The following is a 62,448-nucleotide window of genomic DNA, read 5'->3' as shown; positions in this document are numbered from 1 at the left end:
GAAACAGCGTGGACAAAATGTGTGGAAGAATAATAAAAATAACTAGATTTGCCATTGCAAGCAATAGCGGATGTCACCCTTCCACCATTAATTAATTGCCACTAAGCGGCAGCCATTTTAAATAATTTTAACAGTGAATGCACATATATGCATGGCTATACATCTTTCAGAAAATGTTCAGTACATTGAGAACATTTTAAAAATGTTCACATTTTTGCCGTTTCCATGGCAACGGCAGCCATTTTTGAAAATTTCAAAGTCAAAAGTCTCATCTTTACTTGCCAGTTAAGAATAATATCAAGTTTCATTAAGTTCAAAGCATTTTGAAAATTTTTGAGATTTTTGCAGTTTCCATGGCAACGGTGGCCATTTTGGAAATTCCAAAGTCAAAAGTCTCATCCAGACTTGCCAGTCAACAATCATATTAAGTTTCATCAATTTTGGAGCATTTTGAAATTTTTGAAATTTTTGACATTCGTGATGGTTCCTATGGTAACAGAGACCATTCCCAAAATTTGATGGCAGATACCACATTGGTACATGGGAGGGAACATACCATCAAAGTTTCAATCGATTTGACCTACCATTTTAAGAAAGTAAATGCTACTTTAAGGTTTTTGGAGCATTTTGACCTGTTTTGCATTGTTTCCATGGTAACAGCAGACATTTTCGAAATTCCAACGCCAAATTCCACATCTACCAATGTTGCTCATCGTTACTTTGAAGTTTCATTAAGTTTGGAGCATTTTGATATTTTTGAAATTTTTGGTGTAGTTTCCATGGCAACATAGTAGTTTCAATGATTGCCAAAATCATCCAAAACCAGTATATAGTGGGCAACTACGTTCTATTAAAATGTAATGATTTTAAGTTTAAGCATTCTCAAATAATTTACCGAACTCCAAAATCATATGTTTTCACCATTTTTCAGTTTCCATGGTGATGGCAGCCATTTTTTAGTACCAAAGTTGCACTGCAGCTCGAAAGTCAGGGTTCCTTGTTATAGTGAACCATCATTCAGATTGGTTCCTTTGGCTCTGAGAAAGCGGGCGGACAAAATTAGGTGGAAGAAAAATAATAATAACTAGATTTGCCATTGCAAGCAATAGCGGATGTCACCCTGCCCCCCATTGCCACTAAGCGGCAGCCATTTCGAAACATTTTAAACAGTGAATGCCAATAAATATATTGCTATACATCTTTCTATAAATTTTCAGAACATTTAGAGCATTTTGAAATTTTTCACTTTTTTGCTGTTTCCATGGCAACAGGAGCCATTTTGGAAATTCCAATGTCAAAAGTCTCATCTTTACTTGCCCATGTTGCCAGTTAACATTAATATTAAGTTTCAGTAAATGTGGAGCATTTTGAAATATTTAGACATTTTTGAACTTGTGCCGTTTCCATGGCAACAGTGATCGTTTCCAAAATTTCAAAGATGGATGCCATATTGGCACATGACAGGGAACATTCCATGAAAGAATCATGGTATTTGACCTACCATGTTAAGTGAGTAAATGCTACTTTAAGAATTTTCCCATAGGGTCCAATGTTAAAACTTTGTCTCCCGTTTCCATGGCAACGGCGGTCATTTTTAAAATTCCAATTTCAAATGCCACATTTACATCTGCCAACTAACATTTCTGTCAAGTTTCAATAAGTTTGGAACACTTTCCTATTTTTCGCATTTGTGCTGTTTCCATGATAACGGTGGCCATTTTAAAAATTCCAAAGATGTCCTGCACAACTTTAGATGGTGGACCTCATTATGTTAACCATTCAATAGGCTTGGTCCACTAAAGTCCCAGAAACGCTTCCGACAAAATAGGTGGAGGAAAAATAATAATAAAAAGAAACGGAGGAAAAGCAATATGTCACCCGTCTTTGTCGATCGTGTGACATAACTAGATTTGTAATTGCTAGCAATAACGGATGGCACCCTTCCCCAATTGCCAGGCGAGCGGCAGCCATTTAGAAAATTCCGAAGTCAAAGAGTGGATCTACACATGCAAATTATCATTTTTGTAAAGTTTCATTAAGTTTGGAGCATTTTGAAATTTTGGACATTTTTGCTGTTTCCATGGTTACGGCAGCCATTTAGAAAATTCCAACTTCAAAATGCAACTCTGCCTATGCCAGTTACTTTTTCTGTAAAGTTTCATTCAGTTTGCAGCATTTTGATTTTTTATGAAATTTTGGACATTTTTGCTGCATCCATGGTTCAGTGGATAATTCCAAAATTCTAAAAGCAGACATCTCATTGCCACATGTCATGTTATATATCAGTACAGTTTCATTGACTTTGGTGAAATACTCTTTAAGAAAATGCTGATTTTATGCATTTTCCCATAGGGTCAATGTAAAACTTGCCCCCAGTTTCCATGACAACAGTGGCCATTTTGGACTGTCCAAATATTGTCTTGACATCTTAGCATAACGGGTAACATTTTCATAAAGTTTCATCTAGTTGGGTCTTATAACGAAAGAGTTGGAATTTTTGATATTTTAGCTGTTTCCATGGTTACGGCAGCCATTTTGAAAATTCCGAAGTCAAACTGCAAATCAGCACATGCCAGTTACCATTCCTGTGGAGTTTCTTCCAGTTTGGAACACTTTGATTTTTTTGGCATTTTTGCTGTTTCCATGGAAACAGCGGCCATTTTTACCACTCCATAGCAAGGTGCACAACTTTACATGGGGGTCCTCATTATAGTAGAGTTCCATCAACATTGGTCCATTGGATTCCAAGAACTCGCACGGACAAAATGTGTGGAAGAAAAATAAGAAAAAAAAGAAACGTAGAATAACAGTATGTCACCCCAACTCCTTTGAGGGTGCCATAAAAAGAAACGTAGAATAACAGTATGTCACCCCAACTCCGTTGAGGGTGCCATAATGAGAAAAAAAAAGAAACGTAGAATAACAATATGTCACCCCAACTCCGTTGAGGGTGCGATAATAACTAGATTTGCCATTGCAAGCAATAGCGGATGTCACCCTTCCCCCCATTGCCTCTAAGCGGCAGCCATTTTGAAAATTTGAAACAGTGAATGCACATATATGCATGGCTTTACATCCTCTGTAAATTTTCAGAACATTTGGAGCATTTTGAAATTTTACACATATTTGCTGTTTCCATGGCAATGGCAGCCATTTTGGAAATTCCAAAGTCAAAAGTCTCATCTACACTTGCCAGTTAACATACATAATAAGTTTCAGTAACTTTGGAGCGTTTTGAAATTTTGGACATATTTGCTGTTTCCATGGTAACGGTGACCAATTCCAAAATTTTAATGACAGGTACCCCATTGGTACATGAGAGGGAACATACCATTAAAGTTTCACTGAGTTTGACCTACCATATTAAGAGAGGAAATGCTCCTTAAAGGTTTTTAGAAGGGTTTTTAGAGCATTTTGACCTTTTTTGTATTGTTTCCATGGTAACGGCAGCCATTTTTGAAATTCCGACGACAAATACCACATTTACAAATGTTGCTCATTATTACTGTGAGGTTTCATCAAGTTTGAAGCATTTTGAATTTTTTGCTGCAGTTTCCATGGCAACACAGTAGTTCCGATCATTGTCAAAATCATCCAAAACCTGTATATAATGGACAACTACATTGTATTAAAATTTGATGATTTTAAGTTTAAGCATACCCTAATAAATCACTAAACCCTAAATTTTTATTTTTTCACCTTTTTCTGTTTCTATGGTAACGGCGGCCATTTAAAAAATTCCAAAGGTGTCGTGCATAACTAGAGTTGGTAGTCCTCATTGTGGTACTCATTCAATAGAATTGGTCCATTAATCTATGAGAAAACGGGCGGACAAAAAAAGGTGGAATAATAATAATAACAAGTAATCCTGTGTTAGGATGCTAACACAAAAGTCGCCAAAATGGCCCCCAACCATTGTTCTGCTGTTTCCATGGTAAAGGCAGCCATTTTGAAATTTCAAAGTCGGATATCACATCTACACGTGACAGGTCACATTACTTACAAGTTTCATAAAAATTGGACCAATTTTCAAATTTAGGCATTCGTGTTTCCATGGTTACGGTGGCCATTTTGGAAATTTCAAAGTCAAATGCCACATCTACATAAGACAGTCAACATTTGTGTAAAGTTTCATTAAGTTTGAAGCATTTTGAATTTTTTGACATTTTTGCAGTTTCCATGGTAACGGCAGCCATTTTGAAAATTCCAAAGTCGGATGGCACATCTACACATGACAGGTCACATTACTGTCAAGTTTCATAAAGATTGGACCAAATCTAGATTTTTTGCATTTTTGTTGTTTCCATGGCAACAGCGGCCATTTTGGAAATTCCAAAGTCAAATTCCAAATCTACATACACTCGTTAATATCTCTGTAAAATTTCATTAAATTTGAAGCATTTTAAAAAAATTTCATATTTTTGCAGTTTCCATGGTAACAGCGGCCATTTTAAAAATTCCAAAGTCGAATTACAGCTACATATGGTGCTACCTGTAATAATCTATCATTATATAACATAAAAAAGTACATAGGAATAATTCAACACTATCACATGACTAATCACATGACTATTGTTCTAGAATGTTCCATGAAAATTGACCCCCTAAAATAATGCCATGATGACCCGGGCTAAAATAAAAAATGTGGAATGGACACCTGGACATTGGTCTCTTGTATTACACAAAACTTAAAGGTTCTACCAGTAGTGAATCCATATTCCAATAAAATGCTCCGCAGGGCGCAGCTTGATACGACCGCAGAGGTCGAACCCTGAACAGTTGGGGCAAGTATGGACACAACATTCAAGCTTGATACAGCTCTGAATTTGGATTGTGATTAAATATTTGACACAGCATAGGTTTCTGACACAGAATGAATGTGGTCTAAGAACTTAAAAATTTTAAATTGGACATTCACCTATTATGGTCCAATATCCAAAATCTAAATACATGGTTAGATTCAGCATATCAAAGAACCCCAAGAATTCAATTTTTGATGAAATCAAACAAAGTTTAATTTTGGACCCTTTTGACCTCAATGTGGACAAAGTTGATAACAGGACCCAAAAATCTAAATACATGGTTAGATTCAGCATATCAAAGAACCCCATATATTCAAATTTGTTGAAGATTTCTTGCTATTGTGCAATACTGTGCAATTGAAAATTTCTTGCTATTGCACAATACTTATTATATAAAAATTTACACATCCTGTTTGGTGTGTATCTCCTACCATATCATTATTATTTGCTTTTAAATATAAATCAGAAATAACCAACTTAAAATGGAAAATTTTAAAAGAAAAAAAAAAGGAAAAATAGAAAAAAAAAGAAAAAAAAAAAATCCCCTCCCCCCAAATTTTTTGAACCCCCTTATGATTCATCACCCCCAAACTCAATCCCAGCCTTCCCTTTGTGGTATGGTACCTTGCAGTACAATTTCAGAGAGATCCATACACTTGAACACAAGTTATTGTCTTGAAACTAGAAAAATGCTTATTTTTGGCCCCTTTTTGGCCCCCAATTCCTAAACGTTTCAGGCAATTACCCCCAAACTCAATTCCAGCTTTCCCTTTGTGATATGAAACCTTGTAGTACAATTTCAGAAATATCCAAACACTTACACACAAGTTATTGTCATGAAACTAGAAAAATGCTTGTTTTTTGCCCCTTAATTCCTAAAATTTTGAGGCAATTACCCCCAAAATCAATTACAGCCTTCCCTTTGTGATATGGAACCTTGTGGTACAATGTCAGAGAGATCCATACACTTAAACACAAGTTATTGTCTGAAAGTTACAAAAATGCTTATTTTTGGCCCCTTTTTGGCCCCTAATTCCTTAACTGTTGGTACCATAACCCCCAAAATCAATCCCAACCTTCCTTTCGTGGTATTAAACCTTATGGTAAAATTTCATGGAGATCCATTCACTTAAACTAAAGTTAGAGTGCGAAAACCAATGTGTCTTCGGACGACGCCGGACAACGCCAGACGACGACGACGACGACGCCAACGTCATACCAATATACGACCAAAAAATTTGTAATTTTTGCGGTCGTATAAAAATGACCCCACCCATGTTCCGGCCCCCAAATAGTGCCAAGTTGACCCCCATTTGAAATAAAAAATAGTGAATGCACCCCTAGGGATACTACCCCAACATCATACCAAATATAAAGTTTCCATCATTTAAGGCTTGGAAGAAAATGGTCGGACAAATTAGGGTAAAGAAGAATAATAATAATAACTCGACTTGCCATTGAAAGCAATAGCGGATGTCACCCTTCTCCCATTGCCACTAGATTGCAGCCAGTTTTAAAATTTAAAACAGTGAATTCACATATATACCATTGTATACTGATGGCTATACATCTTTCTGTAAATTTTTAGAACATTTAGCGGATTTACAAATTTTACGCATATTTTTTCCTTTTTGCCTTGTTTCCATGGTAACAGCAGCCATTTTGGAAATTCCGACGCCAATTGCCGATTCCACACATGACAGTCAACATTATTGTGAAGTTTCATTAAGTTTGAAGCATTCTGAAATTTTTGAAATTTTTGCTCCTGTATCCATGGTAACAAAATCATTCAAAACCTGTATATAATGGACAACTATATTGTATAAAACTTTGATGATTTTAAGTTAAAGCCTACCAAAATTATTCACCAAACCTTGAAGCTTTTGGAGCATTTTGACCTTTTTTCATTGTTTCCATGGTAACAGCAGCCATTTTGGAAATTCTAACTCCAAATGCCACATCTTCCAATGTTGCTCATCGTTACTGTGAAGTGTCATTTAGTTTGGAGCATTTTGATATTTTTGAAATTTTTGGTGTAGTTTCCATGGCAACATAGTAATTCCAATGATTGCCAAAATCATCCAACACCAGTATATAGTGGGCACCTACATTGTATTGAAATATAATGATTCTAAGTTTAAGTATATCAAAATAGTTCACCAAAACCAAAAACTGGATTTTTTCACATTTGTTACGTTTCCATGGTAACGGCAGCCATTTTTTATGTTCTTAAGACCTACTGCAACCCGAAATTTTGTGTTCCTCATTATAGTGAACTATCATTAAGATTGGTTCCATTGGCTCCAAAAAAACTGCAGGACAAAAATCATTGGAAGAATAATAATAATAACAAAGAAACAGAGGAAAAGCAATATGTCACCCGAAATTGTCGATCGGGTGACATAACTAGATTTGCCATTGCAAGCAATAGCGGATGTCACCCTTCCCCCATTGCCACTAAGTGGCAGCCATTTGGAAAATTTTAAACAGGGATGCTCATATATGCATGGCTATACATGTTTCTGTAAATTTTCAGAACATTTAGAGCATTTTTGATCATTTTAAAATTTTTGACATTTTTGCAGTTTCCATGGCAACAGTGGCCATTTTGGAAATTTCAAAGTCAAAAGTCTCATCTAAACTTGCCAGTTAGGAAACATAATAAGTTTCATTAAGTTTGGAGCATTTTGAAATTTTTGAAATATTTGACATTTTTGTTGGTTTCCATGGTAACAGAGACCATTCCCAAAATTGAATGACAGGTGCTACATTGGTACATGGGAGGGAACATACCATTAAAATTTAAATGGATTTGACATACCATTTTAAGAAAGTAAATGCTACTTAAAGGTTTTTGGAGCATTTTGACCTTTTTTTTATTGTTTCCATGGTAACGGCAGCCATTTTGGAAATTCCAATGCCAAATTCCACATCTTCAAATGTTGCTCATCGTTACTGTGAAGTTTCATTAAATTTGGAGCATTTTGATATTTTTGAAATTTTTGGTGTAGTTTCCATGGCAACATAGTAGTTCCAATGATTGTCAAAATCAGCCAAAACCTGCATTTAGTGGACAACTACATTGTATTAAAATTTAACGATTTTAAGTTTAAGCATTCTCAAATTATTGACCAAACTCAAAATTTTTATTTTTTCACCTTTTTTCAGTTTCCATGGTGATTGCAGCCATTTTTTAGTTCCAAAGTTGCACTGCAACTCGGAAGTCAGGGTTCCTTATTATAGTGAACCATCATATAGTTGCATGGTTCTTCTGGCTCTGAGAAAACTGGCGGACAAAATTAGGTTGAAGAAAAATAATAATAATAATAATAACTAGATTTGCCATTGCACGCAATAGCGGATGTCACCCTGCCCCCCATTGCTACTAAGCGGCAGCCATTTCGAAACATTTAAAACAGTGAATGCAAATAATTATATTGCTATACATCTTTCTCTAAATTTTCAGAACATTTAGAGCATTTTGAAATTTTTGAAATTTTTTCTGTTTCCATGGCAACAGGAGCCATTTTGGAAATTCCAATGTCAAAAGTCTCATCCAGACTTGCCAGTCATCTATCATATTAATTTTCATAAATTTTGGTGCATTTTGAAATTTTTTAAATTTTTGACATTTTAGATGGTTCCTATGGTTACAGAGACCATTCCAAAAATTTATTGGCAGATACCACATTGGTACATGGGAGGGAACATACCATCAAAATTTCAATGGATTTGACCTACCATATTAAGAAAGTAAATGCCACTTTAAGGTTTTTTGAGCATTTTGACCTGTTTTGCATTGTTTCCATGGTAACGGCAGACATTTTCGATATTCCAACGCCAAATTCTTTATCTACCAATGTTGCTCATCGTTACTGTGAAGTTTTAATAAATTTGGAGCATTTCGATATTTTTGAAATTTTTGGTGTAGTATCCATGGCAACATAGCAGTTCCAATGATTGCCAAAATCATCCCAAACCAGTATATAGTGGGCACCTACATTGTATTAAAATCTAAAGATTTTAAGCTTAAGCAATCTCAAATAATTAAGCGAACTCCAAAATTATATTTTTTCACCATTTTTCAGTTTCCATGGTGATGGCAGCTATCTTTTAGTTCCAAAGTTGCACTGCAACTGGAAAGTCTGGGTTCCTTGTTATAGTGAACCATCATTCGGATTGGTAGCTTTTGCTCTGAGAAAGCGGGCGGACAAAATTAGGTGGAAGAAAAATAATAATAATAACTAGATTTGCCATTGCAAGCAATAGCAGATGTCACCCTTCCCCAATTGCCACTAGATTGCAGCCAGTTTTGAAATTTTAAACAGTAAATGCACATATATAATGATGGCTATACATCTTTCTGTAATTTTTTAGAACATTTAGCGGATTTACAAATTAAACGCATAATTTTTCCTTTTTTGCCTTGTTTCCATGGTAACTGCAGCCATTTTGGAAATTCCAACGCCAATTGCCACTTCCACACATGACAGTCAACATTATTGTGAAGTTTCATTAAGTTTGAAGCATTCTGAAATTTTTAAAATTTTTGCTCCTGTATCCATGGTAACATAACAGTTCCAATGATTGTCAAAATCATTCAAAACCTGTATATAATGGACAACTATATTGTATAAAAATTTGATGATTTTAAGTTAAGCATACCAAAATTATTCAACAAACCCTGAAGTTTTTGGAGCATTTTGACCTTTTTGCATTGTTTCCATGGTAACAGCAGCCATTTTGGATATTCTAACTCCAAATGCTACATCTTCCAATGTTGCTCATCATTAGTGTGAAGTTTCATAAAGTTTGGAGCATTTTGATTTTTTTGAAATTTTTCATGTAGTTTCCATGGCAACATAGTAGTTCCAATGGTTGCCAAAATCATCCAACACCAGTATATAGTGGGCACCTACATTGTATTAAAATATAATGATTTTAAGTTTAAGCATATCCAAATAGTTCAACAAAACAAAAAACTGGATTTTTTCACATTTGTTCCGTTTCCATGGTAACGGCAGCCATTTTTTATGTTCTTAAGACCTACTGCAACCCGAAATTTTGTGTTCCTCATTATAGTGAACTATCATAAAGATTGGTTCCATTGGCTCCAAAAAACTGCCCGACAAAAATCATTGGAAGAATAATAATAATAACAAATTTAAAGAAACAGAGGAAAAGCAATATGTCACCCGACATTGTCGATCAGGTGACTTAATAATAATAATAATAATACTAATAATAGGGAAAAAGAAACAGAGGAAAAGCAATATGTCACCCTACATTGTCGATCGGGTGACATAACTAGATTTGCCATTGCAAGCAATAGCGGATGTCACCCTCCCCCCCCATTGCCACTAGATTGCAGCCAGTTTTAAAATTTTAAACAGTGAATGCACTTATATACTGATGGCTATACATCTTTCTGTAATTTTTTAGAACATTTAGCGGATTTACAAATTAAACGCATAATTTTTCCTATTTTGCCTTGTTTCCATGTTAACTGCAGCCATTTTGGAAATTCCAACGCCAATTGCCACTTCCACACATGACAGTCAACATTATTGTGAAGTTTCATTAAGTTTGAAGCATTCTGAAATTTTTGAAATTTTTGCTCCTGTATCCATGGTAACATAATAGTTCCAATGATTGTCAAAATCATTCAAAACCTGTATATAATGGACAACTATATTGTATAAAAATTTGATGATTTTAAGTTAAAGCATACCAAAATTATTCAACAAACCCTGAAGTTTTTGGAGCATTTTGACCTTTTTTCATTGTTTCCATGGTAACAGCAGCCATTTTGGAAATTCTAACTCCAAATGCTACATCTTCCAATGTTGCTCATCATTACTGTGAAGTTTCATAAAGTTTGGAGCATTTTAATTTTTTTGAAATTTTTGATGTAGTTTCCATGGCAACATAATAGTTCCAATGATTGCCAAAATCATCCAACACCAGTATATAGTGGGCACCTACATTGTATTAAAATATAATGATTCTAAGTTTAAGCATATCCAAATAGTTCAACAAAACCAATAAAATGCTCCGCAGGGCGCAGCTTGATACGACCGCAGAGGTCGAACCCTGAACAGTTGGGGGAAGTATGGACACAACATTCAAGCTTGATACAGCTTTGGATTTGGATTGTGATTAAATATTTGACACAGCATAGGTTTCTAACACAGATTGAATGTGGTCTAAGAACTTAAAAATTTTAAATTGGACATTCACCTATTATGGTCCAATATCCAAAATCTAAATACATGGTTAGATTCAGCATATCAAAGAACCCCAAGAATTCAATTTTTGATGAAATCAAACAAAGTTTAATTTTGGACCCTTTTGACCTCAATGTGGACAAAGTTGATAACGGGGCCCAAAAATCAAAAATCTAAATACATGGTTAGATTCAGCATATCAAAGAACCCCATATATTCAATTTTTGTTGAAATCAAACAAAGTTTAATTTTGGACCCCGATTTGGACCAACTTGAAAACTTGGCCCATAATCAAAAATCTAAATACATGTTTAGATTCAGCATATCAAAGAACCCTAAGAATTCAATTTTTGTTAAAATCAAACTAAGTTTAATTTTGGACCCTTTGGACCTTAATGTAGACCAATTTGAAAACGGAACCAAAAATTAAGAATCTAAATACACGGTTAGATTCGGCATATCAAAGAACCCCAATAATTCAATTTTTGATGAAATCAAACAAAGTTTAATTTTGGACCCTTTTGACCTCAATGTGGACAAAGTTGATAACGGGGCCCAAAAATCAAAAATCTAAATACATGGTTAGAATCAGCATATCAAAGAACCCCATATATTCAATTTTTGTTGAAATCAAACAAAGTTTAATTTTGGACCCCGATTTGGACCAACTTGAAAACTGGGCCCATAATCAAAAATCTAAATACATGTTTAGATTCAGCATATCAAAGAACCCTAAGAATTCAATTTTTGTTAAAATCAAACTAAGTTTAATTTTGGACCCTTTGGACCTTAATGTAGACCAATTTGAAAACGGAACCAAATTTAAGAATCTAAATACACAGTTAGATTCGGCATATCAAAGAACCCCAATAATTCAATTTTTGATGAAATCAAACAAAGTTTAATTTTGGACCCTTTGGACCTCAATGTGGACCAATTTAAAAACGGGGCCCAAAATCCAAAAACTAAATACACGGTTAGATTCAGCATATTAAAGAACCCCATGAAATCAAGAATAAAACCCCATTGAAATTGGTCAAGAAATAAGCAATTTATAGGAAGTATCTTCTTTTGCACAATCCTGTGCTATTAAATATTTCTTGCTATTGCGCAATACTGTACAATTGACAATTTCTTGCTATTGCGCAATATTGTGCTATTGGATATTTCTTGCTATTGCGCAATACTGTGCAATTGAAGATTTCTTGCTATTGCGCAATACTGTGCAATTGAAGATTTCTTGCTATTGTGCAATACTGTGCAATTGAAAATTTCTTGCTATTGCACAATACTTATTATATAATAATTTACACATCCTGTTTGGTGTGTATCTCCTACCATATCATTATTATTTGATTTTAAATATAAATCAGAAATAACCAACTTAAAATGGAAAATTTTAAAAGAAACAAAAAAGGAAAAAAAGAAAAAAAAGGAAAAAAAAAATAAATCCCCCCCCAAAATTTTTTGAACCCCCATTATGATTCATCACCCCCAAACTCAATCCCAGCCTTCCCTTTGTGGTATGGTACCTTGCAGTACAATTTCAGAGAGATCCATACACTTGAACACAAGTTATTGTCTGGAAACTAGAAAAAAATGTGTTTTTTGGCCCCTTTTTGGCCCCAAATTCCTAAACGTTTAGGGCAATTACCCCAAAACTCAAACCCAGCTTTCCATTTGTGATATGGAACCTTGTAGTACAATTTCAGAAAGATCCATACACTTACACACAAGTTATTGTCATGAAACTAGAAAAATGCTTGTTTTTTGCCCCTTTTTTGGCCCCTAATTCCTAAAATTTGGAGGCAATTACCCCCAAAATCAATCCCAGCATTCCTTTAGTGATATGGAACCTTGTGGTACAATGTCAGAGAGATCCATACACTAACACACAAGTTATGTCTGGAAGTTACAAAAATGCTTATTTTTGGCCCCTTATTCCTTTACTGTTATTACCATAACCCCCAAAATCAATCCCAACCTTCCTTTTGTGGTATTGAACCTTGTGGTAAAATTTCATAAAGATCCATTCACTTAAACTAAAGTTAGAGTGCGAAAACCAATGTGTCTTCGGACGACGCCGGACGACGCTGGACGACGACGACGACGACGACGACGACGCCGGACGACGACGCCAACGTCATACCAATATACGACCACAAAAATTTTTTTGCGGTCGTATAAAAACTGGATTTTTTCACATTTGTTCCGTTTCCATGGTAACGGCAGCCATTTTTTTATGTTCTTAAGACCTACTGCAACCCGAAATTTTGTGTTCCTCATTATAGTGAACTATCATAAAGATTGGTTCCATTGGCTCCAAAAAAAATGCCGGACAAAAATCATTGGAAGAATAATAATAATAACAAAGAAACAGAGGAAAAGCAATATGTCACCCGACATTGTCGATCGGGTGACATAATAATAGGGAAAAAGAAACAGAGGAAAAGCAATATGTCACCCGACATTGTTGATTGGGTGACATAATAACTAGATTTGCCATTGCAAGCAATAGCGGATGTCACCCTTCCCCCATTGCCACTAAGTGGCAGCCATTTGGAAAATTTTAAACAGGGATGCTCATATATGCATGGCTATACATGTTTCTGTAAATTTTCAGAACATTTAGAGCATTTTTGATCATTTTAAAATTTTTGACATTTTTGCAGTTTCCATGGCAACAGTGGCCATTTTGGAAATACCAAAGTCAAAAGTCTCATCTAAACTTGCCAGTTAGGAATCATATAAAGTTTCATTAAGTTTGGAGCATTTTGAAATTTTTGAAATTTTTGACATTTTTGTTGGTTTCCGTGGTAACAGAGACCATTCCCAAAATTTAATGACAGGTGCTACATTGGTACATGGGAGGGAACATACCATTAAAATTTCAATGGATTTGACATACCATTTTAAGAAAGTAAATGCTACTTTAAGGTTTTTGGAGCATTTTGACCTTTATTTATTGTTTCCATGGTAACAGCAACCATTTTGGAAATTCCAATGCCAAATTCCACATCTACAAATGTTGCTCATCGTTACTGTGAAGTTTCATCAAATTTTGAGCATTTTGATATTTTTGAAATTTTTGGTGTAGTTTTCATGGCAACAAAGTAGTTCCAATGATTGTCAAAATCAGCCAAAACCTGCATATAGTGGACAACTACATTGCATTAAAATTTAACGTTTTTAAGTTTAAGCATTCTCAAATTATTGACCAAACTCAAAATTTTTATTTTTTCACCTTTTTTCAGTTTCCATGGTGATTGCAGCCATTTTTTTGTTCCAAAGTTGCACTGCAACTCGGTAGTCAGGGTTCCTTATTATAGTGAACCATCATTTAGATTGGTTCTTTTGGCTCTGAGAAAACTGGCAGACAAAATTAGGTGGAAAAAAAATAATAATAATAATAATAATAATAACAAGTAATCCTGTGTTAGGATGCTAACACAAAAGTCGCCAAAACGGCCCCCAACCATTGTTCTGCTGTTTCCATGGTAACGGCAGCCATTTTTAAATTTCAAAGTCGTATATCATATCTACACGTGACAGGTCACATTACTTACAAGTTTCATAAAAATTGGACCAATTTTCAAATTTAGGCATTCATGTTTCCATGGTTACGGTGGCCATTTTGGAAATTCCAAAGTCAAATGCCACATCTACATAAGACAGTCAACATTTGTGTAAAGTTTCATTAAGTTTGAAGCATTTTGAAATTTTTGACATTTTTGCAGTTTCCATGGTAATGGCAGCCATTTTGAAAATTCCAAAGTCGGATGGCACATCTACACATGACAGGTCACATTACTGTCAAGTTTTATAAAGATTGGTCCAAATCTAGATTTTTCGCATTTTTGTTGTTTCCATGGCAACGGCGGCCATTTTGGAAATTCCAAAGTCAAATTCCAAATCTACATACACTCGTTAACATCTCTGTAAAATTTCATTAAATTTGAAGCATTTAAAATAAATTTTCACATTTTTGCAGTTTCCATGGTAACGGGGGCCATTTTAAAAATTCCAAAGTCGAATTACAGCTACATATGGTGCTACCTGTAATAATCTATCATTATATAACATAAAAAGTACATAGGAATAATTCAACACTATCACATGACTATTGTTCTAGAATGCTCCATGAAAATTGACTCCCTAAAATAATGCCAAGATGACCCCGGGCTGAAATAAAAAATGTGGAATGGACACCTAGACATCGGTCTCTTGTATTACACAAAACTTAAAGGTTCTACCAGTAGCGAATCCATAGTTAAAAAATGACCCCACCCATGTTCCGGCCCCCAAATAGTGCCAAGATGACCCCCATTTGAAATAAAAAATAGCGAATGCACCTCTAGGGATACTACCCCAACATCATACCAAATATCAAGTTTCCATCATTTAAGGCTTGGAAGAAAATGGTCGGAAAATTAGGGTTAAGAATAATAATAATAATAATAATAATAATAATAATAATAAGAAACGGGACAAAAACATAAAGTCCCCAAAAATCCATTTTGGTGACTTAACTAGATTTACTATTGCAAGCAATAGCGGAGGATGTCACCCTGTACTGGTCATTGTCACAGTAGCAGCAACCATTTTGAGTGTACCAAAGTCAAATGGCACATCTATTATACATGCTGAAATTGGCATGTCTTTGACCCCCCCCCCCCCCCCCCCCCCCCCCCCCCCCCCCCCCCCCCCCCCCCTCTTTTTTTTCTCTTCCCGTAGAAAACGTTTGAGTTCTATACATAGTTTGGGAATTCTTTATAATCTAAAAATAGACCCACGAGCGAGGAAGAACGTGGCGTCACGTGATGCGCAAGTATATTATCGTGGACTTAGCACATTTATATTCTTTTTAGAGGGGACCTTGGACACACAAAATGTGTATATATTGACGGAGCGGCATACTAACTGTTCATTTTGTTCTTCAAAAGCTCGCGTATCACACGATACATGTATCTTATCTTGTACAATTAAATTACATGTTCATCGATTGATTTCAGCAAATGTGTATATTTTAGCAGGTGTGTGATTCACGGATGTGTACTTTAATGCAAGTACAGAAATGTCACTAATATGTACTCTTAGTGTTTCTCTCTCTCTCTCGGTGGCGATTTTCTCTTCAAAGCACGATTTTTGTATAGAATAGAAGCACGTTAAATTATATATTTTTTTCTTCTAGCATATTCTAGAAGATGTTTTGTAGTACAGATTTGTATTTGATCGTATGCACATACTCTTGATTACAGAATTTTGCCTCAAATTTACGAGGTGTTTTATGTTTTTTTTTTTTTTTTGCTGTTTCCATGGCAACGGCGGCCATTTTGAAAATTCCAAAGACAAATAGCAACTCTGCACATCTCAGTTGACATTTCTGTGAAGTTTTATCAAGTTTGGAGCATTTTGAAATTTTTGAACATTTTTGAATTTGTGCTGTTTCCATGGTAACAGTGACCGATTCTAAAATTTTAAAGACAGATGCCACTTTGGCAGATGACCAGGAATATACCATGAAAGAATCATGGAATTTGACCTACCATTATAAGTGAGTAAATGCTACTTTTAAGAATTTCCCATAAGGGCTAATGGTAAATGTTTCTCCAGTTTCCATGGTAATGGCAGCCATTTTGGAATTTCTAAATATGATCAACACATCTTGGCATGCCAGGCTACATTCCACTAAAGTTTCATCCAGGTGGGTCTCATAATGACAGATTTAATGGATTTGCAATTTTTATTTTTTTTTCACATATTTTCTGTTTCCATAGTAATGGCAGCCATTTTTTAGTTCCAAAGTTGCACTGCAACTCGAAAGTCAGGGTTCCTTGTTATAGTGCCCCATCATTTAGATTGGTTCCTCTGGCTCTGAGAAAACGGGCGGACAAATTTAGGTGGAAGAAAAATAATAATAACTAGATTTGCCATTGCAAGCAATAGCGGATGTCACCCTTCCCCCATTGCCACTAAGTGGCAGCCATTTCAAAAAAATTTAACAGTGAATGCACATATATGCATAGCTATACATCTTTCTGTAAATTTTCAGTACATTCAGAGCATTAAAAAAAATCACATTTTTGCATGGCAACGGCAGCCATTTTGAAAATTTCAAAGTCAAAAGTCTCATCTATACTTGCCAGTTAACAATAATATCAAGTTTTATTAAGTTTGAAGCATTTTGAAAATGTTTGACATTTTTGCAGTTTCCATGGCAACGGTGGCCATTTTGGAAATTCCAAAGTCAAAAGTCTCATCCAGACTTGCCATTCAACAATTATATGAAGTTTCATGAATTTTGGAGGATTTTGAAACTTTTAAAATTTTTGACATTTTTTATGGTTCCCATGGTAACAGAGACCATTCCCAAAATTTAATGACAGATGCCACATTGGAACACGTGAGGGAACATACCATCAAAGTTTAAATCGATTTGACCTACCATTTTAAGAAAGTAAATGCTACTTTTAGGTTTTTGGAGAATTTTGACCTGTTTTGCATTGTTTCCATGGTAACGGCAGACATTTTCAAAATTCCAATGCCAAATTCCACATCTACCAATGTTGCTCATCGTTACTGTGAAGTTTCATTAAATTTGGAGCATTTTGATATTTTTGAAATTTTTGGTGTAGTTTCCATGGCAACATAGTAGTTCCAATGATTGCCAAAATCAACCAAAACCAGTATATAGTGGGCACCTACATTGTATTAAAATCTAATGATTTTAAGTTTAAGCATTCTCAAATAATTCACCGAACTCCAAAATTATATTTTTTCACCATTTTTCAGTTTCCATGGTAACGGCAGCCATTTTTTAGTTCCAAAGTTGCACTGCAACTGGAAAGTCAGGGTTCCTTGTTATAGTGAACCATCATTCAGATTGGTAGCTTTGGCTCTGAGAAAGCGGGCGGACAAAATTAGGTGGAAGAAAAATAATAATAATTTAAAACCAATTGTTCAAAGAACAATTGAAGGTCTTTCCACATCAATTTTCTAAATAATTGATAAGAAGCTACTTCTGGTTTACTCAAAGTTACTATTGGCGTCCAATCATAGGTTTCTTCATACTGATTCAATAAATATATGGTTTCTGTATACTTTTGCCTGAAATAAGGGAGATAATTGCCAACATCCGGTTTAGAAAATGTCACTTCTGGTCTCATATAACAGCTTTATTTACACTGATTCCAGAAATATATGATTTATATATACTTTTGCCTGTAAAAAGGGAGATAATTGGCTACTTCCGGTTAAGAAAATGTCACTTCCGGTCTCATATCATAGCTTCATTCACACTGATTCCAAAAATATATAGTTTGTATATACTTATGCCTGTAAAAAGGGAGATAATATGCTACTTCCGGTTTATAAAATGTCACTTCCTGTCTCATATGATAGGTTAATGTATGCCCTTTCAAAAAATATATGGATTTCTAGTACTTTTCCATGAAAAAAGTGCAAAAATGGCTACTTCCGGTTTTCTCAAGGTCACTTCCGGTTGTCATTTTTCAAGGTCATATGTCACCCAACCTTTTGTAAAAGGTCATATGGCTTTATAATGAACCATGTTGAAGTAATAATCAATTAACCTCATAATTGGAAATTTCAGGGGCACTAACTCCTATTTGATGCCATTAGATTGTTTCAGACCAAATATAACATATCTTCATTACAATTAAGCAAACATTTTGCACTTGTTCATTTATAGATATATTTAAAAGTGTTGGAGAAAATGCAAAAACAAGGAAAACTCAAAATTGAGAACTTGACCTTGACCTTTGACCTTGACTTCATTTTCTAAGTTAGGACCTAGGGGTCTCAAATAAAAACATTCTAGGGTTATACGGTTAACGGTTTATGAGTTAAAAATACATACTAACAAATTTTATTGGTAAAGGTAGATAATTCCTATAAAATTTCATCGAATCGCTTCGATCCAAATTAGCCAAAACTTCCTGAGGATCCAACGAACAATTTAGAAAAAGAATTTTGTCGATATCTTTTTTTGTTACAAAGGAGATGCACACACTTGATAAACAGTGAATAGGGAGATAACTCTTACAAAGAAAATTGTTCGGCTAAGCAGGGTGAAATTTAAAAGCGAATAAACTATACGATACAATATGAGAAATATCTAAGCGACATATTGCGAAACAAATATTTAGGCGGAAAAAAAAAATAATAAATATAAATCAATTGTTTTAAAAACAATTGTTAAACGGTCTTTCCCCTCTGAAATATGATTAATTGGTTTTTAGGTTTTTTGGTTGGTTGGTTGGTTGGTCGGTCGGTCGGTCGGTCGGTCGGTCGGTCGGTCGGTCGGTCGGTCAGTCGGTCGATTAATTGATTGATTGATTGATTGATTGATTGCATGCATGGCACTTTTTCTTTATTTGGATATGCAATGTTTTATTCTAAATTTAGGTCCGCGCGCGAGATGGTGTTGTGAAGTCACGTGACCCTCGAATATATATGTCTGGAGTTAGAATATTAATTTCTTTTCAGGGGAGACCGTTGAACAGAGCACATGTGTATTGATCAAAGAATCACGATAACTATTGTTTTTATTATTTACAGATCATTGATGACGGATCATGCATGCATCTTACGTACACATGTTTACGGGAGCACAGATTTGTATTTCAATGCATGATTAAAAAATTTGATTGTAGGATTTCAGCAATATTACGATTTTTCTACGTCATTGAATTTTATTTCTCAATCAAGCGGACCGCGTCTAGCGGGAGTATGAATTGGAGCCGATTTTTACAGGAATTATTTTTCTATTTAAGAAGTTTGTACAACAGAAGGATTGCATTTTTACAGTCAAACTGGACTGAACATCAAGGCGAAATTGGATACATCATGATAGCTGCAAAGTTTGAGGCTATAATTAGTTCATTTTGTTCATTTTACTATTTCAGTGGCATGGAACCCCTAAAACAATGACGCGTACCATTTTGACAAAAACTTTCCAGTTATATCATGTCGCGACTAACATTTTGGTCAAATTTTTTTTATACGGCTTACGGTTTACGTGTTACAAAAACATAACGACAAATTAATTTGGTAAAGGCAGATAACTCCTTTAAGATCTCACTGGATCGCTTCGATCCAAATTAGGCAAAAATTCCTGAGGATGTAACAAACAATTTAGAAAAAGAATTTTGTCGATATCTTTTTTGTTACGAAGGAGATGCACACAGATGATAAACAGTGAATAGGGAGATAACTCTTGCAAAGAAAATGGTTCCGCTTAGCAGGGTGAAATTTAAAAGCGCATAAACTATACGATACAATATGAGAAATATCTAAGCGACATATTGCGAAACAAACATTTATCGCAAGAACAAAATTTGGCGGGAAAAAAAAAAAAAAATAATAATCAGAACAAATACAATAGGTCTTTCCACAGAAAAGTGGAAAGACCTAATAACTGGATTTGCCATTGCAAGCAATAGCAGATGTCACCCTTCCCCCATTGCCACTAGATTGCAGCCAGTTTTAAAATTTTAAACAGTGAATGCACATATATAATGATGGCTATACATCTTTCTGTCATTTTTTAGAACATTTAGCGGATTTACAAATTAAACGCATAATTTTTCCTTTTTGCCTTGTTTCCATGGTAACTGCAGCTATTTTGGAAATTCCAACGCCAATTGCCACTTCCACACATGACAGTCAACACTATTGTGAAGTTTCATTAAGTTTGAAGCATTCTGAAATTTTTGAAATTTTTGCTTCTGTATCCATGGTAACATAACAGTTCCAATGATTGTCAAAATCATTCAAAACCTGTATATAATGGACAACTATGTTGTATAAAATTTTGATGATTTTAAGTTAAAGCATACCAAAATTCTTCAACAAACCCTGAAGTTTTTGGAGCATTTTGACCTTTTTGCATTGTGTCCATGGTAACAGCAGCCATTTTGGAAATTCTAACTCCAAATGCTACATCTTCCAATGTTGCTCATCGTTACTGAGAAGTTTCATAAAGTTTGGAGCATTTTGATTTTTTTGAAATTTTTCATGTAGTTTCCATGGCAACATAGTAGTTCCAATGGTTGCCAAAATCATCCAACACCAGTATATAGTGGGCACCTACATTGTATTAAAATATAATGATTCTAAGTTTAAGCATATCCAAATAGTTCAACAAAACCAATAAAATGCTCCGCAGGGCGCAGCTTGATACGACCGCAGAAGTCGAACCCTGAACAGTTGGGGCAAGTATGGACACAACATTCAAGCTTGATACAGCTCTGAATTTGGATTGTGATTAAATATTTGACACAGCATAGGTTTCTGACACAGAATGAATGTGGTCTAAGAATTTAAAAATTTTAAATTGGACATTCACCTATTATGGTCCAATATCCAAAATCTAAATACATGGTTAGATTCAGCATATCAAAGAACCCCATATATTCAATTTTTGTTGAAATCAAACAAATTTTAATTTTGGACCCCGATTTGGACCAACTTGAAAACTGGGCCCATAATCAAAAATCTAAATACATGTTTAGATTCAGCATATCAAAGAACACTAAAAATTCAATTTTTGTTAAAATCAAACTAAGTTTAATTTTGGACCCTTTGGACCTTAATGTAGACCAATTTGAAAACGGAACCAAAAATTAAGAATCTAAATAAACGGTTAGATTCCGCATATCAAAGAACCCCAATAATTCAATTTTTGATGAAATCAAACAAAGTTAAATTTTGGACCCTTTGGACCTCAATGTGGACCAATTTAAAAACGGGGCCCAAAATCCAAAAACTAAATACACGGTTAGATTCAGCATATTAAAGAACCCCAAGAATTCAAGAATAAAACCCCATTGAAATTGATCAAGAAATAAGCAATTTATAAGAAGTATCTTCTTTTGCACAATACTGTGCAATTGAATATTTCTTGCTATTGCGCAATACTGTACAATTGACAATTTCTTGCTATTGCGCAATATTGTGCTATTGGATATTTCTTGCTATTGCGTAATACTGTGCAATTGAAGATTTCTTGCTATTGCGCAATACTGTGCAATTGAAGATTTCTTGCTATTGTGCAATACTGTGCAATTGAAAATTTCTAGCTATTGCACAATACTTATTATATAAAAATCTACACATCCTGTTTGGTGTGTATCTCCTACCATGTCATAATTATTTGCTTTTAAATATAAATCAGAAATAACCAACTTAAAATGGAAAATTTTAAAAGAAAAAAAAAAGGAAAAAAAGAAAAAAAAAGAAAAAAAAAAAAATCCCCCCCCCCCCAAATTTTTTGAACCCCCTTATGATTCATCACCCCCAAACTCAATCCCAGCCTTCCCTTTGTGGTATGGTACCTTGCAGTACAATTTCAGAGAGATCCATACACTTGAACACAAGTTATTGTCTTGAAACTAGAAAAATGCTTATTTTTTGCCCCTTTTTGGCCCCCAATTCCTAAACGTTTCAGGCAATTACCCCCGAACTCAATTCCAGCTTTCCCTTTGTGATATGAAACCTTGTAGTACAATTTCAGAAATATCCAAACACTTACACACAAATTATTGTCATGAAACTAGAAACATGCTTGTTTTTTGCCCCTTTTTTGGACCCTAATTCCTTAAATTTTGAGGCAATTACCCCCAAAATCAATTACAGCCTTCCCTTTGTGATATGGAACCTTGTGGTACAATGTCAGAGAGATCCATACACTTACACACAAGTTATTGTCTGAAAGTTACAAAAATGCTTATTTTTGGTACCTTTTTGGCCCCTAATTCCTTAACTGTTGGTACCATAACCCCCAAAATCAATCCCAACCTTCCTTTCGTGGTATTGAACCTTATGGTAAAATTTCATGGAGATCCATTCACTTAAACTAAAGTTAGAGTGCCAGACTACGACGACGACGACGACAACGACGACGCCAACGTCATACCAATATACGACCAAAAATTTTTTAATTTTTGCCGTCTTATAACCAAAAAATTTTTAATTTTTGCGGTCGTATAAAAACTGGATTTTTTCACATTTGTTCCGTTTCCATGGTAATGGCAGCCATTTTTTATGTTCTTAAGACCTACTGCAACCCGAAATTTTGTGTTCCTCATTATAGTGAACTATCATAAAGATTGGTTCCATTGGCTCCAAAAAAACTGCCGGACAAAAATCATTGGAAGAATAATAATAATAACAAAGAAACAGAGGAAAAGCAATATGTCACCCGACATTGTCGATTGGGTGACATAATAATAATAATAGGGAAAAAGAAACAGAGGAAAAGCAATATGTCACCCGACATTGTCGATCGGGTGACATAATTATTATAATAATAGGGAAAAAGAAACAGTGGAAAAGCAATATGTCACCCGACATTGTCGATCGGGTGACATAATAATAAGAAAAAAAAGAAACGTAGAATAACAATACCTCACCCCAACTCACTTGAAGGTGCCATAACTAGATTTGCCATTGCAAGCAATAGCGGATGGCACCTTTCCCCCATTGCCAGGTGAGCGGCAGCTATTTAGCAAATTCAAAAGTCAAAGAGTGCATCTACACTTGCAAATTATCATTTTTGTAAAGTTTCATCAAGTTTAGAGCATTTTGAAATTTTGAACTTTTTTGCTGTTTCCATGGTTACGGCAGCCATTTTGAAAATTCCAACTTCAAAATGCAACTCTGCTCATGCCAGTTACCATTTCTGTAAAGTTTCATCCAGTTTGCAGCATTTTGATTTTTTTTGAAATTTTGAACATTTTTGCTGTTTCCATGGTAAGTGGTTACAGTGGATAATTCCAAAATTCTAAAAGCAGTCATCTCATTGCCACATGTCATGTTATATATCAATACAGTTTCACTGACTTTGGTCAAATACTCTTTAAGAAAATGCTGATTTTATGCATTTTCCTAAAGGGTCAATGTAAAACTTGCCCCCAGTTTCCATGACAACGGCACCCATTTTGGACTATCCAAATATTGTCTTGACATCTTAGCATACTGGGTAACATTTTCATAAAGTTTCATCCAGTTGGGTCTTATAACGAAAGAGTTAGAATTTTTTATATTTAGCTGTTTCCATGGTAACGGCAGCCATTTTGAAATTCCGAAGTCAAACTGCAAATCAGCACATGTCAGTTACCATTCCTATGTTTGTTCCAGTTTGGAACACTTTGATTTTTTTTTGCATTTTTACTGTTTCCATGGAAACGGCGGCCATTTTTTACAATTCCATAGCAAGGTGCACAACTTTACATGGGGGTCCTCATTATAGTAGAGTTCCATCAACATTGGTCCATTGGATTCCAAGAACTCGCACGGACAAAATGAATGGAAGAAAAATAAGAAAAAAAATAAATCTAGAATAACAATACGTCACCCCAACTCCGTTGAGGGTGCCATAATAAAACAAGAGGCTCTCAAGAGCCTGAATCGCTCACCTGTTTTTTTTTTGCTTAAATCTTTCATCAATGATTATTTTTGCTTTTACCCATATGTTCCATTTTAGCCATAGTGTCTCTGTTTCTTGACATACAAGGAAATGAAGTACAAAATTTATACTAGATTCATTTGAGAAGATTTTTAAAGTTAAAAAACATAAAACAACTTGTGTAAAATTGTACTTAAAGGGCAATAACTCCTTAAGGGGTCAATTGACAATTTTGGTCATATAAACTTTTTTGTAGATCTTACTTTGCTGAACATTTTTGCTGTTTACAGTTTATCTTTATCTTCAATAATATTCAAGATAATAACCAATAAAATGCTCCGCTGGGGCGCAGCTTGATACGACCGCAGATGTCGAACCCTGAACAGTTGGGGCAAGTATGGACACAACATTCAAGCTTGATACAGCACTGAATTTGGATTGTAATTAAATATTTGACACAGCATAGGTTTCTGACACAGAATGAAAGTGGTCTAAGAACTTAAAAATTTTTAATTTACCTATTCAAACCATATCCATACATGTGATGGACTGTGAAACTCAGATCAGGGGATTGGGAAATTTTGGTCAGGAGATTAGGACTCAGATCAGGAGGTTTTTAGTCGACATAAATTTTGACGTAAATGTAACCGTGTGCTGTAAAAATTGTCTTTTAAAGTGTGTATTCTTCAACTTTCCATCCGAATGTATTATGTTTATAGTACCCTTGTACTTATAAAGTTTCTCTATCTTTTTTAAATTTTTTAATTCATGTCTTTTATATCATTATTCTATAGAACAATCATTGCATTCAGAACATTTGTTTAACTATCAGCAATTGCAATTAGTTTACATTTGCATATTAAGAAACATATATATATGATCTAGAATCAAGGGTCATAGTTATTATATAAATTTCAATTTAAGTCTTGAAAGGAAGTATAGAACCCTCAAATAATTTTCAAATTATTATTTTTTTATTTGTCCTAAGACGTTTAAAATAATTTAATTACCATCCTTTTATGATTATTTGTTCAATTTATATTTTATTTATATTCTTTTAAAAATTTACATTATTGAAAGGAAAGAAACTTAAAACAGGATGAATCAAGGGAAGTAACCCAATAAATACACAAAGTTTTTATTACACAACGGCAGTTAGCCTGAGGTAAAAAATGTTGATTAACAGTAAGTTTGACACCCAAGCTGACAAATGAAGCCATATAATTATGCATGCTAATTGATTTACATGTAAAATATAACTTCAGGTAATGTCAGTTACACCAGATGTCTGAGATGATATGTTGGGGAAAAAATTTCATACACTGGATTTTTTTCTCTTCAACGGGAGGTCGGGAGGAGACCCCTGAAAACGGGATTATTGTACTCCCGTTGGGAGGTTCACATGTATGCATATCATTATTATTTGCTTTTATATATAAATCAGAAATAACCAATTTAAAATGGAAAATTTTAAAGAAAAAAAAAGGGAAAAAAAATCCCCCCCACCAATTTTTGGAACCCCCTTATGATTCATCACCCCCAAACTCAATCATAGCCTTCCCTTTGTGGTATGGTACCTTGCAGTACAATTTCAGAGAGATCCATACACTTGAACACAAGTTATTGTCTGGAAACTAGAAAAATGCTTGTTTTTTTGCCCCTTTTTGGCCCCAAATTCCTAAACGTTTAGGGCAATTACCCCCAAACTCAATCCCAGCTTTCCCTTTGTGATATGGAACCTTGCAGTACAATTTCATAAAGATCCATACACTTACACACAAGTTATTGTCCTGAAACTAGAAAAAATGCTTGTAAATTTTTTTGCCCTTTTATGGCCCCTTATTCCTAACATTTTGAGGGAATTACCCCCAAAATCAATCCCAGCCTTCCCTTTGTGGTATGGTACCTTGCAGTACAATTTCAGAGAGATCCATACACTTGAACACAAGTTATTGTCTGGAAACTAGAAAAATGCTTATTTTTGGCCCCTTTTTGGCCCCTTTTCCTAAACTTTGGAGGCAATTACCCCCAAACTCAATTCCAGCTTTCCCTTTGTGATATGGAACCTTGTAGTACAATTTCATAAAGATCCATACACTTACACACAAGTTATTGTGTGGAAACTAGAAAAATGCTTGTTTTTTGCCCCTTTTTGGCCCCTAATTCCTAAAATTTGGAGGCAATTACCCCCAAAATCAATCCCAGCATTCCCTTTGTGATATGGAACCTTGTGGTACAATGTCAGAGAGATCCATAGACTTACACACAAGTTATTGTCATGAAACTAGAAAAATGCTTGTTTTTTGCCCCTTTTTGGCCCCTAATTCCTAAAATTTGGAGGCAATTACACCCAAAATCAATCCCAGCATTCCCTTTGTGATATGGAACCTTGTGGTACAATGTCAGAGAGATCCATACACTTACACACAAGTTATGTCTGGAAGTTACAAAAATGCTTATTTTTGGCCCCTTTTTGGCCCCTAATTCCTTAAATGTTGGTACCATAACCCCCAAAATCAATCCCCACCTTCCTTTTGTGATATTGAACCTTATGGTAAAATTTCATTGAGATCCATTCACTCAAACTAAAGTTAGAGTGCGAAAACTAATGTGTATTCGGACGACGACGCCGGATGACGACGACGACGACGACGACGACGACGCCAACGTCATACCAATATACGACCACAAAAATTTTTTTGCGGTCGTATAAAAACTGCAAAATGTCCTTAAAACAACCAATTTAGTGGCAGCAACCCAACAATTTCAGGGCTGATAGATCTTGACCAATTGAACAATTTTACCCCATGTCAGAATTGCTCTAAATGCTTTAGTTTCTGAGATATAAGCCAAAAACTGCATTTCACCCCTATGTTCTATTTTTAGCCATGGCAGCCATGTTTGTTGATGGATCAAAATTTCGGATACAATTTATAAACAAGATACCCTAAGGAACATTTAATTAAAGTTTGAAGGTATTTGGCCCAGTAGTTTCAGAGAAGATTTTTTAATTAGTTTACGACGACAGACGACGACGACGGACGACAGGCGACGGACGATGACGGACGCCAAGTGATGGCATAAGCTCACATGGGGCCCTTAAAGCCCCGGTGAGCTAAAAAAGAAACGGAGGAAAAGCAATATGTCACCCAACATTGTCGTACAAGTGACATAATAATAAAGAAACGGAGGAAAAGCAATATGTCACCCGACATTGTCGTATGGGTGACATAATAAGAAAAAAAAGGAAACGTAGAATAACAATATGTCACCCCAACTTCGTTGAGGGTGCCATAATAATAATAATAATAATAATAAGAAACAGGACAAAAACATAAAGTCCCCAAAACTCTGTTTTGGCGACTTAATAATAATAATAATAAGAAAGGGGACAAAAACATAAAGTCCCCAAAACTCCGTTTTGGCAACTTAATAAGAAAAAAAGAAACGTAGAATAACAATATGTCACCCCACCTCCGTTGAGGGTGCCATAATAAAGAAACAGAGGAAAAGCAATATGTCACCCGACATTGTCGATCGGGTGACATAATAATAATAATAATAAGAAGAAGAAACGGGACAAAAACATAAAGTCCCCAAAACTCTGTTTTGGCCACTTAATAATAAGAACTGAGCAAAAACAATGTCTTCCCAAACTTCAAACTTCGTTTGGGAGACTTAAATATAAACCCCCCCAAACAAATTGGAAAAATAAATCCCGCCCAATTTTTGGACCCCCCCCCCCCCCCCTTTGGAGTAATTACCCCCAAACTCAATCCCAGCCTTCCTTTTGTGGTATGGAACCTTGTAGTACAATTTTGGAGAGATCCATACACTTAACCACAAGTTATTGTCTGTTAAATAGAAAAATTCTTGTTTTTGGCCCCTTTTTTATCCCTAATACCTGAAAGTTTGGGGCAATTACCCCCAAACTCAATCCCAGACTTCCCTTTGTGATATGGATACTTGTGGTACAATTTCAGAGATATCCATACACTTACACACAAGTTATTGTCTGGAAACTACAAAAATGCTGTTTTTGGCACCTTTTTGGCCCCTAATTCATAAACTATTGGCACAATAACCCCCAAAATCGATCCCAACTTTTCTTTTGTGGTATTGAACCTTCTGGTAAAATTTCATAGAGTTCCGTTCACTTAACTAAAGTTATTGTCCGGAAACCAAATGTGTCTTTGGACGACGACGACATGATAGCATTATACGAATTTTTGCGGTCATATAACTAGAGGCTCTCAAGAGCCTGTGTCGCTCACCTGTATTTACTGATGCTTTGGAAATCATGTAAAATAAGGTTAAAATAATAATTAATAGTATTAGATATTAGATATTATAATGATATCTAAGATAATAACAAATAAAATGCTCCGCTGGGGCGCAGCTTGATACGACCGCAGAGGTCGAACCCTGAACAGTTGGGGCAAGTATGGACACAACATTCAAGCTTGATACAGCACTGAATTTGGATTGTAATTAAATATTTGACACAGCATAGGTTTCTGACACAGAATGAAAGTGGTCTAAGAACTTAAAAATTTTCAATTTACCTATTCATACATGTGATGGACTGTGAAACTCAGATCAGGAGATTGGGAAATTTTGGTCAGGAGATTAGGACTCAGATCAGGAGGTTTTTAATCGACATTAATTTTGTTGTAAATGTAACCGTGTGCTGTAAAAATGGTCTTTTAAAGTGTGTTTTCTTTAACTTTCCAACCAATTTATTATGTTTATAGTACCCTTGTACTTATAAAGTTTCTCCATCTTTATATTCTACATGTTCAATCTAACATTGTTTTTTTCCAATATGTTCTTTAAATTTTTTACTTCATATTCTATAAAACAATCATTGCAACCAGAACATTTGTTTAGCTGTCCGCAAATAGTTTTTATTTTTTTATTTTTTCTCTTGCAAATAGTTTTTATTTGCAAACTCAGAAATTCATTCTATCTGTCAAGTTAGGGTCATAGTTATTATATAAATTTCAATTTAAGCCTTAAAAGGAAGTATAGAATCCTCAAATAATTTTCAAATTATTATTTTTTTATTTGTCCTAAGACATTTAAAATCATTTAATAACCATCCTTTTATGATTATTTGTTCAATTTATATTTTATTTATATTCTTTTAAAAATTTTCATTATTAAAAGGAAAGTAACTTAAAACAGGATAAATCAAGGGAAGTAACCCAATAAATACACAGTTTTTGTTACACAACGGCAGTTAGCCTGAGGTAAAAATCGTTGTTTACCAGTATGTTTGACACCCAAGCTGACAAGTGAAGCCATATAATTATGCATGTAAATTGATTTACAGGTAAGATATAACTTCAGGTAATGTCAGTTACACCAGATGCCTGAGATGTTATGTTGGGCAGAAATTTTTCATTCATGAAAAATTTCATACACGGGATTTTTTCAACGGGAGGTCGGGAGGAGACCCCTGAAAACGGGATTATTGTACTCCCGTCGGGAGGTTCACATGTATGCCTATTCAAACCATATCATTATTATTTGCTTTTATATATAAATCAGAAATAACCAATTTAAAATGGAAAATGTTAAAGAAAAAAAAGGAACAAAAAAATTCCCCCCCCCCCCCCCCCAATTTTTTGAACCCCCTTATGATTCATCGCCCCCAAACTCAATCCCAGCTTTCCCTTTGTGGTATGGTACCTTGCAGTACAATTTCAGAGAGATTCATACACTTGAACACAAGTTATTGTCTGGAAACTAGAAAAATGCTTGTTTTTTGGCCCCTTTTTGGCCCCAAATTCCTAAACGTTTAGGGCAATTACCCCCAAACTCAATTCCAGCTTTCCCTTTGTGATATGGAACCTTGCAGTACAATTTCATAAAGATCCATACACTTACACACAAGTTATTGTCCTGAAACTAGAAAAATGCATGTTTTTTTTGCCCTTTTATGGCCCCTAATTACTAAAATTTTGAGGGAAAACCCCCAAAATCAATCCCAGCCTTCCCTTTGTGATATGGAACCTTGTAGTACAATTTCATAAAGATCCATACACTTACAAACAAGTTATTGTCATGAAACTAGAAAAATGCTTGTTTTTTGCCCCTTTTTGGCCCCTAATTCCTAATATTTGGAGGAAATTACCCCAAAAATCAATCCCAGTATTCCCTTTGTGATATGGAACCTTGTAGTACAATTTCATAAAGATCCATACACTTACAAACAAGTTATTGTCATGAAACTAGAAAAATGCTTGTTTTTTGCCCCTTTTTGGCCCCTAATTCCTAAAATTTGGAGACAATTACCCCCAAAATCAATCCCAGCATTCCCTTTGTGATATGGAACCTTGTGGTACAATGTCAGAGAGATCCATACACTTACACACAAGTTATGTCTGGAAGTTACAAAAATGCTTATTTTTGGCCCCTTTTGGCCCCTAATTCCTTAACTGTTAGTACCATAACCCCCAAAATCAATCCCCACCTTCCTTTTGTGGTATTGAACCTTATGGTAAAATTTCAATGAGATCCATTTACTTAAACTAAAGTTAGAGTGCGAAAACTAATGTGTATTCGGACGACGACGCCGGACGACGACGACGACGACGACGCCGGACGACGACGACGACGACGACGACGCCAACGTCATACCAATATACGACCACAAAAATTTTTTTGCGGTCGTATAAAAACTGCAAAATTTTGGTAAAATTCCTAACTCAGGGGCAGCAACCCAACAACGGGTCGTCGGATTTGTCTGAAAATTTCAGGGCAGATAAATCTAAATCTGATGAACATTTTTGGCACCTGTCAGATTTGCTCTAAATGCTTTAGTTTCAGAGATATAAACCAAAAACTGCATTTTACCTCTATGTTCTATTTTTACCCATGGCGGCCATCTTGGTTCGTTGGCGGGGTCATCGGACAAATTTTTAAAACTAGATACCCTAATAATGATTATGGCCAAGTATGGTTAAATTTGTATCAGTAGTTTCAGAGAAGAAGATTTTTGTAAAAGATAACAAAAATTTACGAAAAATTGTTAAAAATTGATTATTAAGGGCAATAACTCCTAAAGGGGTCGACTGACAATTTTGGTCATGACAACTTATTTGTAGATCTTACTTTGCTGAACATTATTGCTGTTAACAGTTTATCTCTATCTATAATAATATTCAAGATAATAACCAAAAACTGCAAAATTTCCTTAAAATTACCAATTCAGGGGCAGCAACCCAAAAACAGGTTGTCAGATTTGTCTGAAAATTTCAGGGCAGATAGATCTTGACCTGATAATCAGTTTTACCCTATGTCAGATTTCCTCTAAATGCTTTAGTTTCAGAGATATAAGCCAAAATCTACATTTTACCCCTATGTTCTAATTTTAGACATGGTGGCCATCTTGGTTGGTTGGCGGGGTCATCGGACCCATTTTTTAAACTAGATACCCTAATGATGATTGTGGCCAAGTTTAGTTAAATTTGGCCCAGTGGTTTCAGAGGAGAAGATTTTTGTAAAAAGCAAACGACGATGGACGACGACGACGGACGACGGACGCCAAGTGATGAGAAAAGCTCACTTGACCCTTCGGGTCAGGTGAGCTAAAAAGGGATGTAAATCATATAATGACCATTTAAACAGATGGAATGAAAGAGCAATTAAATGGTTTTGTGATAACAAAAAAAGGATAAATTATTAAAAAATGGAGATTTCCTCTGCTTCAGGTACAATTAAATCTTATATATATCTAAAATTTCATTCATTTTAAAAAGCACAAAATGTTATGTAAATCAGCTTCTCTAAAACTGTATAATTTTAAATAAGGACAAAACTTCATCATAAAAATTTTAATTTACAATCGTTTCAACATCAGATGCTTGCTTTTTTTTAATTGGTGAATGCATTGATTTTTTTCTAAAAAAACTTTCTTTGATTTTTTTATCATCAGTCATTGTTTCTTGAAACATTGAGTTTGAGGTCTGGTATAAGAACTGGATTAAATATCACATGTACTTTACCTATACCTTTGCTCCCTTTTCAATTCTATTTTTTTCAGGGGTCTATATATGTACCATCATTACAATTTTGCAACCTCAACTTAAAATGCTTCAGTAGTTCTATTCTCCTGATTTCATTTATAATACCCGGTGATTAGACAAACAACAGTACTCATGATTTTTTCTTTTGCTCTTTTCCCTTGGACATTGCCTTAGGGGGGGTTGTACACATCGTTAGTGCAATTTTTAAGAGTTCACTCACACAATTAATCTACAATGAAAAGTCATTCATGTGTAGCATTTATAGTGCATGGAAAGCCATGTACTATGAAAAATAGAAGGGAAAATACTGAATTTCCATTGAACGAGAATGGATGAGTATGTTCTAATCACAGGCGTTTGCTGAAAGGAGCTAATAAAACAATTTTATCAACTAATTATTATGTAAAATCTACTCACGAGTTTGTAAATGCTGCAATGGTTTAAATATCAATCAAATTTAAACATTGTTGATTTTAAAATGTCCTTAGCTATAGAATGAAAAAGATGGTAGCTGCTGATGTTGCTGTGTATATATTGAGATAAAGAGATATCTACTTCCTTACATGTTTAGAGAACAAAATAAATTGAACTAAATCAGAAATAGATAAATAGAGAGATTCCAAAACTTTTTTTTTATATCACAGTAAAACTAAAACTATGCTAATAAAAGAACAGAGTTCCAATGTCCCCCTTGTTGCACATATTTTACCTGTTCAAGGGCAATAACTAAAAAAAAAAATTTATTTTGTTTTTCAAAACTTTTTTAAAATTATCTTAGAGAGTTGAAGAATTGAGATTCATATAATATTTCCAAGGGGCATAACTCATTAAAAATATTTTATTGGCTATTATTTTCAAAATTTGTTCATGATACTGCTGATATTAACCTTTGATATGAATTTGATAGAAATCTGGCAAAAATTGTACATGTGAGAGCGCTTACAATGCAAATTTCCATATAATTAATATTAATAATAAGTGCATAACTGTTTTAAAAATAATTGATCAGCACTGATTTTCAAACTCTTACGAGACATTGTTGATATAAACCTATAATAAAGTTTCAAAAAAAATCTGGCAAGAATTGTACACATGAGAGCGCTAACAATACAATCTTCCATATAATTAATTTTTCCAAGGGGCATAACTCTTTTTAAAATAGTTGATTGGCACTGATTTTCGAACTCGACCAACACATTGACATTGCTGATATAAACCTACAATATACATTTCAAAAAAAAATCTGGCACGAATTGTACACATGAGAGCCCTAACAATGCAATTTTCCATAAAATTAATATTTCCAAGGGGCATAACTCTTTTAAAAATAGTTAATCAGCACTGATTTTCGAACTCGTTCGATACATTGCTGATATAAACTTCATAAAAATCTGGTAAGAATTGCACACATGAGAGCGCTAAAGATGCAATTTTCCATATAACTAATGTTTCAAAGGGGCATAACTCTTTTAAAAAATAGTTCATCGGCACTGATTTTCAAACTCATCCAAGACATTGCTGATATAAATCTATGATATAAGTTTTATAAAAATCTGACAAGAATTGTACATGTGAGAGTGCTAACAAGACCGGACAGACGGACGCACGGATGGACAGACAGACGGAAAGACACCCGGTATTTCTATGTCCCAGTAAAGCGTTGCACGTGGACAATAAAGTTATCAAAATATAGATAATTGTAGCTCATAGTCTAGTGGCATGGGAATTCAAAACTCAACAATCAATATATTTATTATAAAAATACATGTCTGGAAAACTTTTTTTATTTCACAGTAAAACAAAAACTATTTTTATTTATTAAAATATCAATATAGTTGTACATTTTCTTTCAGACATTATCACAGTGCTTCAATTTATGATGAAAGGGATCAAGTTCCTATAAAAGTTTTAAATCAAATTGATTGTCATCATAATCTTTTTACATGATTTTTTAATGATTTTTTTCTCAAGTATATTAAATTATAAAACTTCTCGTCAATTAAAATTGATTAAACTTCCCTCCACAAAGTTCATGGTACATCCTGTTTCTGTAACTTCATGGATGCCCAATAATAAGATAGCATTGTTAACAGCAATAATTTTCTGTCTTATTTATCTTCATAATCTTGTTTTTTTAATTATTTTTTATAACCAATAACTATTTTTAAATAATTGTCAAAACTATTACATTAATCTAATTTAGGACACAAATTTCAATTCCAAAAAATTTGTAAGGGTTCCGCGGAACCCAGTGTCTCACCTACTTTTGCTGTTAATCGCAGGCTCAACAAAAATGAGGAAAAAAAATAATAACAATATTCCTTTCAATACAATCTTTTGATTGTATGAAGCTTAATTCTGTCCAAGTTTGGTAAAAATCCAGGATAGTTTATGAATCTAATAAATGTTTTAAATCTTTAACTGCAGACTGTATGTAGTGTTAACTGGAAGAAAAACTAAGTCCATTTATAAGTAAAATACGGATAAACAGGTACAAAATTTTAACAAAATTTCCTGCTAGATACTAGCTTTTACACAAGCTTCTGACCAAGTTTGGTACAAATCCAGGATAGTTTAAGAAAGTTATTAAAATTTTAAAAACTTTAACCACAGAGTGAATGTAATGTTTCCTGGCAGAAAACTAAGTCCATTTATAAGTAAAATACGGATAAACAGGTACAAAATTTTAACAAAATTTCCTTCTAGATACTAGCTTTTACACAAGCTTCTGACCAAGTTTGGTACAAATCCAGGATAGTTTAAGAAAGTTATTAAAATTTTAAAAACTTTAACCACAGAGTGAATGTAATGTTTCCTGGCAGAAAACTAAGTCCATTTATAAGTAAAATACGGAAAAACAGGATATTTTTTTTACAAAACTTACTTCTGGAATCCCAGAGGAGGCCCAATGAAGGATATTGTTTTAAACCGTGTAAAATCTACTGAACAGTAACAACATTTTTCTTTGTACAATTTCCCAACCTGATTTAGAAAATAAGAAGAATAAATAAAAACATACTCAGTTGATAAATAATTTAAACTAATTTTCAGTTCACCAGCTTTGAGGTATGATAAGTACAAAATTAAATGTTTTTGCGTAGCCAGATCAGTTGATTCCCACGGCGGGACTTAACTTTACGTCGGACATCACCTCTTTCTCTATAATATCGGAAATTGTCTGAATAAATTCGGAGCAGGCATTGTTCTCTTGATGTAATTTAGAAGTGATCACGGCACCATTTAACTTAGTTAAAAATCATTTATTGACTGAAATTTGTCCATTAGTAAATTTTATTCAGCAATAAAGTAAGCATTACGGAACAAGGTGCACATTGCATTGTCAGTCTTTCTCAAATACTGATACAATTGGATTACTTTTGGAAGCTGTCTCTAATTTAAGAGCTTGAACGTGGTCATTGCTATTAGCATGCTCTACAACGGCTGACTTTCGAAAAGTTATTTTTAAGTTTATGTTTTTGACAAATGTCACAAAACATGGCATTTAGCATACTGTCAAATCTTAACCATAAAAACAGTTGTAACCATTTATGAATATAGCTTCTAGCATTTTTAGCAGATTTCGAATTTTGATCGGAATCGTCACGTTTACGTTTGCCCATGATGGCAGATTTGTAAAGTTCAATTTGAGACAAAGTCTTTATAACAGTCGGAGATTGTCATGATTGGATATTCTTCTTTATGATTTCAATTATAAAAACAGTTATTAATATGAAAACAAGAATAGAGAACGCCCCCCTTATTTATTGGACAACTCAGCTATTCTCGGTGTTTTTCCTATATATTTCAATAAATTTTCCCCTTTAGAGTACCCCAGTATTTAACACGATGTACAGTGTTAAATAAAATAATATATATCATACTTATTCATTTATAAATATCCTTATTTGAAGAATAACTTTTAAATATCAGGATACTTTTTTAAACTGAATGCTCATTTAAAATAATATCTATAAAGCGTAATTAAATAGGATGTTGTTCCATACACGCTTACATGTTTGACCTCGTTTACCTGATCACCTTTATGTACAGTGTTATGCATCATTAATTCTATTGATAAAGACAAGCTAAGGACACCTCATCAAAGGTTACAAACCTGTAATCAGTGAATGATTTATGACTTCAATATAACTTATTGAAGGGATAATTGTTTGACAGCTTGTTGTTATTTAAATAAAAGAAAACGTGTTTTTTCTACTTTTTATTGATGTACACAAGCTAAAGACCAAGCGGTACATTTATGTACCCAGAGGATTAGACTAACTGAGACACTTCAAAGTATCTGAAATATGCTGCATCTGTTTTATTAAACCCAATTATGACCGAAATATCTTTGTGAAATAGATTGCCACAATTATAAACTAAAATGCTCAAACGGACATGCCCAAAGCCCCAAACGGACATTTTTATCGATCGATAGTTGGTAAAAATTTAAATGATTGTTTTATGAAAATGCCTTGAATAACAAAAAGTGGCAAACCAATTCTATTTGACCGTTTGAGGCTGAGAGCAGCCGGACTTTTTATGAAAGTTTCGGTCAAGTCCGGAATATATGACCGTTTTGGAAGCCCTGTTCTGGATACTATCTTATGGTCATTATGGTCATAAACAAGCTTCTGTCCAAGTTTGGTAGAAATCAAGGATAGTTTAAGAAAGTAATTAAAATTTCAAAAACTTTAACCACAGAGTGAATATTTGTGGACGCCGCCGCCGTCGACGACAACGACGACGGAATGTCGGATCGCTATGTCTCGCTCTTTCAACAAAAGTCGAAGGCTCGACAAAAAGCCAGTGGCACTATTTTTTAATATATCTTCATAACTGAATACTTATAGGTTAAACAAAAATTGGTCACGTTTTATGAATATTTCTAACCCGTGGGGTAGCCCAGGGTTTTAAATGTTCATAAAACATGACCAAGTATTGTCTGACCAATTTAGAACATATTCAAACATTTGAGGGACATTACAAAATAATACTCTACAATTGTTATAATCAAACCTTAATATGAGTTCATTTTAAATGTTAACATGGTTAATAAAAGGGATGAAAATCATATTTAATGGCCATTTCAATAGATTGAATGAAATAGCACTGTGTTTGTTTTTTTGGTACAAAAAGGCTGAATTGTTCAATAAATGTTATTACAGAGATATGTCTCGCCTTTTTGTAATTTTGATAATGCAAATGTTGAAATTAAAATAGCAATACTTTAACATGTAAGTTATGCAAATATTCAAAGTCGATGAACCATGACTGAAGGTACATGGCTAAACAATCTATATGGAATGAGATGTGCCAATGCTAATACAACTGCATACCAAATACCATTGACTTATTATAAGTCATTCCCTTTAAACAAACCTAAACACAAACATTAACTTGTAAACTATGTAAAAGTTTCAAAGTCAATGAACCATGATCAGGGGAGGGGCTATATAATCTCCATGGAAACGATACTTGCAAATGCCAATACATTTGCATACCAAATATCATTGACTTAACATTAGCAGTTCATCTTAAACTGATCTAATCACAAACTAATACATGTAAAGTAAGCAAAAGTTTCAAAGTCAATAGATAATGACTGAGGGGGCGGGGCCAAATATTCTCCATGGAAATGTGATGTGCTAATGCTTATACAACTGAACACCAATTAACATTGGCCTACCACTAATGGTTCCCCTTGAACTGACCTAATCACAAACTAATACATGTTAACTTAGCAAAATTTTCAAAGTCTATAGACCATGACTAAGGGGGCGGAGCCAAATAATCTCCATGGAAATGAGATATGCCAATGCTTATACAACTGCATATCAAATATCATTGACCTACCACTAGTGGTTCCCCATAAATTGACCTAATCACAAACTAATACATGTAAACTATGAAAAGTTTCAAAGTCAATAGACCTTGACTGAGGGGGCAGGGCCAAATAATCTCCATGGTAATGAGATGTGCCAATGCTAATACAACTGCATACCAAATATCATTTGCCTACCTCTAGTGGTTCACCATGAACTAGACCTAATCACAAACTAATACATTGTTGACGCCACCGCTGCCGCCGGAAACAGCATACCTATGTCTCGCTTTTTGACTCCGTCAAGGCGAGACAAAAATGGATTTTTTTTCTGCTTCAGCTAAAGTTTAATAATTATATATCTCAAATTCCTTCATTTAAAAAAATAACACATTGAATGTTAAAAAAATCAGCTTTTTGAAACTTGTATACATCTTTTTCAAATGATTAAACTACTCAATAAATAAGTAAAATTATGATCGTTCCAACATGAGTATTGCTTACTTTTATTGATGAATGTATTGTATTTTTTTCTTCTTCAAAAATTGCCTTTGCTTTACATATTAACAGTCATTGTTTCTTAAAAACTATTGACTCTGTCTAGTCTGAGGACTGGTATATAAATTAGATTAGGTAAATCTAATGTGTAGGTAAATATTAATTTACCTACACATGTTAAACCCCTTTTCAATTTTTCTTTTTTTTTTGGTCGTTCCATATATATGAACCTACCCATATGTAAAGTTGCAATATTCAAGCTCAATTGAAAATGTTTTTATAATTCTATTAAGGATTTAGGAATTTTCGTTAGTTGTTCGGACACCTTGGTTTTTTCCCTACGATACAAGGTAAAATATTTTGTCCCATATCACCCACTTTTCTTTTCATAGAAGACTTCAATAGCTCATAAAAAGGTCATTACCAAAATTTAACCAGATTCTAGATTATTTTCTTATGATTTGAGACCCAAATAATGCCAATGCTAAATTTTTTTCAAGTGGGATGTATAAAGACACACCCACGTTCGTTTAGATCTATAAAGAGGTTAAACTCCTAACTATCCTACTGTCTGTCGATACATTTATTTTTGGTATTGCACTAGTCATGTCTTTTTTGACTGTCCATGACGTTAAAATACTAAATCCCTGGGATGTGTTTTAGTTGATTTTAGTCTCTGATGCATGATTTTTTATTATTAATTGTTTTGGCTTTTAACTAGCTGTCAGTAACTGCGAGTACTCTCAAATCGTACTTTCTTGTTTATTTGACCTGTTGATACTAATTGTATTGCTTTTTTGTTATTTAATGTTATTCAGGGTTATATCTGGTCTATATACCAGCTTTGATAAGTGTTTGGTATAACTATAAATTTTCACTTCGTACTATGAACATCAAAATTATTTATTTTGTAAAAATATTTCCTTTCTCTATTGGTACTGTACACGTATACCTAACAACAAAATTATTTTCATTTACCTGTGTTTAAAGTTATTGCAAATGGATGGTATTTTTGTTCGAGCATATTGTTTTTCTTTAATTGTTTAACATTTCTTACCGATATAACATGTTACTTTTATTATTCTTCCCTTAGTTTATTTATTTTGTATTCAAAATTATTTATTTTGTAAAAATATTTCCTTTCTCTATTGGTACTGTACACGTATACCTAACAACAAAATTATTTTCATTTACCTGTGTTTAAAGTTATTGCAAATGGATGGTATTTTTGTTCGAGCATATTGTTTTTCTTTAATTGTTTAACATTTCTTACTGATATAACATGTTACTTTTATTATTCATCCCTTAGTTTATTTATTTTGTATTTACATTGTGTCATAGGTCAAATTTATTTGTTCAGTGTATGTTCAATGGTGTTAATATGTCCTTTGATTGAGTTAAGCTATTTCAGTTGATATTTTATAGTGTGTCTTTCTATGTTGTGATGTTACACTATTGTTTCAGAAAAAGGGTGAAGGTTTGGTACCATTAAAACGTTTAAACCCGCTGCATTTGTTTGCACCTGTCCTAAGTCAGGAATCTGATGTTCAGTAGTTGTCGTTTGTTGATGTGGTTCATAAGTGTTTCTCGTTTCTCGTTTTTTATATAGATTGGACCGTTGGTTTTCCCGTTTGAATGGTTTTACACTAGTTATTTTTTGGGGCCCTTTATAGCTTACTGTTAGGTGTGAGCCAAGGCTCCGTGTTGAAGACCGTACTGTGACCTATAATGGTTTACTTTTATAAATTTTGACTTGGATGGAGAGTTGTCTCATTGGCACTCATACCACATCTTCTGATATCTATATAAGTCAGAGCCAGCCTTTTCCCACCATTTTCTAAAAATAAAATATCTCAAAAAGGAGTTCCATAACCTATCAATATATTTAGCTTATTTTGTTCTTTAACTAATTCTCTTCTGACTTATAATATACATTTAAAATTATACATTTTTTGTAATTTCACCTAACTACATCCTTAACTTGTTTTCATTTATAATATTTAGACAAACAACAGAACACATAATGTTTTTTCTTTTGCTCTTTTTCTATAGAAAGTACCTCAGGGGTTTGTTCTTTTTATTAGTGCAGTAATTGAGAGTTCACCATCACAATTAATCTACAATGAAAAGTCATTCATATATTGCATTGTATAGTGCATGGAAATCCATGTACTATGAAAAATAGAAGGCAAAATGCCCATTTTCCATCGGACGAGAAAGGGTGGGTATCTTACCCTTGTGGTTATCTATGCATATTTAGTAAGTACAAGAAAAAGTATTTACTATGAAACTTATGACAAGAATTTCAAGCAGTTTGATTGGACAAGAAGTTGTTAATAAGTGCTAAGAGTATTTTAGGTGGTAGGCTATCACTCATAAAATAGGTGAAGGTAACATAATTAGCTTTATATGTTCTTAATAATAATTAATTTCAATTACCATTCACAGTAACTAATCCAGAACCTGTCTGTTCAAAACTATTATTTCTGCCTTTTATACCATTACTAGCTGTACAAACATATTCTCCAGTGTCCTGATATCTATTTAAAATTGTAACATTTGGTAACCTTAAGGTTTGATTTCCATTTAACTCTCGTATTATATCACCATATTTGGACTTGTGTTGCCATTTCTTGTAGGTGTAAATGTTTGGATTACCAGTAGGATTACATTCAACTATTCTGATATCATCACTCTGTGTATATGTAGGACTGCTTACTGTAATGTCTGGGGCATCTGTCATGAAAATAAGATTAGTATGCTCAACAATACAACAATAATAGCAGCCACAACTATTTCTTAGCTTTAATGCGCAGTACTAACACAAGATTCTGAAAGGCAACTACTACCTCAGTTGACTTAAATACACTTGTATCAAAGGTTGAATGGTAGTATTTTCTGGGCCATAGGGATAAGGATAGCCTTTTTAGAATTTTCACCACTTTCTAACACTGACCAAGAACCTACATACACAGTTTACTGAAGTACTTTCATTATAATATTTGAATATGTATGATGACCGTTTACTTTTTCTGCTATCTTTATAAACACTAGAACACCACGCGGGTTCGTGACTGAATGCACTACAAAAGTCTAAAAGTCTGAAAAGACCAGTTTTTGTCTTAATTTGCATGAACTTTTACTCGACATTCTCCAAAAGTATGACTTGTGTCTTAATTTTTCTTGACAAATTCTCATTTATATTAAATTTGTATGAAATTTACTCGACATATTCTCGACATTCTGAATATAGTCTTAAAATTTCTTGACAAATTCTTGACATTTGAATACTGTCTTGAAATTTCTCGACATATTCTCGACATTCTTATTTTTTCTCAGTATGGCTTGACATATTCTGAACATTTTGAATCGTGTCTTAAATTTACTTGACAGTTCTGAGTTTTACAAATCATGACCAATATTCATGATATTACTTTAATCTTTATTTCTCTTTATATGATATACTGTTGTTTCAAGTTACACTTCTTTACAACAAAAATAAAAGTTGGGCATGTAAAATAATTGAAAATTTGGGTATATAAATACATTTGTATTTTTACAAATGCAAATATGGCTATGAAATCTAAAGTATAAAATAATTCAAATGTGGTTGTGTTGATATAAAACAATTTCGTTGTGGGTTTTTAAATAATTACAAATTTTGATTCCTAAATCTTATAAATTAAATGATTCAAACCAATCATACTGTAGACATATTTCATTCTACATTCATAATATTTAATGTTGATATGGTAAATAATTATTATACCAAAATGTGGTTTATATAAATAGCAAATTATGATGATATACAAATCATTCATTTAACAGAAGAAAAATTTGTGTAATGTCATCTGTTGGAATATATTAAGTATTACACATGGACAGGATGTTCCCCATAAAATTAAGGTATTCAACACCCCAGAGTACACGCAACTGTCAAATAGAAGTTATTGCTTTACCTGTAATCAGCCATACAACTTATCAGTTGACCGACCATGCCACTACAATTTAAAAAGTTTGTTGATAGATGAAAATGAAAATCATCATTTTGATGAAAAAAAATTGAATTGAAATGGATTTTCTTCATCAAAATTATGACGTTAATTATTTTAACATAAAAACAAATTGAATAATTCCCAAAGATTAAAAGAAAATTATTATCTACTCCAGGAATAAAAACAAATTGAATAATTCCCAAAGATTAAAAGAAAATTATTATCTACTCCAGGAATAATAAAAAAAATGTATTGATAATGGGTCCCATCAATGATTTCTATAGAAATGGTTCTCAAACAGACATGCATAATATAGATCTAAACATTTTTTTCTTTTCAGGAAGGAGTTTTTTTTATTATTTATTAATATTTATTTTTGATAAAAAATTATAAAATTAAACACTCAAATATGAATAAAAAATGTTTTTGGATTGTTCTAAAAAATGAATAAGGTTTTTGAATCAAGATGGGAACAAATTCTTTGACCTAAACGAAAGCCCCACCCCCTCTTTTTTTAGCTACACAAACCCAAAAGATGAATTGTGGGGTCCAAAAGAGATACAAGACACCTATTTTAGTAAAGCAAATTTGACTGGCAGTTTTGCGAACGACAAAAATCTAAATGCTGTTTGTCAATACCTTCTACTTATATTCTAAGTGAAAACAATTACTTAAATGTTTAATAAAAAATCAAAATTAATAAAATAATAAAAAGGAGTATATAACAGCAATAGAATGTCATAAACAGTGCAGAATAAGTCTGTTCACATTTCAGGCGAAATTTATACTGTTGAGATAGTGTCAAGACATATTTAAGACTGTCAAGAATGTGTCGAGACATATTCAGACATTATTTAGAATGTCAAGAATATGTCGAGACATATTCAGACATTATTAAGAATGTCAAGAATATGTCCAGACGGATCGAGACAAATTTAAGACAGTCAAGAATTGGTCGAGACTAATCCAGACTCTTATCAGATGATACAGGAAGTGTCGAGAAATTTTAAGACAATGTTCATACTGTCAAGACACTTGTCAAGAAAAATCAAGAACCTTATTAGACAAATTCATACTATGTCAAGAATTTTTAAAAATTATTCAGACAAATTAAGAATGTCGAGTAAAAATTCATGCAAATTCAGACAAAAACTGGTCTTTTTCAGACTTTTTGACTTTTGTAGTGATGAAAGTACCTACACCTTATGTTTAGCCTGTATTTTTAGTATTCGTATTGTCATCTGATAAAATCATGCTGATTATAAGGTGCACAGTTTTCTCTGCTTTCAAAATCTTTCTTTTTGAACCCGTCCTGGTTTTCTCACTACAACCTTATTCTTTATTTTGTATACAATTGTTTTTATATTTTGAAGATGAGCAAACCAGGTGAGTGTATGTTCGTATGTTTTATTGCATTGTACTTATTGTTTTTGGGGAAGGTTACCTTTCTGGTAGTAAGATCCGTCACTGCCAGGTTTGGAAACTGGGTAGGCAAATGCTCACATTAAATTTGTACCGATACAGAGTGTTAAATGTCCTCCTTTACACCATACCCCATGGTGGTGCTCCTATATATAAGGAGGAATACAGAACATACATACAACCGGAAACTACATGTGATACATACTATTGGTATCGATATCGGATTCGACTTCAAACTTGTTAATTATTGGTAATATTAAGTGTATGGAAAACAAAAGAGCTTGGAATGGTGTAATTTTTAACCAATCATTAAAAGTCTGAAGTTTAAGGATAATGTACCCTTTGTTTTTCAAATGCTAAACATATGGAAATGTTATAGTAAAGCCACAGACTTTCACCGAATACTCTTATATTTGGCAATTATGTACTAAATAGATAAACAGTGCTAGCAATGTTTCCCTAAAACAAGTTTTGAAATAAAAGAACAGAGTTCCAATGTCGCCCACATTCCACATATTTTATTCATGCAAGGACAGTAACTAAAAAAAACACTCTTTTTTTGTTCTTTAAAAACTTTATATAAATATCTTAGAGGAATGAAGGCTTCAGCGCAAATACAACGCAATTTCCGATATAATTAATATTTCCAAGGGGCCTAACTTGTTAAAAATATTTGATCAGCACTTATCCATACATGTGAACCTCCCGACGGGAGTACAATAATCCTGTTTTCAGGGGTCTCCTCCCAACCTCCCATTGAAGAGAAAAAAATCCTGTGTATGAAATTTGTCAGCTTGGGTGTCAAACATACTGGTAAACAACGATTTTTACCTCAGGCTACCTGCCGTTGTGTAATAAAAACTTTGTGTATTTAAAAATAATTGAAATGAATTTTTGGTTACTTCCCTTGATTTATCCTGTTTTAAGTTATTTTCCTTTAAATAATGTAAATTTTTTAAAAGAATATAAATAAAATATAAATTGAACAAATAATCATTAAAGGATGATAATTAAATGATTTTAAATGTCTTAGGACATAGAAATAAATAATAATTTGAAAATTATTTGAGGGTTCTATACTTCCCTTCAAGGCTTAAATAAAAATTTATATAATAACTATGACCACTTCCTTAATTTTCAAAGCAGATCTTAACATGCAAAAAAGATTTATTTGCTGATTCACTGTATCTAAACTACCCCGGCGAAAAATGTTTGGACTCAATAGTATCTAATGTCCGGTACGGTGACGGACAATCAACAGACAGAGAAATGTAGAAATTCTGTTTATTTATATGTTGTTTTAATGATATTGAAGAATATACATACACATATAACTATTTTCGATAGTGTGATGTAATATTTTCTACCACCGTTCTAGATTTATGGAGAAATAAGTAAAAAGGCACATCAAAATGGTGAATTGAGTGAACCCTGCCTCGAATTTGTTTAATTTCTCTTTAAATTGAGCACATTGTATGGAAAGAAAGGTACGGAAAGAAAGATATTAACACGGAGATGTCAAGACTTTTCACTATGATCGCCTCAATATTTGCATGTCTGTGCATGGAATGAAAGAAGTGGGTCATGTCAAAATTGAAGCACCCGGTTTTGTCAATGTGTACAACCCGGTTTTGTCCTTAAATTTCACAAAGCAGACCCGGTTTTGTCATAGAAAATAATGCATAATCGCATGACGAAAATTAAAATATGGCGTTCAACAGCAGTTTGAGGGATCGTTGAAAAACATTTTCTTTCAGAGGATAACTTATAACCTTTTTGAATCCGTAAACACTTGAATTCCTGCTATATTAGAACAAAGCAAATTTCAATTTTGTTTTGTATAAAAAAAAAGAAGGAAAAATTAAAAAGAAATGAAGGTTTTGAAACGGAATTAGATTTTTTTATATCATCTATGGAAATTTAAGTGTTCAAACTTAATTAGCGTATGGCTTTGGAAATTTAAGGACGCACATTTGATATGGGATTTTCTGGGACAACAAGATGGTTATCTTAGTGTCCTCTCTACTTAAAGGGAAGACAGTATAGTCGTTTGAAAATAAATATTCTGAAACTAAATGTTCATTATAAAGCAAGAGAATAAGACAAATGTATGTGCATGCAGAATCGCCCAAGAAAAGGAATTTCCATGCGGCGCAAAGGATTACAATAATAGTGCGTTAAAAATCTGTTTACCCCTCCTTGTTACAATAATATTAAGTATAAATTAGTATAAAAGTCTTAGGCCATCTGGAAATTGCAATAATGATTATTTGATTAGTAATTTTTATAAATAAACGATGTTTTATCTCTCTTTTTTTTCTTTTTTCTTTTAACATTAACAAGTTCTTTAATGCACTAGTATCAAGTTGTTAACAACTGCCCTATATAGTACAACTATTATATATAGGTTTATCTCTTCATTGTATAATGATCATCGTACATTGACAAATGTTCTGCAATTTAAGCAATTTGGTCAAGTTTAAAATTGTCAATATGCAAGGGCGGACCGAGGCCATGATTTTTTAAAGGGGCGTATTCATAAACGGATTTTATACCGTCAAGCATAGCAAGGGGAACTTTTTTTAACGATTTTATGCTAAATAAAAAATCATATATAAATCGTAAAAAACATGATAAAATAATTATTTCTAGCCACCAACAGGGGGGGGGGGGGGGGGGGTCGGCGTTCTCCCTCTACTCCCCTAGATCCGCCACTGATATAATGTAACTATATCGTATACCATCATAAAATTTAATAAAAGACGAAAAAACAGAGACAGCCGCCAATCGCATATTTACTACAGGGGCTCTGTAATCAAATAAGTTAAGCCTTTTTCAACTCACTGAATTTTATAGTTTGTTCATATGTTGTGCTGTTATACCAGTTTTTTTTGTTGTTTTTTTTGGAGGGGGAGCGGGGGGCTTACACGTTCAACCCCGTGATTCTGTATGTGCCAGTACCGAATCTAGGAGCCTGTAAATCGGTTGTTGTCTTTTGTTGCTGTATTTCATACATGTATTTGTTATTCGTTTTTTATTTTGTACATAAATCGAGGTCGTTAGTTTTCACATTAGTTTTTTTTTACAGTTTTCATTTCGGGGCCTTTTTAGCTTGCTATGCCGTATGGGCGTTTCTCATTGTTGGATGCCATACGGTGTTCTATATTTGTTAACTTTTACGTCATTTGGTCTCTGATGGAAAGCTGTCTCATTGTCATTTTTCACGGGCTAAATTGCCTTGGAGGTTGTTCTACGAAGACGAAGATATTAGACGTTATAATGTTGCAAACCAACTTTTATTTATAAAAAGAAATAATTCTTTCATGTCATGCTCAATGCTCGTTTTAACATAGGAAGGCATTATATTTGCTAAAATTTTCAAACCAAGCGTTAGCCAGGTATAAAATATTGACAAATATAATGCCTACCTATGTTAAAATGAGCGTAGAGCATGGCATGATAGAATTATTTTGTTTCTAATGGGGAAGTTTAGAACTTGTGTATTTCGAAGCGGACATAAAATACACGTTCGAAAGGCAACCATTTTGATTTGAGATATCCAAAACATTCTAATAGATATAAGAAGATGTGGTATGAGTGCCAATGAGTCAACTCTCCATCCAAGTCACAATTTGTAAAAGTAAACCATTATAGGTCAAAGTACGGCCTTCAAAACGGAGCTTTTTCTCTCACTGTCCGTGAATGGATGAACGAATGAGTAAATATATTGTAAACATAGCGTAAAGTGTAGTAAAGCATACTATCCTTACTCTTTTGATAAATTGATATGGTAACACAATCATTCCACATCTTCTTATTTTTACATCATTACAGTAGTATAGAAAACAAACAAACATTTTTGAGATGTATTTCTATTTGTATCCATCTGATGACTGAAGCCTTTTTCAAGTGATTGTTATAGTTCGTTCTTATGTTCTACTGTTACACCAATTTCCCAGGTTAGGGCGAGGGTTGGGATCCCGTCCCAAGCCAGGAGCCTGTATTTCAGTGGTTGTCGTTTGTTGCTGTATTACATGTTTGTTTTTCGTTCATTTTTTTTTTGTACATAAACTATGCCGTTAGTTTCCTCCTTTGAATTGTTTTACACTTGTCATTTCGGGGCCTTTTATAGCTGTATGTTGTATGAGCTTTGTTCATTGTTGAAGGCCGCACGGCTACCTACAGTTGTTAATTTCTGTGTCATTTGATCTCTTGTGACGAGCTGTCTCATTGGCAATCACACCACATCTTCTTTTTTCTATCATAAGGAATTAATGTAAGTACATGATATAAAGTATTCATTTCCATTTAAACTTAGTTCAAAGATAAGATCAATAAGGTATACGTATAGCATTCAAAAATGTCTACTCCCTATTTCGAAAAGTTCCAGTTTGAAATATATTTTAACACATGTTTGTATTGCAATAACATCTGTATAACATCTTTTTGACTCAAATATTTAATTTCTTCCGATGGGCAATGTCCAGATCCGTGCTAACGTAGCTTTTCATAAATTTGTGGTTTCAAAACAAAACAAAACCGGGTCCTATACTGAGACAAAACAGGGTCCTTGTGTAATAAACAACATTGACGAAACAGGGTCCTTCCATTTCGACATGACCCATTTCTTCCGTTCCATGCACAGAAATGCAAATATTGAGGTGCTCATAGTGACTAGCCATGCAATCTCTGTGTTAATATCTTTCTTTCCGTACTTTTCTTTCCGTACAATGTGCACAATTTAAAAAGAAATTAAACAATTTCGTAGCAAGGTTCACTCAATTCACCATTTTCATGTGTCTTTTTACTTATTTCTCCATTAATCTAGAACGGTTGTAGAAAATATCACATCACACAATCGAAAATAGTTATATGTGTATGTTTATTCTTCAATGTCATTAAAAAACAAATAAATAAACAGAAATTCTACCTTTTCTCTGTCTGTTGATTGTCCGTCACCGTACCGGACATTAGATACTATCGAGTCCAAACATTTTTTGCCGGGGTAGTTTAGACACAGTGTGATTGTTAAACAAATGTTCTGAATGCAGTGGTTGTTCCAAAGAATAATGATAAAAAAAACATTAAATAGAACATACTAAAAAAAAAAAAGAATGTTAGACTGAACATGTTGAATAAAGATAGAGAAAATTTATAAGTACAAGGGTACTATAAACATAATACATTCGGATGGAAAGTTGAAGAAAAAACACTTTAAAAGACAATTTCTACAGCACACGGTTACATTTACGACAAAATTTAAGTCAATTAAAAACCTCCTGATCTGAGTCCTTATCTCCTGACCAAAATTTCCCAATCTCCTGATCTGAGTTTCACAGTCCATCACATGTATGCTTATCTTCAAAAGTGTCAAAGACCTTGCTGATATAAACCTATGATATAAGTTTCATAAAATTCTGGCAAGGAATGTACACATGAGAGAGCTTAAACAATGCAATTTTCCATATAATAAATGTTTCCAAAGGGCATAACTCTTTTAAAAATATTTGATCGGCACTGATTTTCAAACTTGTCCAAGACATTGCTGATATAAACCTATGATATAAGTGTCATAAAAATCTGGCAAGCATTGTACAAATGAGAGTGCTAACAATGCAATTTTCCATATAATTAATATTTCCAAGGGGCATAACTCTTTTAAAAATGATTGACCGGCACTGATTTTCGAACTTGTTTGAATCATTGCTAATATAAACCTATGATATAAGTTTCATAAAAATCTGGCAAAAATTGTACACATGAGAGTGCTAACGATGCAATTTTCTATATAATTAATTTTCCAAGGGGCATAACTTTTTTCAAAATAATTGATCAGCACTGATTTTCGAACTCCTCCAAGACATTGCTGATATAAACCTATCAAATAAGTTTCATAAAATTTTGGCTTGAATTGTACACATGAGAGCGCTAACAATGCAATTTTCCATATAATTAATGTTTCCAAGGGGCTTAACTCTTTTACAAATAATTGAAACACATGAGAGCCCTAACAATGCAATTTGCCATATAATCAATACTTCCAAGGGACATAACTCTTTTAAAATTATAGTTCATCAGCACTGATTTTTGAGCTCCCCAAAGACATTGCTGATATAAACCTATGATATAAGTTTCATAAAATTCTGGCAAGAATTGAACACATGAGAGTGCTTACAATGCAATTTTCCATAAAATTAATGTTTCCAAGGGGCATAACGCTTTTAAAAATAATTGATCGGCAATGATTTTCCAATTTGTCCGAGACATTGCTGATATAAACCTATGACATAAGTTTCATAAAAATCTGGCAAGAATTGTACACGTGAGAGTGCTAACAATGCAATTTTCCATATAATTAATATTTCCAAGGGCATAACTCTTTTAAAAATGATTGACCGGCACTGATTTTCGAACTTGTTTGAAACATTGCTAATATAAACCTATGATATAAGTTTCATAAAAATCTGGCAAAAATTGTACACATGAGAGTGCTAAAGATGCAATTTTCTATATTATTAATTTTCCAAGGGGCATAACTCTTTTCAAAATAATTGATCAGCACTGATTTTCAAACTCCTCCAAGACATTGCTGATATAAACCTATCAAATAAGTTTCATAAAATTTTGGCATGAATTGTACACATGAGAGCGCTAACAATGCAATTTTCCATATAATTAATGTTTCCAAGGGGCTTAACTCTTTTACAAATAATTGAAACACATGAGAGCGCTATCAATGCAATTTGCCATATAATCAATACTTCCAAGGGACATAACTCTTTTAAAATTATAATTCATCAGCACTGATTTTTGAGCTCCCCAAAGACATTGCTGATATAAACCTATGATATAAGTTTCATAAAATTCTGGCAAGAATTGAACACATGAGAGTGCTTACAATGCAATTTTCCATAAAATTAATGTTTCCAAGGGGCATAACGCTTTTAAAAATAATTGATCGGCAATGATTTTCCAATTTGTCCGAGACATTGCTGATATAAACCTATGACATAAGTTTCATAAAAATCTGGCAAGAATTGTACACGTGAGAGTGCTAACGATGCAATCTACACTACTAAAATAACGAGGTCCAATTTGTTAGCCGGCATGACCTAAAAACGACGAATCAAAGAATTTAACTTTATATATAACTAATATAGGACAATGGTGTGTTGATTAAAAATTAAACCATTCCAGGCCCTTTTGTTTTCCACATAATAGATATTACCAATAATTAACAAGTTCCGGGTCGAATCCGATACTGATACGAATAGTATATGTCACATATAGTTTCTGGTTGTATGTATGTAAGTATGTTCTGTATCTCCCTCCATTAATAGGAGCACCATCATGGGTTAGGGTGTAAAGGAGGACATTAAACACATTGTATTGGTGCATATTTATTGTGAGCATTTGCCTACCCAGTTTTCAAGCCTGGCCGTGACATGTCTTACTACCAGAAAGTTAACCTCCCCAAAACAGTAGTAAGAAAACCAGGACAGGTTCAAGTAAAGATTTTAAAAGCAGAGAAAACTGTGCACCTTATAATCAGCATGATTTTATCAGATGACAATACGAATACTAAAAATCCAGATTCAAAATAAGGCGTAGGTACTTTAATTCAGTCACGGATCAGCGATGTCGCGGGTGTGTTCTGGTTTTCTATATAATTTATGTTTCCAAGGGGCATAACTCTTTTAAAAATAATTGATCAGCACTGATTTTCAAACTCGTCAAAGGTTTGAGCATGAGGTTTTTTGGATTGTTAAGGTTGTTTCAGACTTTTTGTAAAAAATAAACGTGAGCACACCACTGATAAACTAGTGAGTAATCTAGGATTTAAATATTACAATGAAAGTTTCTGTAATAAAGTATGTAAATTTTCTGTAAAAATTTTGGCTTGAGGTGACACAAAATCCACATTTTCTACTAAAAGCAATCAGATAATAGATATAGTTTCTGGAAACAAGCTTCCCTTTGGTTTACATGTATGTTCAAAATGGTATGTCTCTTTTATTCTTTTTTTGCTGTCTTGATATTATTACACTTTGAAAATTTCGTAATACACTGAGCTGCAGAAGGGGTCATAAACCTTCATTTTATTTTTATGTCAATCATTGTTATGATGCCCAAATTATTACTTTGATTGCATTTTGTTACTAAGTCTTCCAGGATTGAAATCGGAATAAGAAAAAAATGTCTGGCTGGCTCAAATATTTTTTGGAAGCCCTGGCTAGTCGGTCTGTTTTGCTGGGCTTGCAGCTTTCAACACTCAACAGGACCAGTAAAATCCTGCTACAAATAAGTCCTGGGTTAGTGAGTTGTAACAAACAATTTTATCCCCTGAATTCGAGTTACTCTTAATCAAAATTTACAAATTTAATAGATAAAAAAATACCTCAATTAATTTAGTGTAAATCATATTTATACCAGTTAATATGGTTATGATGGAACGGTAGTATTTTCTGGCCCGTAGGGATAATGATAACCTCTTGAGAATTTTCAACACTTTTTTATACTGACCCAGAACCTACATACTCAGTTCACTGGAGTATCCCTTCCCTAGATCTTCCATCAATTTCTTCATTTTCCATCAACACTTGATGGACAATTGATGGAAAGTTGATGGTACTTGATGGAATTCCATCCTAAACCAAAAAAATCCATCAAAGGATGATGGAAATTAGGAATTTTATTTCCATCCCCATTCTTTTGATGGAAAATTTGATGGCATCTTTAACCCCTGATGGAAAATTGGATGGCATTTTTACCCTCTGATGGAAAATATGATGGCATTTATTCCACCTGATGGAAAATAGGATGGAAATGAAGGAAGTTTGATGGAAATTGGACTTAAACATTTTCTTTGATGGAAAGTGAGATGGAATTTGGACTTAGAATATTTTGTTGATGGAAAGTGTGATGGTATTTAAACTCTGTCATTTTGTTTGATGGAAAAAAACTTAGAAAATTTCAGCATAATTGTGTCTGAAAATTTAACATCCCTTACTGAGGTAAAAAGTTTTCTATTATATTGGAGCAAACAAATTTCTTTACAAGAAGTACTAGCAAGAAAGTTACATGTTGTTGCAGCTGTAACTTGTAACATAATCTCTCAATGTTACTGAAATAATATTTGTTCATGAGAAAGTTGCAGTATTTTTCTGCAATGTTGCAAGAAAGAGTTTGTTTGCTAGAAAGTTGCAACAAACAATTTCCTAAACTGTGCAATACCTTGTATATATCTTGTAACAGGAAAGGATTTCAAGAATACTTTGGTTTTTATTTCAACCAGTGTAAACTTATTAAATGTGACATATTATTTTTTGTTAAAATTACTTTTTGTCACATTTATATGACTGTTCTGTAACCATGAATACTTTTATTTTTACATTTTCCATCAAATGATGCATTCACCCCTTGCAGAAATAAATCCTGACAACTTTTATAATAAGGATATCTCAAGATTATCCTGGGATATCCTGAAAATATCCTGTTAGGCTATAAGTCCTTTTTTTAGAAAAAAAACTGAATGGGAGAATTCCAGAAAATGTCAGGACTTTCAAATCAAGCAGCTTAAAACTGGGGGAATTCTCAGGATATCTCAAGACTTTCAAAAATCATATTATATAAACCAGAATATATCAGGACTTTTCGATCATCATTCATCCAACTTTCAGGACATTTACAAATTTTATCTGAATGGAAAAAAAAGGGCCTGGATGATTCCTGGTATTGGGACTTAAGAAAAAATATAATCTGTATTACAAATTCAACCAAATAAAAAAGAAAATCTTTGGGACTGAAATTAACTATTGTTTGTTAAATATATATATATTCACATTCACATGAAGATACAGTGTTCTAGCCAGGTTTTAAAAAGGGCAGGGTGCTCTAGTCAGAAAAATGACAATTTTATTCGTAAAATGTCATTGAAAAAAGGGCAATTAAACTAAGATAAAACTCAGGCACTAAGGTAAAATCAAGTTTCAGTTGAAGGAGAGTAATAAAATTCAATACTTTTGGCACAATTTTTTATGTTTAGCTTTAAAAATCTCGGGTCATTAATAGTGACTAATAACACGTTCACACTGCAGCTGAATTTAATTATTTAGTGGCTTATGAGTTTCATAAAGTTAACCTGGTAGTTACTCATCTTTAGGATCTTATGCAAACTTACAATGAAGCAATTTGAATTATTATTTTAAAGCACTTGATAGAGCAATGAATGGAGGTAAAGATGAAAATAACAGTTTTCAAAATATTTATATTCTAAGTGTTTTCAGGTTAAAAATAATTAAAAGAAATATTTTAATATGCATTTGCATTCAATTTGTTTTATATTTATTTAATTGCGAAAAAAAAAACCATAAATAAACGGAATATATTGTGAAAAGGTGATAAAAAAGGGGAAGTAACTCTTTTTTTTTTTGTTGGCAAACATTTTTGAAATAGACAAATTATTTTTGACATAAAGCAAAGATAATTGGTGTTTAATTAACAATGTGTTTGACACCAAAGCTGTCAGGTGAAGCCATGCACTTAATGGGTTACTTAATGTCACAGTTTACACAGCTAGCTGAACTTCCTGTTCATGGAAGAATTACGAATTTCAGTTTGACCGTATTTCAAAGTAAGAAAAATGCCGAGATTTTCGCGATATAAACGACAGGGAACTCGAGAAACGCCAACGGCTGTTTTGCCAGACAAGCTGGGGCGTTTCTGATTTTCTCCCAAGTTCACATAATAAGTGCGTTTCTATTAATTATCAGATCAATGATCGACATCGTGAAACATTGGTTTCTCAACTTGTGTAAAATGTAAATAAATCATGACCACGTGTTTTTTGTAATTGTACTGAACAGTTCGACCCTAGAAAATACCGTTCTAGATAATGCGGCCAATAGTTCATCCGCATGCACCCTGTGCCGATTTAATTAACGTTGTTTTTTTTCTTTTATTTAAAACTGCATGGCCAGTTGTAATATTTTTATGCGACACCCTTGATCTATTTTCATAATACCGGTACGGGAACGGATCAACTTCTGGTCGATATAATATGGGGCGAGATTGTCACTTCGACGTTAGCGCACTTGAGAAACACGTCATCAAAATGTGATTACGCTGATATGGAGATCAAACTTGAAAATCCGATGCTGGAAAATCCGATGCAGATGTTTTCAGATAAGTGCATTAGAAATTTAATTCAACATGTGTATATTATGATTATAAATTATAATTCATTGAAGAACTATGATTTTTTTATTGTTTTTATTTGAGCAAATCAACATCAGAAAGTCTGAGATCATAAACTGAAAATTATATTTATTTTTAACATGAGTTTTTGACAATGAATAATCTTGTTGTCACATAACAAGCATAACTGGTAGACATGTAAAAAAATATTGAGTTGTGTGAATGGTTATTTGGTGAAAATAATAAGTCGCCGGTTTTTAATCTTCAGGGGATAAAAAAAGGGGGAGGGTAATTAATTTGAATCCAAATGGCTTCCAATGTACTGTATAAACATGCAATAATATTTCTATTGAATTTATTGCTTCAAAACGTCTTGAACAATTGATTCTTTGTGGATTTTTTTTTTACTTTTAGGGGATTTAATGATTTTAAAATGGAGCTGCCAATTTTGATAGTGAACAGATTGCATGCAGATTCCAGTTACCTTTACTCAGCAATACTAGATGGAAGTACAGAGACAGCAAATTTAATTACAGAAAGGAGAAGAACTTAACATGTATCCTTTATATCTGATTTTTATTAAGCCTAAATTAATATTTTGTTTGTTTCCCCAATCCGACACCGCCAAGCCAGGTGTGGGTAGGTAGGTAGGGAAATAATTTTATTTTTTCCAAAAAGCTGGAACAATATTGGTCGATCTGGCAAGCCTGAAAATTGGAACTGAATAAAATAATATTTGACTTAGTTTTGACAATAAAATTTTATGAGTCGGACCCCTTTTTGCACAATGTTGCAGGGTCGGTAGGGATTGGGGAAACAGACAATATTTTATTTTAGGCCTAATATAATATTTGAAACTGAACAGCGAGCATCGTTAAGCCATGGTGAACAATGTCAATGTGTATCTAAATACAATTATTGAATTAAGACAATGAAATGCTTAAGGGTATTAGTGAACATGAGGAGGAGGGGGTGGGTTTGGGAACCATTTTGATAATTTTGGTAATTTAACAATCTAAACAGCCATTAAAAATGGCCAACAAGTTTGCTAGTAGTAAGTACTAGTATCTAATTTTGATGGGAGTTTAAAGATCTGACATTAAAATAAATACAGGTCAATTTTTTTTAATGGGAACTTGACAGCCGTTTAAATAAATTATTAAAGACAGTTATCGGGAAGGACGTCCGCCTTGCGCCAATTGCCCTTTTCGACCAGAAATGGTGCATAGAGTGACAAATGTAAGCGCCCACGTGGCGCACGATATTTTCCACTCCATTATGAAACATTTGATATCGTAAAATGGATTTCCGATTGTGTTTCATGTCAACATGTGTATGTACAAAACTGTGTAGTGTTACCGCCAATGATAGGAGCACCGCCTATATATATTTTTGGGACGTCTCGGGTGTAAACATATTTTGGATTATATCTTTTGGTAAGTACAATGTATTAGAATTTCCACAATTTTGAATATATGTGCATGATCTTTTAGTTCAAAGTAGTGACATTTAAAGTGTTTTATTAACTTTTAAGAGTCAAGAAAAAAAGAAGGTCATAGATTTATAAAAAGTATTAATAAAGAAGATGTGGTATGCTTGCCAATGAGACAACTCTCCACAAGAGACCAAATGACACAAAAAATATGCATATACATATCATAAAATTGTGTAGGACATGAGTCATATTTTGTATCATTTTAAAACATTATTTGTTTTATAAAATAGTACTTCTGAAAAAGTAATTTTGCTATAAAATTAGAGATTGCTATAAAATTAGAGATCTGTGGTATGACTGACAATATGACATTTATATATCCACAAATGGTAAAATAATATATCTTTATATATACATGTATAGTATATACACTACCCACCAAAAGTATGATATAAAACATGGGCAAGACCCATTATGTTATAGTACAATGATTATGAAAAACAAATATTAAACAAAAAAGAAAGGACAACCTCTTTATTTCTAGGGACAGTCACTTATTATAATGATGATAATTTAGTACTGACATGAGGTTTAATGTATTGTACAGTTATATATCAGCTGCTGAACCAGGGTGGTGGTGGTGGCAATTAAGTCAACATTAGGAGTAAGACTTATAAAACTTCTATTTAATAAGTTATGTAGCTCTAAAGCTCAGAAAGGGGGAGCCCACTTTCCTAAATCCACCTCTGAATATTAAATTTCTAGAAGGATTTGACACTCTTAGAAATTGACCCTGCAAGTGACACATTAATACAAATCTTTTCAAAAAGTGTTATTTTCATTTGATAATTTCAGAATTGACAACAAATGTAACTAACTAACTTTATATCTGTACAATGTTAACTTATTCTTTTATATGCTAGATTCTTTTACTTTTATTTTGCAGAATTTGCCATCAACTAATTCAACTTTAAGGACAGCGAGTTCAATGGGACACTGAACAAAAAGATACACACATGTAACAGGACTACCTATAGACGACAGAGAACAAATATTGTTTTATTAAATCACAGAAAATGCCATAAATGGAAAGATTTTCTAAAGACATTCTCCTTACTCATCCATCAAATTCCATCTGGTGGTCAATTCTCCATCAAGTTTCCATGCATTTTACATGTAATGGAAATATTCCATTGGTTTTCCATCTGATGGCAAAATTACCATCAGTTTTCCATCAGATGGCAAAAATACCATCAATTATCCATCAGATGGCAAAAATACCATCAGATGGAAATTATGCCATCAATTTTCCATCAACATGAACACAAATTCCATCAAACCTTTTCCATCAACCATTTTCCAGCATTGATGGAAAGTTGATGGAAAGTTGTTCCAATACTCCATCAACATGATGGAATGTGATGGCATTTTTTCCATCACAAAATTCCATCATGTTTGATGGAAAATCTAGGGAAGGGATACTCTCATTATAATATATATACTTAACTTACAGGTAACATTTAGTGTTTTTGAAGTCTGTTCACCAGTTCCAGATGTGGCCTCATTTCTAGCTCCACAAATAAGTTTTTTCCCATTATGTATCCTTTCAACAATGTAAGTTAATTTAGATGTTACATTATATGTGTCAGTCGCTGAATCATGAGCGAATGGTAATTGTGTTGCATTGGTTGTGATATCAGTTTTATCATCTCCAAGTAACCAGTATATTGAAGCCATGGGACGGCTTCCAGCTGATGTACAGGATATTACTAGTGAATTGGTCTCCTCTGTAGTTACTGAGTCAGAGCTGAATGTAGGAGTATATGACTTTACTGTAAAAAAAATAATAATAAAATGAAATAACTACAGTATAAAAATCCAGTAACATTAGCAAAATACTTTTTTTTCAAATTGGTAAAATGACATTTTACTTTCAACAATGTTCAAAAGCCTCTACCTATTATACAATTTCATACTCGGCACTTTATTAACTTTAATACTTTTATTTTCATCATTAAAACAGAATTGGTTTTTAATTGATTATATCCCTGGAATTATAAATGCTACAAATAATATTTTATTCGATATTCAGAAGCAGTTCAATATGTTCTAAATGCATACAAAATTTCATCAAAATACAAAATATTGACCAATTGTGTGAGGAGTCATCCAATGGCTAGTCATGATATTGGCATTGATGTAGATCTTTCATTGCAGATCATTTTTTCCATCGTCTGAGTTTCTACCTATCTATTATAGATTTTAAACCAATAGGCAATAAAATGCTTCGCTGGGCGCAGCTTGATACGACCGCAGAGGTCGAACCCTGAACAGTTGGGGCAAGTATGGACACAACATTCAAGCTTGATACAGCTCTGAATTTGGATTGTGATTAAATATTTGACACAGCATAGGTTTCTGACACAGAAAGAATGTGGTCTAAGAACTTCATTTTTTTTAATTTACCTATTATGGTCCAATGTCCAAAATCAAAATACATGGTTAGATTCAGCATATCAAAGAACCCCATATATTCAATTTTTGTTGAAATCAAACAAAGTTTAATTTTGGACCCCAATTTGGACAAACTTGAAAACTGGTCCCATAATCAAAAATCTAAACACATGTTTAGATTCAGCATATCAAAGTACCCCAAGAATTCAATTTTTGTTAAAATCAAACTAAGTTTCATTTTGGACCCTTTGGACCTTAATGTAGACCAATTTAAAAAACGGGACCCAAAATTAAAAATCTAAATACACGGTTAGATTTGGCATATCAAAGAACCCCAATAATTCATTTTTTGATGAAATCAAACAAAATTTAATTTTGGACCCTTTTGACCTCAATATGAACCAATTTGATAGCGGGGTCCACAAATAAAAAATCTAAATACATGGTAAGATTCAGCATATCAAAGAACCCCATATATTCAATTTTTGTTGAAATCAAACAAAGTTTAATTTTGGACCCCAATTTGGACCAACTTGAAAACTGGGCCAAAAATCTAAAATCTAAATACATGTTTAGATTCAGCATATCAAAGAACCCCATATATTCAGTTTTTGTTGAAATCAAACAAAGTTTAATTTTGGACCCCAACTTGGACCAACTTGAAAACTGGGCCCATAATCAAAAATCTAAACACATGTTTAAATTCAGCATATCAAAGAACCCCAAAAATTCAATTTTTGTTAAAATCAAACTAAGTTTAATTTTGGACCCTTTGGACCTTAATGTAGACCAATTTAAAAAACGAGACCCAAAATTAACAATCTAAATACACGGTTAGATTTAGCATATCAAAGATACCCCAATAATTCAATTTTTGATGAAATCAAACAAAGTTTAATTTTGGACCCTTTTGACCTCAATATGAACCAATTTGATAGCAGGCCCACAAATAAAAATTCTAAATACATGGTAAGATTCAGCATATCAAAGAACCCCATATATTCAATTTTTGTTGAAATCAAACAAAGTTTAATTTTGGACCCCAATTTGGACCAACTTGAAAACTGGGCCAAAAATCTAAAATCTAAATACATGTTTAGATTCAGCATATCAAAGAACCCCATATATTCAATTTTTGTTGAAATCAAACAAAGTTTAATTTTGGACCCCAACTTGGACAAACTTGAAAACTGGGCGAATATTCAAAAATCTAAACACATGTTTAGATTCAGCATATCAAAGAATCCCAAAAATTCAATTTTTGTTAAATTCAAACTAAGTTTAATTTTGGACCCTTTGGACCTTAATGTAGACCAATTTAAAAAACGGGACCCAAAATTAAAAATTCTAAATACATGGTTAGATTCAGCATATCAAAGAACCCCATATATTCAATTTTTGTTGAAATCAAACAAAGTTAAATTTTGGACCCCAATTTGGACCAACTTGAAAACTGGGCCAAAAATCAAAAATCTAAATACATGTTTAGATTCAGCATATCAAAGAATCCCATATATTCAATTTTTGTTAAAATCAAACAAAGTTTAATTTTGGACCCTTTGGACCTTAATGTAGACCAATTTGAAAACTGGACCCAAAATTAAAAATCTAAATACACGGTTAGATTTGGCATAACAAATAATTAAATGTGGTCATTAATTTTACAAATCTAATGCGCCATACTGTGCAATTAAAGATTACTTCTTGAAATTTTTCAATATTTGAAATTTGAAAAAAAAATAATATTTGAAGAATAATTCTTTTTAATTTCTGAAATCTGAAATGAGAAAAAATTGACCCCCCACAATTTCTTTTTACCCCCCCCCCCCCCCCTTTTTTCCCCCAAAAAATTCTTTCCCTCAAGATATGGTCATAATCTCAATTCAAATTTCCAATGGAGTTTGCAACCATAATTACCCATTTAAATTTACCATAGTGCTAACTTAATCTATTTTATAATAGAATTTAAAATATAGTGTCAAATCTTTCATATGGATTTTTTTGTAAATAAAAAAGATGCAACATTTGCAGATATTTTTACTGGTCTTCCTTTATAAATATGCATTTCTTTAAACATAATTTAAAAGCAGTGTAAGGGAAGTAACCAAAACGTTGTATTTGGATTACCTCCCTTACACTGTTTTAAATTATCTTAATTGTTCATTAACCATTACTTTATACATAATTTAAAAGCAGTGTAAGGGAGATAATTTCAATGATGTATTTGATTTATCTCCCTTACACTGCTTTAAATTATGTTTTGTACTAAAGTATTTGTCCATTAACCAGGACAACCTTGTTTTTCCCCCTTTTTTGCTCCTAATTCTTAAACGGTTTGAGCCATAACCCCCCAAAGCAAATCCTAACCATCCCTTTGTGGTATGGAAACTTGTAGTATAATTTCAGAGAGATCCATACACCATTCCACAGTTATTGTCTGGAAACTAGAAAATGCTTATTTTTGGCCCCTTTTTGGCCCCTAATTCCTTAACTGTTGGTACCATAACCCCCAAAATCAATCCCCACCTTCCTTTTGTGGTATTGAACCTTATGGTAAAATTTCATAGAGATCCATTCACTTAAACTAAAGTTAGAGTGCGAAAACTAATGCGTCTACGGACGACGACGCCGGACGACGACGCCAACGTCATACCAATATACGACCACAAAAAATTTTTTGCGGTCATATAAAAACATGAAAATTAGTAAAAATATCTCCTGTACATCGTTTAATTTTATAGTCAAATAGAAAGTAGGTTTTAAACAATTTCTTGACACACTGAGCATCTTTACCCGTTTCTATCATGATTCATGGTGATTTCTACAATTAAGACAAACTTGTACATTTAAAACTTTAACATTTTCTTCTTTGTATAATTTTTTTTTTTAATGAAAAAAAGTATAGCAGCTCTGTTCATGCTTTAATTCAGGGGTCACCATACCAGGCGATATGAGCGACATTATTGCACTAGGATCTCTGAGTTTGCTCTACAGAAACTCAAAGGAGTTTATGACAATAAAGATTACTAATATTAATAATCTATGCGAAATATTACGAGTTGACTAATTCATGAAATGATATTGTACTTTCGGAAAGGTGAACCCTGAATGACAATTCTTAACTACCTACGCT

General features: G+C 33.3%; 1 long non-coding RNA gene across 5 annotated transcripts; it reads right to left on the bottom strand.

The window, feature by feature from the left end:
- Positions 1-4,771: 4,771 nt before the first annotated feature.
- On the bottom strand, positions 4,772-31,330 carry LOC127701715 (uncharacterized). 5 transcript variants are annotated; one of them, XR_007982150.1, is made up of 3 exons: positions 30,315-31,330; positions 11,556-12,723; positions 4,772-5,034 (listed from the first exon to the last, which is right to left on the bottom strand). It is a non-coding gene; the product is annotated as an uncharacterized LOC127701715 (long non-coding RNA). The 5 variants fall into 5 exon arrangements; XR_007982148.1 differs by lacking the exon at positions 4,772-5,034 and adding an exon at positions 21,641-22,386 and having other exon boundaries at positions 10,901-11,817; XR_007982149.1 differs by lacking the exon at positions 4,772-5,034 and adding an exon at positions 21,776-22,386 and having other exon boundaries at positions 10,901-11,951.
- Between the last annotated feature and the right edge of the window lie 31,118 nt (positions 31,331-62,448).

The sequence above is a fragment of the Mytilus californianus genome, unplaced genomic scaffold (assembly GCF_021869535.1).
Source record: "Mytilus californianus isolate M0D057914Y unplaced genomic scaffold, xbMytCali1.0.p SCAF_5, whole genome shotgun sequence".
In the NCBI taxonomy this organism is placed as follows: Eukaryota; Metazoa; Mollusca; class Bivalvia; order Mytilida; family Mytilidae; genus Mytilus; species Mytilus californianus.
The sequence above is the reverse complement of the archived record's forward strand: the minus strand, read 5'-3'. Positions and strand labels throughout refer to the sequence as shown.